General features: G+C 38.0%; 2 long non-coding RNA genes across 2 annotated transcripts; both read left to right on the forward strand.

Annotated features, from left to right (window-relative positions):
• The first annotated feature begins 386 nt into the window (after positions 1–386).
• LOC123329977 lies at positions 387–59618 on the forward strand. Its single transcript, XR_006545627.1, has 3 exons — positions 387–787; positions 43752–43966; positions 58315–59618. It is a non-coding gene; the product is annotated as an uncharacterized LOC123329977 (long non-coding RNA).
• Positions 6371–7274, forward strand: LOC123329978. The gene is made up of 2 exons (XR_006545628.1): positions 6371–6789; positions 6938–7274. It is a non-coding gene; the product is annotated as an uncharacterized LOC123329978 (long non-coding RNA).
• Positions 59619–72089: the final 12471 nt, after the last annotated feature.

Consider the following 72089-nt stretch of genomic DNA (forward strand, 5'->3'; position numbering starts at 1 on the left):
TGCCATGCAGAGATAATAGGCAAATGAAAAAGAGTCCAAGTGGAAAGGGCCCGAAGGGTTTGGTGCTGACCTCACTCTCATGGTGCCAGAAGAAATGATTAACTTTGGAGGGTCAGTGTCTGGATTAACAGTTGCTTCAATAAACCTGGGTAATGCACAACCAAAGTTTCAGCAGCTCATAAAAGAAGAAATGGTTTATCTCATGCACCTGTGGGGCCTAGAAGGGCTGGTTAACCTAAATTGGGTTCAGCTGGGGCAGCTCTTCCCCCCACATCCCTCATCTCCCTCTGATGAACTAAATACTTAAGGCAAGTCTTCCTCACGGTAACAGCAGAGGATTAAGCAAGAGACTTGAAAGTTGCAAGGTGTCTTGAGGAGCCACAGACCCAGAGCAGATACGCTATCATTTCTGCTATATTCTGTTTGCCCAAACAAGTCTTGTGATGGTGGTGGTGGTTGAGTTGCTCAGTCGTGTCCAACTCTTGTGACCCCATGGACTGTAGCCTGCCAGGCTCCTCTGTCCGTGGGGTTCTCCAGGCAAGAATACTGGAGTGGGTTGCCACCTCATGGCCAATCCCAAAGTCAGAAGAAAGAAAACATACTGGATCCTTTTAGTAAAGGAGGAGCTACAAAGTCACATGGCAAAAGGCACCTATAAAAGGAAAGGTGAAGCACGGTGGGCCCAGATGCGAGTTGTTGCAGCATCGCAGAGTAATCTCTGCTTGAGGAGAGAAGACTGAAGACTTGTTTGACTCCAAACCAGGAAGCTGAAGGATTTATGAACCAGGTAAGTCTGTTGAGTCTTATAACCCCCATGGCAAAAGTTCAGTTCCCAGTGGTTTGAGGAATATTCAGGCAACTGTGGTAATATGGTTTGTAAGACTTAAAGTGTCACCGACACAGATGCTGTGTTAATTAAAAGATTAAGCGGTGTGTAATATCTTGGGCAAATGGATATTTTAGCATCTACACTACCCTCTCTCTCTTTTTTTTTTAATGAGTAAAGAATTTTCTGAACTACAGAAATTACTGAACTACAGAATAATTAATATCTTATTAATTCAAACCTCTCCCATGCCCTCAGGCCTTTCGTTTGGTAAAATAGCTGTAATCACTTATGACTAAAACTTCACATTTGTATTGTGCTTGAATTTTTATGAAATTATTTCATATCTATTATCTCAATGGATTCCAAATAACCCCATTACATGAAAAAGACTAAGATTAATCATGCGGAATTACACATGAACCCACCCACCTAATTGTGGGCACTTGGCTGGTTCCAGAATTGTTCAAACCCTGAAAGTCTCTCCCCTTTACTTCTCATTTCCCTCTCCTCTGAAGCCTTCCTACTCCTCCACCTCTGTTCTTCAAATCTCTCACTGCTCCTAACAACTACCCTAATTGGTTTTCAGCTTCCAAATGTTGTTGCCCAGGGCCCTCTTCCCTCTTGCATGTGTTTCTATTTGGTGGGGGAGAGAGCAAACAAGTGTTAGAGCAGAAGCGAGGATACGAGCGTAAGCAACCATGCTTTCCTCGCCCAGGGCTTGGGGCTTCCAAGTGGATTTGCCCAGGCCCCATTTGCAAAAATTAGTTGGCTCAGCATCCTTTCTGGAATCAGAAGAAAAAAGGGAAAAAAAAAAAAATTACTGGTGGGGTGTGTGTGTTGGAAGTGGAGTGCTGGCTATTTTTTCAAACAGTAAAAATATAGAATGAAGGTGAGTGTTTTTGCATTTTTTAAATAACATCTTATATGATACATAACTATTTTTTATACTCTGGTCCTAGATAGTACTTACCCCTCAAAATGGGCAGGAAAGAGGCTGACTGGATCTTTCTTTAGCAGGGAATATTCATATCACCTTTAAAAAAAAAAACAACAAAAAAACAGTGGCCATGAAAATTCCACACGGGCTTATTTTGTATAGCCACTATGGATGTAAGCTCTTTGCAAACACTGTTGTAGTTGTTGGAAAAATCTTAGAAACTATGCTATCACTCTGTATCAAAGGTCACCGAGGTCTAGCCTGCCAGAATTGGTGGGCAGTAACAGTTACTTTATTATGTAGTGTGAGAGTTCCTTGAAAAAGGTGTGTTTTTTTTTGTTTGTTTTGTTTTTTACATTATTGGAGAACAAAGAGAATCATTATCTTTACAGTTGTATTCCTGTGTTTCATTCTTCATGGGTACAATTTGAGTTCCGTTGGGGAGCTAGACGGAGGAATTGCTTTCTTATTGTTTGAATTTGTTAGTCTTATGAATAAGAGCCCTTAAGTACAACATATATCTGTGTGTGCCTGGGTAAATGCTGAAATAGTTCTCTCTGAACACTATGTCACTAAATAATTTGCTTCATGAACAACTTTTTTTTTAAAGTACTGGTTATTATGGGATTTTGAGAGAATTTCTGGAAATAGTAGCAGCAGATTGTTTTTTAGCACAATTTTGTCATTTAATCCTGAACATTCTTGAATCGTGAAATAGCCTACTGTTTACACAACACATTCAACACCTGACTCCAGCACTCGTGGACTCCAGCTCAGGGACTGTGGTATCAGCAGAAATTTTAAGAATAGATTTGCTAGAACTAAAATATTTTTATTAATGTGAAACTCTACATCTTTTTGCATGTGTGTTTTTCTGGTATTTAATTTTTTGAAAATGTACAGTTTTACCATAGAACATATGTATTATATTTATTAAAGGTGTGGATTATCTTAATTTTCTAGATATATAAAAATCTATTTAGCTACTTTAAAAATATCTTATAATGACAATAATGATAACCAGCAGTTATGTGACAATATACTGCTAATACATACTGGCATTATTTCCTCAACTTTCCCAAACATGTTAAGAAGTAGATATTTATCATTGTGTATACTTTAAAGAGGACTTCCCTGGTGGCTCAGATGGTAAAGCATCTGCCTACAATACGGGAGACCTGGGTTCGATCCCTGGGTTGGGAAGATCCCCTGCAGAAGGGAATGGCAACCCATTCCAGTATTCTTGCCTGGAAAATCCCATGGACCTGGTAGGCTACAGTCCATGGGGTTGCAAAGAGTAAACTCCTATTTGGAGGCTTCCCTGGTGGCTTAGACAGTAAAGAATCTCCCTCCAATGCAGGAGACCTGGGTTCAATCCCTGGGTTGGAAAGATCCCCTGGAGAAGGGAATGGCAGCCCACTCCAGAATTCTGAGTGACTAACACACATCAAACTCCTATACAGAGTCTGAGTCACTTTCCAAAAGTCACATAGTAATGTGAGAAAAATCCAGGTTTCAAAACCAGGGCCAGCTAGTGACATAGGTCACTTTTTTAACCACTATGCTTTATTAATACCCAGAATTGGATGTGAAACTTGAGAGCAATATGAGTGCAGCTTGTACATTTTTTTTCTTTATTCTATCCTAGCCTAAGAAATAGAAAAGCCAGTTGATACTGGAGACAGTTCCTTTGACAGAGTTTGAGATAAATAAAACAATACCTTAAGTAAAAACATATGGAGAAAGGGTTTTCTTTTCTCCAACTTTGTGAGCATTCTCCAGTGTGTTCTAGGCTTCTATGTGGTAGAAAGATAGCACCAACTGTTGGACAAAAAGGAACTATGTTGAGAGGACAAAAAGGAACTGTGTCAAGAGGATAATGTCATCTCATCAGTGAAATGGAAATCCATGACTCAAAGCAGTGGAGCCCGGGATGTATGGCTCCACCAAGAGCACGCTGTGTCTTTGGTCAGGGGATTATAATAGCTTCTAATGTGATTAAGGAGTCTACCTCAAAACAAAACAAAAAACATTATACCAGAGCCAAGGCTGGGCTGTCAGCTTGTGGAGATGGAGCCAACAGTGGGGCTCTTTATTCAGCAGCACACATGACAAAATTCAGCTCAAACCAAAGGGGGCTACATTTTAAAATGAGGCCTCATGGATCTCATTATTTAGTAAGGGGATTTCTGGGTATCAAGTCTCGCGCATGAAAAATCTAGGTGACCAGTTTTCCATGTGACAATTTATTCAATTAAAAAACCTGAGCAAAACAGTGCAAATGTTCTGGTAACTTTCACAGTTTTCTTTCTCTTATATCTCTTCTTTGTAAAAAATGATACATTCATTGACGAATAAACAAGCTTAATGGTAAACTTAGTCTAAAATGATGGTGTGGTATGAAGTAAATTTTTAAAATTACATGCTGTCTATATTTGGTTAAATTTCTCTGATGGAAATAATAAAGTGAATTGAACCAGCACAGTCCCTGGAACCAGGAAAGACCCCTTGCATGTGTCTTGACTCTGATGGAACAAGCTTCTCTGAAAAGGACTAGGTTTTAATTATTTAGCTGCTTCTATCACACAGATGCTCTCTGGGTAGAACTGTATAATTTTGCTTTCCTTAGTGATGCTGGAAGCAGGTTATAAAATATGCATGTTTTATTTATTTATTTTGTCTTGGAATTAGTGGCTGAAGACTGCTTAATTTCATAACCATGAGCTTGTTCATTTCCTTTCCTGCCTTTCAGAGTGTGGAGGGAGATTTTTATACAGGAGCTTAAATTCTGTGATGCCGTCTTGCTCACATTCAGTTGAATTTTTGCCAGGTGTTATGTTCAGAGCAGTCACTGCTGGGGATTGGGTGGGTGTTACTGAAAATTACTTGGACAGAAAAACAATATGTTGGCTCAGGACAGGCTGAGAAAGTGATGATGCAGAGGCACCAGGGAGTGCTTTGCAGTGTGTGGTGGTGGCTGGAATTCTTTCTGCATCATTTCCAACCCAAACGTCTCCACTCAGAGCTTTGTCACTTGTCATTTTACAGTGACAGTATTATTTAGGCCAAACCTTCTTCAGTTAATAGCTTTGGACATTTCTCCTTGCTTCGCACCTACCTAATCCATTAATTTTTAACACTATTTAAAGACAGTATGTCTTGGTTTAAACATGTGAAACTCAATAAAGAAATTAGCAAGGAATGTAGGATCTTGATGAGAACTTTTAAACAAAATATAAGAGCTGTAGCCAATAATAAAAATAGAAGCTTCTCTTCCTGTTTTGTCTCTCTCTTTCTTTTTTTTCCCCTCTACTACTTAGTATATGTCTCTGCTTCTCTCAGCAGGGTACATAAAGGGACCATCTGTTCTTGAGCTGTTTCTCCACATCAGTGACTTTCAAATCCTTTCCTTGAGTACTCTCTCACTCTTAGTTCTGGTTCCTTAATCCAACTAGTCAAACAGAATTACCCTTTCAGACTGAGTGCCTGCAACTTAGTTTACTTTTTTATAAACTTTAGAGATTTATAAACATATAAGTAAATTTTATGTATAAATAAATGCAGTTTTTATAAATTTATGATTTTTAAAGTTTCAAAGACAAGCATGTATTTTATAATCAAAGCCTTCCTGGTTAGCCTGGAACTGTCCAGTTTTGATACTGAAAGGCTTGTATCCTGAGACACCCAGCAATCCCAGGTACACAAGGGAAGGTAGGTGGTCATCCTAAGAAGATAACAATAGTTCTAAACATCCTGGCAGCCAAGGCAAAGATGAAAGGTTGCTATTTATCATGTAACTCATTATTCGGAGGAATAACACATATCAGTTCTTTTGTTTAACCTAGTGTGTGTGTGTGTGTGTGTGTGTGTGTGTTTGCTTGTTTTATTGTTAAATTACTAATTTTTAATAAAAGTTAAGCATTATGGAGGAAGTACTGAATGACATTTAGCACTCTTGTCAGTTTCTCAAAAACAATAAAAGCAATAACAAAATCCCCCCAAACCCTAAAACAAATATGAAACCTATAGGGCTAGTTCTTAGGTTGATTTTTTGGAAAAGGAAAGATCCAAGCCTGGATCTCACTAAATAAAAGTAATTCTGTGGGTATCTAAACAGCTGATGCCACTTTCTGGTAAGTTACATATATAAAATACTAAAGCAGTAAGTAGCTAGTTTGTCTCCTTAAGATACTATCCTATGTGTGTTGAAAGTCGCTCTGTCATGTCCAACTATTTGCAGTGCTCAGGCCAGAATACTGGAGTGGGTAGCCGTTCCCTCTTCCAGGGGATATTCCCAACCCAGGGATCGAACCCAGGTCTCCTACATTGCAAGCAGATTCTTTACCGTCTGAGCCACCAGGGAAGCCCATACTATTCTGTAACAATGATTTATCTCTGATAGATATTTTGCAGGACCTTGTAGCTCAGTCAGTAAAGAATCTGCCTACAGTGCAGGAGACCCAGGTTCGATCCCTGGGTTGGGAAGATCCCCTAGAGAAGGAAATGGTCAACCCACTCCAGTATACCTTGCCTGGAAAATCTCATGGACAGAGGAGCGTGGCGGACTGCAGTCCATGGGCTCGCAAAGAGTCGGGCACGACTGAGCCACTAACACTCACACACTAAGTAGCAGAGGTGGAGATTACTGTTTGGTATTTTAAACTGCTCATGGCAGATCAACTGGTGTGATAGCTCAATGTTATCTAAAGCAGTGAGTCCAAAGTCCTAGGCCACTCAAATGTTATTAACACTTTAATTGAATTCCAGTATTTTTATAATAAATGCTTCTCAGATTTACTCAGAGCTTCCCAGTTAGCTCAAATGGTAAAGAATCTGCCTGCAATGCAGGAGACCTGGATTTGATCCCTGGGTTGGAACGATTCCCTGGAGAAAGGCATGGCAACCCACTCCAGTATTCTTGCCTATAGAACCTCATAGACAGAAGAACCTGGAAGTCGACATTCCATGGGGTTGCAAAGAATTGGACATGACTGAGCAACTGAACGCACACAAATTTACTCAGGTGGCTATCCATATTTTCCATCATTTTCTTGGCCTGTTTGATTCTCAAGATGAGCCTGATCTCTTAAAACTAAAAATTAATTCAGTCTTTTTTTTTTTCATTCCACATGTTTGCTGAGCACTTAACTCTGTGCCAACTACTGTTTTAGGTGCCAAAGATACAGTGGGATACAGCAGACAGACGTCCCTGCCGTCACGCAGCCTCCAGTCACTGGGCTGATACAGACAATCAGCTAACAAGGCCGTGGTCTCCTTTCAAAGAAAGTCCCATTGGCAAGAGGCCTAAAGGAGATGAGAGAGCAGGCCACAGAGATACAAGTGGAAGATCTGGAAACTAGTGCAGCTCTTTTGTGATGCTGGTTTTCTTTGTACCACTATTCTCTATTACCCATTGGTTGGATATAGCACAAATAGAACAGTCTCAAGGCTTCAGTAAAATTTATTTTATAGTTAAAACAATAAACTAGGCACAAGATTGGAGGCTTATATCTTCCCTGTATCAAAATTGGAAAACAGTTGTAGTTCTAGTAACTAAATTTTTCTGTTATAATCTTGTGGCTTCAATAGGGTGGTTTTATGAAAAATACTACTGGATTAGAGAGTCAGGAAACCAGGGTTCTGATAATGGCTATCCTTCTAATAGACATGACAGAGTGCAACCCATATTCTGATATTCTGGTTCTGTTTATTTTTTTACATGTTAAGGAATATCAAGGTGTATCATACTGAAAATTCTAGTTCTTGAGTAAATAAGATTCTGGAATTAGACCAATTCAAATCATTACTCCACTATAGAGAATAATAATGCATCTCATGACCACTCCCTTCCCACCTCATAAATGTACTATCCTAATACGTTGATGCTTAATCACTCAGTCATGTCTGACTCTTTGCCACCTTTGGACTATAGTGTTCCAGGCTCCTCTGTCCATGGAATTTTCCAGGCAAGAATACTGGTGTGGGTTGCCATTTCCTTCTCCAGGGAATCCTCCCAACCCAGGGATTGAACTTGAGTCTCCTGCATTGCAGGTAGATTCTTTACCCACTGAGCCATCAGGGAAGCCCATGAAACAGTTAAAGAACACCCTAGAAAGCAGTGTGCCATGTAGTGTGAAGCAGAAGATTCCCAATACGTCTCTCTTTTTTATCATTCATTTTTAATTGAAGGATAATTGCTTTACAATATTCTGTTGGTCTATGCCAATCAACATGAGTCAGCTATAGGAATACCCATGTCCCTTCCCTCTTGAACCTTCCTTCCTCCTCCCTCCCCATCCCACCCCTTTAGGTTGTTACAAAGCCCTGGTTTGAGTTCCCTGAGTCATACAGCCAATTCCCATTGGCTATTTCTATTTTACATATAGTAATGTGTGTTTTTGGAGAAGGCAATGGCACCCCACTCCAGTACTCTTGCCTGGAGAATCCCAGGGACGGGGGAGCCTGGTAGGCTGCAGTCCATGGGGTTGCTGAGTGTCGGACACGACTGAAGCAACTTCACTTTCACTTTTCACTTTCATGCATTGGAGCAGGAAATGGCAGCCCACTCCAGTGTTCTTGCCTGGAGAATCCCAGGGACGGGGGAGCCTGGTAGGCTGCCGTCTATGGGGTCGCGCAGAGTCGGACACGACTGAAATGACTTAGTAGTAGTAGTAATGTGTGTTTTTCCATGTTCCTCTCTCCATACATTCCACCCTCTACTTCCTCCTGTCCTCCTCGTGTCCATGAGATTGTTCTCTATGTCTGTGTCTCCATTGCTGCCCTGCATATACTCATCAGTACCATCTTTCTAAATCCCATATATATGCATTAATATAAAATATGTTTTTCTCTATTTATTTCTCTCTATATATAGGCTCCAGGTTCATCCACCTCATTAGAACTGACTCAAAGGTGTTCCTTTTTATGGCTGAGTAATATTCCATTGTACCACAGATTTTTAATCCATTCATCTGTCAATGGACATCTAGGTTGCTTCCATGCCCTAGCTATTGTAAATTGTGATGCAATGAACACTGGGTACATGTTTTTTTTCAATGTTGGTTTCCTCAGGGTATATGTCCAGTAGGGGGCTTGCTTGGTCATATGGTGGTTTTATTCCTAGTTTTTTTTAATGAATCTCCATACTGTCTTCCATAGTGGCTGTATCAATTTTCATCCCCACCAACAGTGCAGGAAGATTCCCTTTTCTCCACACCCTCTCCAGCATTTATTGTTTGTAGATTTTTTGATGATGGTCATTCTGACTGGTGTGAGGTGATATCTCATTTTAGTTTTGATTTGCATTTCTCTAATAATGAGTGATGTTGAGGATCTTTTCATGTGTTTATTAGCTGTCTGTATGTCTTCTTTGGAGAAAGGTCTGTTTAGGTCTTTTGCCCACTTTTTGATTGGGTTGTTACTAGGGGCTTGCCAATATGTCTCTCTTTTAACAGTTATAGTAGGCAGAATTCTAAATTAACTTACAATCACCTAAACTCTTGTGTGATTTCCTGTCCTTGAGTTTGGGCAGGGCCTCTCAATATGATGGGATATCACTCCCAAGATGATATTACTTTCACCATATTGGCAAGAACTACAGGAGGCAATTAAGGACTCTAATCAGTTGACTTCAGGGTTAATAAAAGATAAATTATCCTGGGTGGGCCTGACATAATCAGGTAAGACATTTAAAATCAGGATTAGAATTTCTGAGAGTTCAGAGAAGCCTTGAAGAAGCAAGCCTCCATGAGTTTTATAACTGCAAAGAATTTGATTCGGCTAACAATCTTATGAGCTTAGAATTTTTTTTTAAAGCCTAGTCAAGCCTTCAGATGAGACCTAAATCTTGGATGACACCTGGATTGCCATCTTGTAAGACTCTTAGTAGAGGACCCAACTAAGCTATACCCAGATTTTTGACTCAGAAAACTCTAGGATAAAAAATGGGTTGTTGTAAACCATTCAATGTGTGGTGATTTATTATGCAGTAATAAGAAATTAATGGATCAGTAGAAATGGAGTTGCTACAATAATCCCATCTAACTTTTAAAAGATGAATATACACTGAAGACCAAAATCTCATTTACTATCATAACATAGGTAATTTCAGTGAATTTTCTTCTAATGAATTTCTAGACACAGATTTTTATTTTCCCAATACAAAGCATAAAATACCAACCAATGTGTCACCTGTGGCATTTGTTCTACCTGCAGAGGACTGTGGGCCCATATACTTTAGCAGATGGAAAGTTTTGTGTGGTCAGCTAGACTACACTTCCCTGTCAATATGCAGCTTTGAGGCTGCTGGTCAGTTATGTCATTGACACCTGTTTCCTATAGTTCTATAACTCAAAGTGGAAACAATTTTTTAACTTTTAGGACCAAAACTGAGGCACCAAACTAAAACTTAATGACATTCCACCTACATCTCAATTGTAACTCTTTTAAGCCTTTCAGTGATTTGTTGAAACTCTCAAATCCTTGTATTATTTATTTTGCTTTACTGCTTTATTTTTAATTGAAGTATAGTTTATACACAATATTGTGTTAGTTTCATGTGTAGAGCATTGTAATTCAGTGTTTTTGCAGACTGTACTCCATTATAGATTTTCCTAAGATAATGGTGTAATTCCCCATGCCATACAGTATATTTGTTGCTTATCTGTTTTATATACAGTAGTTGGATTTGTTAATCCCATATTCCCAATTTGTCCCCCCAGTCCCACTTATCTCTCCCCTTTGGTAACAGATGTGTTTTCTATATCTGTAAGTCTTTCTGTTTTGCATAGCATTCATCTGTATTATTTCTTTTTTTGGATTCCACATGTGATATCATACAGTATTTATCTTTCTCTGTCTGACTTATCTCACTAAGCATATTAATCTCTAGGTCCATCCATGTTGCTGCAAATGGCAATATTTCATTCTTTTATATGAATAATATTCCTTTGTGTATAAGTGCATATGTGTGTGTATATATATATATATATACATACACACACACATATACACACACAAATGTGTGTGTGTGCATATACAATATGTATATACACATACCAAATATTCTTAATCCAGTTTTCTGTTGATGAGCAAATGGGCTGCTTCCATGTCTTAACTATTGTAAATAATGTTTTTGTGAACACTGAAATGCATGTATCTTTCCAAATGACTGTTTTCATTTTTTCTGGATATATACCCAGAAGTGGAATTGTTGGAGTATGGCAGAAAGTGAAGAGGAACTAAAAAGCCTCTTGATGAAAGTGAAAGTGGAGAGTGAAAAAGTTGGCTTAAAGCTCAACATTCAGAAACGAAGATCATGGCATCTGGTCCCATCACTTCATGGGAAATAGATAGGGAAACAGTGGAAACAGTGTCAGACTTTATTTTTGGGGGCTCCAAAATCACTGCAGATGGTGATTGCAGCCATGAAGTTAAAAGACGTTTACTCCTTGGGAGGAAAGTTATGTCCAACCTAGATAGCATATTCAAAAGCAGAGACATTATTTTGCCAACAAAGGTCTGTCTAGTCAAGGCTATGGTTTTTCCTATGGTCATGTATGGATGTGAGAGTTGGACTGTGAAGAAGGCTGAGCGCCGAAGAATTGATGCTTTTGAACTGTGGTGTTGGAGAAGACTCTTGAGAGTCCCTTGGACTGCAAGGAGATCCAACCAGTCCATTCTGAAGGAGATCAGTCCTGGGATTTCTTTGGAAGGAATGATGCTAAAGCTGAAACTCCAGTACTTTGGCCACCTCATGCAAATAGTTGACTCATTGGAAAAGGCTCTGATGCTGGAAGGGATTGGGGGCAAGAGGAGAAGGGGATGACAGAGGATGAGATGGCTGGATGGCATCACTGACTCGATGGATCTGAGTCTGAGTGAACTCTGGGAGTTGGTGATGGACAGGGAGGCCTGGTGTGCTGCAGTTCATGGGGTCGCAAAGAGTAGGACATGACTGAGCAACTGAAATGAACTGATGGTAGTTCTATTTTAATTTTTGAGGAAGTTCCATCCTGTTTTCCATAGTAGCTATACCAACTTACATTTCAACCAACAGTGTATGAAGGTTCCCTTTTCTCTACATCCTCTTCAAAATCAGTTATTTGTAGACTTTTTGGTGATAGACTTTCTCACAGATGTGAGGTGATATTTTATTGTGGTTTTGACCTACATTTCTTTTAGTTAGTGATGTTGAGGATCTTTTCATGTGCCAATTTGCCATCTGTATGTCTTCTTTTTTTTTATTATTTGATTTTTTTTATATTATACATGTTTTAATGCCATTCTCCCAAATCATCCCCCCCTCCCTCTCCCACAAGTCCAAAAGACTGTTCTATACATCTGTGCCTCTTTTGCTGTCTCGCATACAGGGTTGTCGTTACCATCTTTCTAAATTCCATATATATGAGTTAGTATACTGCATTGGTGTTTTTCTTTCTGGCTTACTTCACTCTGTATAATAGGCTCCAGTTTCATCCACCTCATTAGAACTGATTCAAATGTATTCTTTTTAATGGCTGAGTAATACTCCATTGTGTATATGTACCACTGCTTTCTTATCCATTCATCTGCTGATGGACATCTAGGTTGCTTCCATGTCCTGGCTATTATAAACAGTGCTGCGATGAACATTGGGGTACACGTGTCTCTTTCCCTTCTGGTTTCCTCAGTGTGTATGCCCAGCAGTGGGATTGCTGGATCATAAGGCAGTTCTATTTCCAGTTTTTTAAGGAATCTCCACACTGTTCTCCATAGCGGCTGTACTAGTTTGCATTCCCACCAACAGTGTAAGAGGGTTCCTTTTTCTCCACACCCTCTCCAGCATTTATTGCTTGTAGACTTTTGGATCGCAGCCATTCTGACTGGTGTGAAATGGTACCTCATAGTGGTTTTGATTTGCATTTCTCTGATAATGAGTGATGTTGAGCATCTTTTCATGTGTGTGTTAGCCATCTGTATGTCTTCTTTGGAGAAATGTCTATTTAGTTCTTTGGCCCTTTTTTGATTGGGTCATTTATTTTTCTGGAGTTGAGCTGCAGGAGTTGCTTGTATAATTTTGAGATTAGTTGTTTGTCAGTTGCTTCGTTTGCTATTAATTTCTCCCATTCTGAAGGCTGTCTTTTCACCTTGCTTATAGTTTCTTTTGTTGTGCAGAAGCTTTTAATTTTAATAGATCCCATTTGTTTATTTTTGCTTTTATTTCCAATATTCTGGGAGGTGGGTCATAGAGGATCCTGCTGTGATGTATGTCAGAGAGTGTTTTGCCTATGTTCTCCTCTAGGTATTCACAATTTTTGATTGGGTTGTTTGTTTATATGAGCTATATGAGCTTTACCTACCAGTTTCATCATTTGCAAATACTTTTACCATTATATAGCTTGTCTTATTGTTGATGTTTCTATTTGCTGTGCAAAAACTTTCAGGTTTAAAAGCTTTTGGTTTTATTTATTTTGCCTTAGGGGACTGATACAAGAAAATATTTCTGTGATTGATACTGAGTGTTCTGCAAATGTACTCTTCTAGGAGTTTTATGATTTCAAGTGTTAAATTTGTCTTTAAGCCATTTTGAGTTTGTTTTTTTATATGGTGTGAGGGAATGTTCTTATCTCATTCTTTTACATGTAGCTGTCCAGTTTTCCTAGCGCTACTTGAAGAGATAATCTTTTCCTCATTGTATATTCTTGCTTCATTTGTCATAGATTAAGTGACTCTGGTGCATGGGCTTATTTCTGGGTTCTCCATTCTATTCCATTGATCTGTGTGTCTGTTTCTGTGCCAAAATCACACTGCTGTTTTGGTTATTATAGCTTTGTAAGATAGTTTGACATCTAGGAAGGTTATGCCTCCAGCTTTGTTCTTTTTTCTCAGGGTTGCTTTGGCAATTCAAGGTCTTTTGTGGTTCCTTATAAATTTTAGGATTTTTTGTTCTAGTTTTGTGAAAAATGTCATGTGCTTTTGAAGGATCACATTATGTTCTGTAGATTTTAGAGTATAGGTTTCACCTTCTTAAATTTATTCCTAAGTAATTTTATGTGATTTTTAAATGGGAGTTCTTACAATTTTCTTTCTAAAATTTCATTATTAGTGTACAGAAACAAAATAGATTTCTGCAAATTAATCTTTTATCCTGGAATCTTACTGAATTCATTCATTTCTTATGGTTATTAGATGGAGACTTAGGATTCTCAGGCAATAGCACCCCACTCCAGTACTCCTGCCTGGGAAATCCCATGGATGGAGGAGCCTGGTAGGCTACAGTCCATGGGGTCATGAAGAGTCGGACACGACTGAGCAACTTCACTTTCACTTTTACGCATTGGAGGAGATGACAACCAACTCCAGTGTTCTTGCCTGGAGAATCCCAGGGATGGGGGAACCTGGTGGGCTGCCGTCTATGGGGTGCAACAGAGTCGGACACGACTGACGCAACTTAGCAGCAGCAGTATATACATAGACTATCTTGTCACCTGAAAATAGTGCCAATATTACCTCTTCACTTCCAGATTTGGATTCCTTATATTTCTTATCTGACTGCTGTGGCTAGGGCTCGGTTAATAGAAGTTGTGAAAAATGGGCATCCTTGTTTTGTTACTGAGCATAGCAGGAAGGCTTTTAACTTTAGTGTTGAGTATTATGTTAACTTGGGTTTGTCATAAATGGTCTTTAATATGTTGAGATATGTTCCCTCCATATCTATTTTTGAGACCTTTTAATCATGAATAGATGATGGATTTTGTTAATTGCTTTTTCTGTCTATTGAGATGATCATGTAATTTTTCTCCTTCCTTTTTTTTTCTTCTTTTTGTTAATGTACTTTATCACATTGATTTGCAAATGTTGAACCATGTTTTTGACCTGGGAATAAATGCAACTTGATCATGTTATATTATCCTTCTCATGTATTTTTGGAGAAGACAATGGCAACCCACCCCAGTACTCTTGCCTGGAAAATCCCATGGATGGAGGAGCCTGGTAGGCTGCAGTCCATGGAGTCACTAAGAGTCGGACACAACAGAGTAACTTCACTTTCACTTTCATGTATTGGAGAAGGAGATGGCAACCCACTCCAGTGTTCTTGCCTGGAGAATCCCAGGGAAGGGGGAGCCTGGTGGGCTGCCATCTATGGGGTCGCAAGAGTCAGACACAACTGAAGCGACTTAGCAGCAGCAGCATGTATTATTGGATTCAGTTCAGTCACTCAGTTGTGTCTGACTCTCTGCAACCTCATGAACTGCAGCTCGTCAGGCCTCCCTGTCCATCACCAACTCCTGGAGTCCACCCAAACCCATGTCCATTGAGTCGGTGATGCCATTCAACCATCTCATCCTCTGTCATCCCCTTCTCCTGCCCTCAATCTTTCCTGGCATCAAGGTCTTTCCCAATGAGTCAGCTCTTTGCATCAGGTGGCCAAAGTATTGGAGTTTCAGCTTCAACATCAGTCCTACCAAAGAACACTGAGGACTGATCTCCTTTAGAATGGACTGGTTGGATCTCCTTACAGTCCAAGGGACTCTCGAGAATTTTCTCCAACACCACAGTTCAAAAACATCATTTCTTTGGCACTCAGCTTTCTTTATAGTCCAACTCTCACATCCATACATGACCACTGGATAAACCATAGCCTTGACTAGATGGACCTTTGTTGACAAAGTAATGTCTCTGCTTTTTAATATGCTGTCTAGGTTGGTCATAACTTTCCGTCCAAGGAGTAAGCGTCTTTTAATTTCATGGCTGCAATCACCATCTGCAGTGATTTTGGTTGGTTGGTTAATATTTTGTTGAGAGTTTTTGCATCTATATTCATGAAAGATATCAGCTTGTAATTGTCTTTTATTGTGTTATCTTTGGTTTTGGTATCAGGGTAATAATGGTGGCCTTGTGGAATGACTTTGGGATTGTTCCCTCTTCTCCAAATTTTTGGAATAGTTTGAGAAGGAAAGGTATAAGTTCTCTATATGCTTGACAGAATTCTCCTGTGAAGTCCTGTGGTCAGAAGCCTTGTTTGCTGGGAGGTTTTCTGTTTTAATGATAAATTCTAGTGATCTACCTGTTCTAGTGATCTATCACTTCCAGTGATCCATCTGTTCAAATTGCCTGTTTTGTCTTGACTCAGTCTTGCCATGCTGTATAATTTCTGGAAATTTTTTCCATTTCTCTAGATCATCCAATATGATGGCATATAGCTGTTTGTAGTATTCTCATGACCTTTTGTATCTCGGTGATATCAATGGTTATTTCTCCCCTCTCATTTATTTTTTTTATTTGGGTCTTTTCTCTTATCTTCTAGATGAGCTTGGCTAGAGGTTTACCAATTGTTTATCTTTTTAAACAGAAACAGTCCTTGATTTCATTGATCTTTTTAATTTTTTTTCTTAAAACCCTGTTCTAAATATCTTTCTGCTTGAATTACTTAGTGTGGTTTCTATTTTCCTTAATGATCCTGATGCATAACAGTATATACTTGTGTGTACTTAGTCATATCTTGTGTGTACTTAGTCACTGAGTCATGTTGACTCTTTGTGATCCCGTGGACTGCAGCCTACCAGGCCCTTCTGTCCATGGGATTTTTCAAGCAAGAATACTGGAGTGGATTTCCATTTCCTTCTCCAGGGGAATCTTCTAGACCCAGGAATCGAACCCACTTCTCCTGCGTCTCCTGCATTGCAGGCAGACCCTTTACCATTGAGCCATCTAGGATGCCCCCATACATACTTACTGACACAGAAAAATAAGATCTAATTAGCACTAATCAGTTAGATAGCTAATTACTGTTATTTTATTAAAATCATAAATGAAAATATAAACAATTAAGATTTTTTATTTTTGAAGATGTGTTGATACTTTCCCTGGTTTATCATTAGACTCATGGAGTCTCAAATGTTATTACATGCTGTTTATACATTTCTCATCTGCAAGAAATCTTTGGCAGAAATAAGGCAGTTTCATAGATTATGGGATGTGTTTACATACAGTTAGAGTAGCTTAATCTAGAATTCTCCTCACACCTTCTTACTTCCTACATTGTTCTTCACTTCCAAGAGAATCACCTCGGAGTGATGATTCACAACTAAAATGAACTCTTTAATATCTTCTTAGCCAGATAGTTAATTTAATGATCAGTACATATATATTTTTAGTTATTCTTTTTGTTAATGGGTTTTACAGTTTTACAAGTAAAAATGTATAGGTAAATGTGGCATATGGAACACTGAAAAAAAAAAAGAACATTGAGAAGTAAATAGATGTATTTATTTATATTGAGATATAGTTGACATATAATATTGTATTAGTTACAATATTATAATGTTGTACACTTAGTTTTAAGTGTACAACATAATGACTAGATATGGGTGTATTGAAAAATGATCATCACAGTAAGTCTAGTCAGCATCCATCACTTTACATTATTTTATTTCTTTTTTTTTTTTTTTTTTTTTAATTTTATTTTATTTTTAAACTTTACATAACTGTATTAGATTTGCCAAATATCAAAATGAATCCGCCACAGGTTTACATGTGTTCCCCATCCTGAACCCTCCTCCCTCCTCCCTCCCCATTCCATCCCTCTGGGTCGTCCCAGTGCACCAGCCCCAAGCATCCAGTATCGTGCATCGAACCTGGACTGGCAACTCATTTCATACATGATATTTTACATGTTTCAATGCCATTCTCCCAAATCTTCCCACCCTCTCCCTCTCCCACAGAGTCCATAAGACTGTTCTATACATCAGTGTCTCTTTTGCTGTCTCGTACACAGGGTTATTGTTACCATCTTTCTAAATTCCATATATATGCGTTAGTATAGTGTATTGGTGTTTTTCTTTCTGGCTTACTTCACTCTGTATAATAGGCTCCAGTTTCATCCACCTCATTAGAACTGACTCAAATGTATTCTTTTTAATGGCTGAATAATACTCCATTGTGTATATGTACCACAGCTTTCTTATCCATTCATCTGCTGATGGACATCTAGGTTGCTTCCATGTCCTGGCTATTATAAACAGTGCTGCGATGAACATTGGGGTACTCGTGTCTCTTTCCCTTCTGGTTTTCTCAGTGTGTATGCCCAGCAGTGGGATTGCTGGATCATAAGGCATGTCTATTTCCAGTTTTTTAAGGAATCTCCACACTGTTCTCCATAGTGGCTGTACTAGTTTGCATTCCCACCAACAGTGTAAGAGGGTTCCCTTTTCTCCACACCCTCTCCAGCATTTATTACTTGTAGACTTTTGGATCGCAGCCATTCTGACTGGTGTGAAATGGTACCTCATAGTGGTTTTGATTTGCATTTCTCTGATAATGAGTGATGTTGAGCATCTTTTCATGTGTTTGTTAGCCATCTGTATGTCTTCTTTGGAGAAATGTCTATTTAGTTCTTTGGCCCATTTTTTGATTGGGTCATTTATTTTTCTGGAGTTGAGCTGTAGGAGTTGCTTGTATATTCTGGAGATTAGTTGTTTGTCAGTTGCTTCATTTGCTATTATCTTCTCCCATTCTGAAGGCTGTCTTTTCACCTTGCTAATAGTTTCCTTTGATGTGCAGAAGCTTTTAAGGTTAATTAGGTCCCATTTGTTTATTTTTGCTTTTATTTCCAATATTCTGGGAGGTGGGTCGTAGAGGATCCTGCTGTGATGTATGTCAGAGAGTGTTTTGCCTATGTTCTCCTCTAGGAGTTTTATAGTTTCTGGTCTTACGTTGAGATCTTTAATCCATTTTGAGTTTATTTTTGTGTATGGTGTTAGAAAGTGTTCTAGTTTCATTCTTTTACAAGTGGTTGACCAGAGTTCCCAGCACCACTTGTTAAAGAGATTGTCTTTAATCCATTGTATATTCTTGCCTCCTTTGTCGAAGATAAGGTGTCCATATGTGCGTGGATTTATCTCTGGGCTTTCTATTTTGTTCCATTGATCTATATTTCTGTCTTTGTGCCAGTACCATACTGTCTTGATAACTGTGGCTTTGTAGTAGAGCCTGAAGTCAGGTAGGTTGATTCCTCCCGTTCCATTCTTCTTTCTCAAGATCGCTTTGGCTATTCGAGGTTTTTTGTTTTTCCATACAAATTGTGAAATTATTTGTTCTAGCTCTGTGAAAAATGCTGTTGGTAGCTTGATAGGGATTGCATTGAATCTATAGATTGCTTTGGGTAGTATACTCATTTTCACTACATTGATTCTTCCAATCCATGAACATGGTATATTTCTCCATCTGTTAGTGTCCTCTTTGATTTCTTTCACCAGTGTTTTATAGTTTTCTATATATAGGTCTTTAGTTTCTTTAGGTAGATATATTCCTAAGTATTTTATTCTTTCCGTTGCAATGGTGAATGGAATTGTTTCCTTAATTTCTCTTTCTGTTTTCTCATTATTAGTGTATAGGAATGCAAGGGATTTCTGTGTGTTGATTTTATATCCTGCAACTTTACTATAGTCATTGATTAGTTCTAGTAATTTTCTGGTGGAGTCTTTAGGGTTTTCTATGTAGAGGATCATGTCATCTGCAAACAGTGAGAGTTTTACTTCTTCTTTTCCAATTTGGATTCCTTTTATTTCTTTTTCTGCTCTGATTGCTGTGGCCAAAACTTCCAAAACTATGTTGAATAGTAATGGTGAAAGTGGGCACCCTTGTCTTGTTCCTGACTTTAGAGGAAATGCTTTCAATTTTTCACCATTGAGGATAATGTTTGCTGTGGGTTTGTCATATATAGCTTTGATTATGTTGAGGTATGTTCCTTCTATTCCTGCTTTCTGGAGAGTTTTTATCATAAATGGATGTTGAATTTTGTCAAAGGCTTTCTCTGCATCTATTGAGATAATCATATGGTTTTTATTTTTCAATTTGTTAATGTGGTGTATTACATTGATTGATTTGCGGATATTGAAGAATCCTTGCATCCCTGGGATAAAGCCCACTTGGTCATGGTGTATGATCTTTTTAATGTGTTGTTGGATTCTGTTTGCTAGAATTTTGTTAAGGATTTTTGCATCTATGTTCATCAGTGATATTGGCCTGTAGTTTTCTTTTTTTGTGGGATCTTTGTCAGGTTTTGGTATTAGGGTGATGGTGGCCTCATAGAATGAGTTTGGAAGTTTACCATCCTCTGCAATTTTCTGGAAGAGTTTGAGCAGGATAGGTGTTAGCTCTTCTCTAAATTTTTGGTAGAATTCAGCTGTGAAGCCGTCTGGACCTGGGCTTTTGTTTGCTGGAAGATTTTTGATTACAGTTTCAATTTCCGTGCTTGTGATGGGTCTGTTAAGATTTTCTATTTCTTCCTGATCGAGTTTTGGAAAGTTGTACTTTTCTAAGAATTTGTCCATTTCTTCCTCGTTGTCCATTTTATTGGCATATAATTGTTGATAGTAGTCTCTTATGATCCTTTGTATTTCTGTGTTGTCTGTTGTGATCTCTCCATTTTCATTTCTAATTTTATTGATTTGATTTTTCTCCCTTTGTTTCTTGATGAGTCTGGCTAATGGTTTGTCAATTTTATTTATCCTTTCAAAGAACCAGCTTTTGGTTTTGTTGATTTTTGCTATGGTCTCTTTTGTTTCTTTTGCATTTATTTCAGCTCTAACTTTTAAGATTTCTTTCCTTCTACTAACCCTGGGGTTCTTCATTTCTTCCTTTTCTAGTTGCTTTAGGTGTAGAGTTAGGTTATTTATTTGACTTTTTTCTTGTTTTTTGAGGTGTGCCTGTATTGCTATGAACTTTCCCCTTAGGACTGCTTTTACCGTGTTCCACAGGTTTTGGGTTGTTGTGTTTTCATTTTCATTCGTTTCTATGCAAATTTTGATTTCTTTTTTGATTTCTTCTGTGATTTGTTGGTTATTCAGCAGCGTGTTGTTCAGCCTCCATATGTTGGATTTTTTAATAGTTTTTCTCCTGTAATTGAGATCTAATCTTACTGCATTGTGGTCAGAAAAGATGCTTGGAATGATTTCTATTTTTTTGAATTTACCAAGGCTAGCTTTATGGCCCAGGATGTGATCTATCCTGGAGAAGGTTCCATGTGCGCTTGAGAAGAAGGTGAAATTCATTGTTTTGGGATGAAATGTCCTATAGATATCAATTAGGTCTAACTGGTCTATTGTATCGTTTAAAGTTTGTGTTTCCTTGTTAATTTTCTGTTTAGTTGATCTATCCATAGGTGTGAGTGGGGTATTAAAGTCTCCCACTATTATTGTGTTATTGTTAATTTCTCCTTTCATACTTGTTAGTATTTGTCTTACATACTGCGGTGCTCCCGTGTTGGGTGCATATATATTTATAATTGTTATATCTTCTTCTTGGATTGATCCTTTGATCATTATGTAGTGACCATCTTTGTCTCTTTTCACAGTCTTTGTTTTAAAGTCTATTTTATCTGATATGAGTATTGCTACTCCTGCTTTCTTTTGGTCCCTATTTGCATGGAAAATCTTTTTCCAGCCCTTCACTTTCAGTCTGTATGTGTCCCCTGTTTTGAGGTGGGTCTCTTGTAGACAACATATGCAGGGGTCTTGTTTTTGTATCCATTCAGCCAGTCTTTGTCTTTTGGTTGGGGCATTCAACCCATTTACGTTTAAGGTAATTACTGATAAGTATGACCCCGTTGCCATTTACTTTATTGTTTTGGGTTCGAATTTATACACAATTTTTGTGTTTCCTGTCTAGAGAATATCCTTTAGTATTTGTTGGAGAGCTGGTTTGGTGGTGCAGAATTCTCTCAGCTTTTGCTTGTCTGAAAAGCTTTTGATTTCTCCTTCATACTTGAATGAGATCCTTGCTGGGTACAATAATCTGGGCTGTAGGTTATTTTCTTTCATCATTTTAAGTATGTCTTGCCATTCCCTCCTGGCTTGAAGAGTTTCTATTGAAAGATCAGCTGTTATCCTTATGGGAATTCCCTTGTGTGTTATTTGTTGTTTTTCCCTTGCTGCTTTTAATATTTGTTCTTTGTGTTTGATCTTTGTTAATTTGATTACTATGTGTCTTGGGGTGTTTCGCCTTGGGTTTATCCTGTTTGGGACTCTCTGGGTTTCTTGGACTTGGGTGATTATTTCCTTCCCCATTTTAGGGAAGTTTTCAACTATTATCTCCTCAAGTATTTTCTCATGGTCTTTCTTTTTGTCTTCTTCTTCTGGGACTCCTATGATTCGAATGTTGTAGCGTTTAATATTGTCCTGGAGGTCTCTGAGGTTGTCCTCATTTCTTTTAATTCGTTTTTCTTTTATCCTCTCTGATTCATTTATTTCTACCATTCTATCTTCTAATTCACTAATCCTATCTTCTGCCTCTGTTATTCTACTATTTGTTGCCTCCAGAGTGTTTTTAATTTCACTTATTGCATTATTCATTATATATTGACTCTTTTTTATTTCTTCTAAGTCCTTGTTAAACCTTTCTTGCATCTTCTCAATCCTTGCCTCCAGGCTATTTATCTGTGATTCCATTTTAATTTCAAGATTTTGGATCAATTTCACTATCATTATTCGGAATTCTTTATCAGGTAGATTCCCTATCTCTTCCTCTTTTGTTTGGTTTGGTGGGCATTTATCCTGTTCCTTTATCTGCTGGCTATTCCTCTGTCTCTTCATCTTGTTTAAAGTGCTGAGTTTGGGGTGTCCTTTCTGTATTCTGGCAGTTTGTGGAGTTCTCTTTATTGTGGCGTTTCCTCGCTGTGTGTGGGTTTGTACAGGTGGCTTGTCAAGGTTTCCTGGTTAGGGAAGCTTGTGTTGATGTTCTGGTGGATGGAGCTGTATTTCTTCTCTCTGGAGTGTAATGAAATGTCCAGTAATGAGTTATGAGATGTCTATGGTTTTGGGGTGAATTTGGGCAGCCTGTATCTTGAAGCTCAGGGCTGTGTTCCTTTGTTGCTGGAGAATTTGCTTGTTATGTCTTTCCCTGGAACTTGTTGGCCCTTGTGTGGTGCTTGGTTTCAGTGTCGGTATGGAGGCGTTTGATGAGCTCCTGTCAATTAATGTTCCTTGGAGTCAGGAGTTCCCTGGAGTCAGGGATTGGACTTAAGCCTCCTACTTCCAGTTATCGGTCTTAATTTTACAGTAGTTTCAAAAACTTCTCCTTCTATACAGCACCACTGATAAAACATCTACGTTAACGATGAAAAGTTTCTCTACTGTGAGGGTCACTCAGAGAGGTTCACAGCGTTACATGGAGAAGAGAAGAGGGAGGAGGGAATTAGAGGTGACCCAAATGAGATGAGGTGGAATCAATAGTGGAGAGAGTGGGCTAGCCAGTAGTCACTTCCTTATGTGCACTCCACAACTGGACCACTCAGAGATGTTCACAGAGTTATACAGGGAAGAGAAGAAGGAGGCAGGAGACAGAGGTGGCCAGAAGGATAAAAGGGGGAAATGAAAAGGCGGGAGACAGATCCAGCCAGTAATCAGTTCCTTAAGTGTTCTCCACCGTCTGGAACACACAGAAATTCACAGCGTTGGGTAGAGTAGAGAGGGGTTAGGGAGGAGATACAGGTGACCTGGTGGAGAAAATGGAGAGTCCAAAGGGAGAGAGAGCAGTCAAGCCAGTAATCTCATACACTAGTGAAAAATGGGTCCTGAAGATTGGGTTCTTAAAGGTACAAAATTGGTAACAAATACATAAAAACAAAAATTAGAAATCTAGAGTAGAGTTTGGAATTTCAAAAATGCGATGTTAATGAAAAGGAGAAGGAAAAGAAAGAGAGAAAAAACGAACAAAGAAAAACAAACAAGGTCGTGAAAGTAATAAAGAAACTACAGGTACAAAATTGATAACTAATACCAAACAGCAAAAATTAAAAATCTAGAGTAGAGTTTGGAATTTCAAAAATACAACGTTAAAAAAAAAAAAAAAAAAAAAAAAAGAAGAAGAAGAAGAAGAAAAATAAAGAGAGAAAACAAACAAACCAACAAAAACAATGTCGCAAAAATTATAAAGAAAATACAGGTACAAAATTGATATCAAATACCAAAAAGCATAAATTAAAAATCTTGAGTAGAGTTTGGAATTGCAGATATACGATGTTATATAAAAGAAGAAGAGAAAGAAACAGAGGAAAAAAAAAAGTCACAGCAATTATGAAAAAAACTATAGGTACAAAATTGATAACATATATCAAAAGGCTAAAATTAAAAATCTAGAGTAGAGTTTGGAATTTCAAAAATGCAATGTTAAAGAAAAGATGAAAAAGAAGAAAAAAAAAACAAAAAAAAACAAACCACGGTCAAAAAATTATAAAATATATATATGAAGTTTGCTGAAGAAGAAGAAGAAAAAAAAAAAATAGGGTTCTTTTTTTTTTTTTTTTTGCAAAGTAATAGTTATAAAAGTGAAAATTAAAGGACAATAGAGGACTTAAAAAAATTTTTTTTAATTAAAAAAAAAGAAAGAAAGAAAGATTGATCGTAAAAATAGTAAAAATATATCTAGGTCTTTCTCTGGTTTTGTTGTGAGTATTGTGGGTTCAGTTCATTTTTGGCAGTTCCTTAGTCCGACTTATATTTCTCAAGATCTATAGGCCCCTTCCTATGTAATCCGTAGTAACCACAGGGTTTTAATCTATGGCCTGTAGCTTCCAAGGCGTTTCCCTCTGTTATAGCTTCTTCTGTTTGCTGGTCTCTTCAGTGTCTGGTTCCCGCCCTGACACAAAGGGGACGGTGGAGGACCCTATTTTTTTTTTTTTTTAATTTAGGCTCACTTGTTCAGCCGCGCTGTGGGGAGGGAGGGAGGGATGCTGCAAACAGATAACACCGGCGTGCGCTCGAAGTGCCTCGGCCACACTGGGTCTGCCCCCGCTCACGGCGCGTGTAACCTCCCTGCCCACACTGCTTGGGCTCTAGGTTGTTCCGCCGGGAACAATCAGAGGCCGGCCCTGGGCTGAGCTCCCAGGTCCAAGCCGCTCAGGTTCAGGCACTCGGGTAGTCCTCAGAGGCGCAGACTCGGTTGGACCTGCGTTTTGTGTTCTTCCCAGGTCGAGCAGCTCAGGTGATGAGGTGTTTGGCGGGCGCCAATGCTGCAACTTATCGCCTCCCCGCCACTCGGTTATCTGGGTGTAAAACCGGCGCACCTTCTCAGGCAGATATTGACCGTCCAGACCCCCAAGAAGTTTTAGTTAGCAAAGAAGCCTGCTTACAGTTTTATAGATAGTGTCTCTCTGGGGCTGCGATTGCCCCCTTCCGGCTCTGGCTGCCTGTCACCGGAGGGGGAAGGTCTGCAGCCGGCTATCTCTGTTCAGTCCTTTGTTCTGTGCGCGGGCCTGGCGGTGTCTTAGGTTAGGGCTGGCTTTTCGCGTGGTAGATATCCCACAGTCTGGTTTGCTAGCCCAAATTATTTCGCTCAGATAGCGCTCAGGACATTCGGCCCGATTCTTACTCTAAGGGACACAGCCCGTGCCGCACTTCCCTGCCCAGCCCCCGCTTGCTAATGCCGTGTGCAGGCGTCTGCGCTGCTTCTCCGCTGGGGGAGTTCCCGTAGGGCTCACAATCCGCGATTTTTAATTGTTTATTTATTTTTTTTCCCCTCCCTTTTATGTTGCCCTCTGTGCTTCCAAAGCTCGGCACAGATTCGGCAGTGAGAGGGTTTCCTGGTGTTTGGAAACTTCTCTCTTTTTAAGACTCCCTTCCCGGGACGGAACTCCATCCCTCCCTCTTTTGTCTCTTTTTTTGTCTTTTATATTTTTTCCTACCTCCTTTCGAAGAGTTGGGCTGCTTTTCTGGGTGCCTGATGTCCTCTGCCGGCATTCAGAAGTTGTTTTGTGGAATTTACTCGACGTTTAAATGCTCTTTTGATGAATTTGTGGGGGAGAAAGTGTTCTCCCCGTCCTACTCCTCCGCCATCTTGGCTCCTCCTCTCTCTATTTTATTTCTTGTGATGAGAATTTTTAAGATTTATTCTAACCACTTCCAAATATGAAATACAATATTACTAACTATATTCACCATGTCATTTCATTATGTCCTCAGGACTTATTTTATAAGTGGAAGTTTGTACGTTTTTGTCACCAGAAGTAATTTCTATAGTGTGATAGAGAGAGGGAGAGACCCTTATCTCTTCTGAGACCCCTCAAATGCATATGTAGATTTCTAAATTTTCCCCTACTCTTTAGGACTCCCATGTTTGTCACACAGCTTTTGTGTAACTAATTCTATAAAGACAATATTTAAACATTCATCTCCAATTAGACTTTAATATATCTACCCTTGCAGACTGAGAAGTATCGCTATGTATATTAAAAATGTTATAGTTTAACCAGCCTGCACTGAGATAGACTATTTTACCCCAACAAACACAAGAAATGGTTTTTCTCTGAATAGCCTCCATCTTGTGGTAGTGAATATGAAATCTGCTGTTTGACAGGGTGAAGCATAACTGCTTAGCTATTTCTTTCAAGCTCCGTATCCCCCTACAAAGGCCGATTCTTTGGGACTGTAGTTCAAAGATTTGCATTCTTCTGATGTGAACTGATGTCTAAAGCTGGTTTAAGTACAGCACACAACATGAAGTTTGTATCATTCTATGTGTACGCTGCAGTAGTCAAACAATGAATTCATGTCTTGAATAGGGATCAAAAAATTTAATGGAGACATCTTATTTAACACATCTGAAGTATAATTCATAAGAAAATCTGAAAGTTTTTTTTTTTTAATTTTATTTTATTTTTAAACTTTTGCCAAACATCGAAATGAATCCGCCACAGGTATACCCGTGCTCCCCATCCTGAACCCTCCTCCCTCCTCCCTCCCCATACCCTCCCTCTGGGTCGTAAACCTTCTAGAAGAAAAAATCTTAAATAAAGAGTTTGTAATAAGAAAAGTTTTATGTTTATGTGGCGTTACATTACATTTAACTAAATATCACCCTTGTTAACAAGGATACAGAGTGAAGTAAGCCAGAAAGAAAAACACCAATACAGTATACTAACGCATATATATGGAATTTAGAAAGATGGTAACGATAACCCTGTATGCGAGACAGCAAAAGAGACACAGATGTATAGAATAGTCTTTTGGACTCTGTGGGAGAGGGAGAGGGTGGGATGATTTGGGAGAATGGCATTGAAACATGTATAATATCATATAAGAAACAAATCACCAGTCCAGGTTTGATGCAGGATACAGGATGCTTGGGGCTGGTGCACTGGGATGACCCAGAGGGATGGTATGGGGAGGGAGGTGGGAGGGGGGTTTAGGGTGGGGAACACATGTATACCCATGGTGGATTCATGTTGATGTATGGCAAAACCAATACAATATTGTAATTAGCATCCAATTAAAATAAATAAATTTATATTAAATAATAATAATAAAAAAAGAGAACGCACAATCAACTTTCACCAGCATGCTTAAATTATTATTAAGGATGTACCATATTTTAGTATCTCATAGCTAATACTTGTTCTTGAAAAATTCAATGCAGCACAGGAAAGCATTGAGGTGAATAGTTTGTATTTCACTGTCTCATACACAAAGATCTTAGACCTCATATAAGAAATAGAAACATGGATTTCTTTTTGGAGGTAAAAGGAGTTAAAGTTAGATTTAGGGGCTATTGACAAGACATTAAACAGAGATTGTATGTTGGATTCTTACAAGTCTTATCTTTTTTTTTTCTCATCATCACCTGTTCCACAAAGTAGTTCTAATTGGTTATCTCAAAAAATATGAGATACAGGTTTACCAGGAGAACCAGCCAAGAAAAAGGCCATGAAGTTGGGCAATTTTGTTACCTCTCCTAGAGAAGAAATTACACAGTTATAACTGATGGCAAAAAAACAGAATGCTTATTGTTAAACCTAAACAGAAATTTAAAAGTAATCCAGTTAAGTTCATCCATTTTTCTTTGGCCTTCCCAGGTGGCACTATAGAAATGGAAAATTAATCCAGTTAAGTTCATTCATTTTGCTGTATATTATTACAAAAAGAACATAAAACACATGGTAAAAATATCAAAACAAAGATACACACACACACATATCTATATATATATATACATATAATATTTATATGCATACAGAGAGAGGCTCTTTTAGGTCTAAAAGCCTAATTCTTTAGGCTTCTTCAGGTGAAATAAGTGCTAAGGACTTATTGCTCATTTTCGGAAGGGCAAAAACTAGAAACCAGGCCTCCTAATTCCTACACTCAGGATAGTACATGTAAGAACAGAATGAAAAAATGTGTTCATTATGACAAAAAGTAAAATTAAGAATTTATTTTTGCTTAAGAGCAGAGTTTTATACTATGCAGACACTGTATTAAAAATTGAAATTCAACTTTTGCAGGCATACATACAACCTACCAAGCCATTGTAGGATACAAACATATCAGAGTTTTCCAATATGTGGTTGGCAAACCATTAGTGGTACTGAGATCAGCATGGTAGATCATAAAGACATTTTTAAAATAAAATTAAATAGAACAGACTAAAAAAATAGCAAGGTGTATTATTCATGGTAAGGGTAAGTAAAATTTTACAAAAGTTTATACCTTTTAAGTTATAACGATATATTTATAACTATATATTTAAGTCTCAATGTATACATGTAGTTGCAATAAAATATATTTTTTTCTTACTAGTCACAGGGAAAAAAAAAATTTCAGACTACTGGTTATAGAAATTCCCTCAGAAATGTATCCTATGTGAGACACAAAGAAGACAAGGAAATGAGATGTGAAGTCTTACTGCAGGAAATATGGTGATGCCAAAATGCAATATGCTTTTATAAAAAATTTCTTTGGAAACAGGCAGGCTATTTTGTTAATTAAATGCATCCCAGCAAGCCATCTCAAAGAGCTTTACTTTATGGGGATAATTTGTGCTATAGAGACAAGATCTATGACTCTTCATTATTTTGTCTCCACCTCTGTCTGCCTTTCTGGAGTTCACAATTCACAACTCACCTCCATCATCCACAAACTGAGCCAAAAAGAAGTTTATATTAAAAATAAACTATATGAAAAACAAAAACCACCATCACTATGAGTTCTTGTTGGTTCCTAAAGATAGTGTCAACAATGAAGTTTTTCTGGCATTCCCTCACTGTAGTGTTGAAGAGTGAGGAAGATTTTATTTCATATGAACCAACTGAGCTTCCCTTGGTGGCTCAGTCAATAAAGAATCTGTCTGCAATGCAGGAGACCCAAGTTCGATCCCTGGTGGGGAAGATCTCCTGGAGAAGGAAATGGCAACACACTCCACGGACAGAGGAGCCTGACGGGCTATAGTCCATGAGGTAGCAAGAGTCGGAGACAACTTAGTGACTAAACCATCATCACCATGGTTCCAAGCATTGAATTACAAACTCATTAACAGTCACTTTTCAAATAGGTGATATGGATGTATATTGGAATACAATTGAACACTGGCTTCTTTCTTCCTTGATACAAATGTCAGCCCTTAGCCTAGTGATAGCCCTCTCTTCCTTTGTTACACTGAGGAGTGTGTGATTAAAAGAGGACTTAGGTGCATTAATACAGCCCCTCCAGGAATGCTGTAGCTGGTACACACTAATGATTGACTGTCTTCAGTCAAGCAATAGCGTACAAAGTGTTAAAATCAAAATTTGGTTTAAAACTTCTGATAATCAATAACACAGTCATAGTAAAAGTAACCTGCATAATAATGTTTCAAGCATAAATAGACTATATGATGGAGTATATCTTTTATGTACAGAGAGTGATGGCATTTCCACAAGTTCTGATTAAGCTGTTTTCAGCTAAGTCATATTTAAGTGTAAGTAGCAAGCAGCCTAGGGTTGCATTTATAGGCAGTCTATGGATCTCAATAATAAATCCTGGATTCATTTAAGCGCTGAGGTTGCAAACTGCAAATCCTGATCACCAGTTCTCAGAAGCAGAAGTTAAACTCAAATTTCAAGTTCTTAGCATACATTCTCTTTTGAATTAGTAAAATATCATAGGTCAAGCTACCTCCCAAATGTAGCTTTCTAATTCCAGGCATTAGAAGGCTGGTAGAAGATTTATAGAATTTGTAACGTGGTTTGGACTGTGATCACATATAAAAAATGAGTTAATTTCAGAGACATACTTTTAGTGTACAAGACATAGAAAATGAAACCTCTTTCTGAAAATAGTTTTGAGATTTATCTGTGATCACTTTTCTGAGTGCCATTTCTATATTGAAATTGAACCTCCTAATTTTCTCCCCTGTAGGGAAAAAAAATGGTGTGTCAAATTTTATGATGCCATTAAGAGACTCTGATTGCTAGAGTTGCAACAACATAAATTGTCATGTCTGCGACAATAAAGATTGACCCTTGGAGATTATATATTTTTAAGTGTGACCTTATCTACACATACAGAGTGAAAATAGAATTGAGACAATATAACTTGATAAATCAGTCTAAGAACATGTTCACTAATTGAATCAAAGGAAGCTTCAATTTTTCTAGATAATATCTAAATTTTCCAGTTTCTTTTTATATTTATAACTGGAGCATTAGCCAAAATGATTATTTCTTGAATGTGATATTATTCCTTATGTCTCAACAGAAAATAAAGTCTGAGTCAGAATCATTTAATAATTTATAGTTGCCACACATGCAATGATTTCCATAAATCAGGAGCTTCTCATCAGCCTCTACTATAAACTCTTAATTATCTAAACAACACATAAGGTCCATATGTGAAATAATATTGATATCCCAAAAAACGGTAATTCTAAAAGTTCTAAGTGAAAGAAGCCAGACCCTAAAGAGAATGTGATGTATGGTTGCTTTTATTCATGAAATCTTAAAAGACAAAGCTGTAGTGATCAGATACAAGAGCAAGATCTGAGTTTGTCAGGGGCTGGGCTTCCAAGAGGGAATGGCTGCAGAGTGACCCAATAGAACTTTGTGTGTGTGTATGGTTGCTGCTGCTGCTGCTAAGTCACTTCAGTCATGTCCGACTCTGTGCGACCCCATAGACGGCAGCCCACCAGGCTCCCCCATCCCTGGGATTCTCCAGGCAAGAACACTGGAGTGGGCTGCCATTTCCTTCTCCAATGCATGAAAGTGAAAAGTGAAAGTGAAGTTGCTTCAGTCGTGTCCGACCCTTAGCGACCCCATGGGCTGCAGCCTACCAGGCTCCTGTGTCCATGGGATTTTCCAGGCAAGAGTACTGGAGTGGTGTGCCATTGCCTTCCAACTCTTTGTGACCCCATGGACTATAGTCCACCAGGATCCTCTGTCCATGGAAGTTTTTAAGCAAGAATACTGGAGTGAGTTGCCATTTCCTATTCCAGGGGATCCTCCCAAACCAGGGATTGAACCTGAGTCTCCTGCATTGGCAAGTAGATTCTTTACCACTATGCAAATGTTCTAAATCACACTGATGCTGGTGGTTATGGTACTGTATCCATTTGTGAAAGGTCCTCACAAAAAAACCCTCAATTTTATTGGGTGAGAAGTACATCCTAATAGAGTTGATATTTGAAAACTGAAAAAAGATAAACATTACCTGAGGTAAAGGCTGTATATTTGTTTTGGTGTTATTTTTAGTGGGAGAAACAGGCTGAAGTTGAGTAAGTTGAAACTGCACAAGATCACACAGTCTGTGAACTGGACCCACTCATGTTCAGCCCTGAGATGAAGAACTCCACGGAGGCAGGTGTGATATCACCAACTTCTGTCAGTGGGTCTTGTCTGGAGTAGGCACTCAACATACACATGCAGCACATACATGAATGAGTACCTGGAAGCCCCAGTGTGGCCCGCTCTACTGCACAACCTTGCCTCATAATACATTTTCTTCTTCATAGTCTTCTATCTCTTCAGGAGAATCTGAACTGGGAAATCAGAAGCTCCTCAAATGGCAAAGATGGTATAGAAACATACTAAATCTCTTTGTACTACAAAGCCATAAATTACAGTCCTTACCTTTCAAATCAAAAGCTATTTATTCTGGAGGATTAGAAGTATGAATTTTTCATGTTGGTGTTGAAATTCTAGGGCACATTACTTGCATAAAACTCCTTTACTGTCTTACTGAAATCCTGAATAAAAATATTGGAAATGTGTATATTACTTTTTGTTTGTTTTTGGCTATGCCGAATTTTCCTTGCATCATGAGGTCCGGTTACTTGGGGCACGGAGGCTCATTACTTTAGACACATGGGATCTAGTTTGGTGACCAGGAATCATACCTGGGCACCCTGCATTAGGAGTTCAGAGTCTTAACTATTTGACTGCAAGGTAAGTCCCTACCGTTTTCTTTTTGAGTTGCTCTATTTGGGCCTTTTCTCTATGGAGTTCCTTCTAATTAGTTTGAAATAGGAGTTCCACATCTTGAAAGTGATACGGAGACTCAGTGCTCGGTCAAGAGGCCCAGCCTTGACTTGTCTGATGGTCAGTCTGTTTATAAATGGTTTTGTATCCTACCACACACTCTCCAAGCATACCCAGATTTTTGGTTTTTGTTTTTCTCTGAGATTTCAGACACCACAGTCTCTGCTTGCATCTGGAATACCCCTGGCTTACTGGAGAGGGTTTCTTATAAACAATTTAAATGTGGTTGTCAAAATCCATGCCAGCTGCTTCAGCTTCCTCCTCCATGTTCAGGATAATTACATTTGCAAATTACAAGGAAACAAGGTCTCTCTCTCATTTCCTTCCTCTGTGTATCTCTCTTTTCAAAGACGTCCAGACTCTCTGCCTATTTCGGACTGATGAAAAGTATAATTTAAAGAATGGTCTTTCTTCTTTCCTTCCAAAAAAAAAAGCCCTTTAAAAAGCTTCAATGGAAGTATAGACTGCCTCTACATAAAGTTCATCCAAGATGCCATTAAAAAATAGCAAACAGATTGAGACATAAAAAAAGCAGATGTAGATTTGGATTGGAAATATTTCTTTATAAGGATCATAAGTCTCTTGCTATCCATTAACTAGAAATACCACCAAATGATGCATTGTATTAACATTTAATGGGAGGAAGCAAAATAGTCAAAGCAATACCAAGGGCAGTAGCAGGACAAGCATGTGTACACAAGTGAGGAAAACTCACTTCATCCCAATTATTTACAGATATGTGTCTAGTCACTTCATGCATTGCAAGAGGTGTATGATATGTACATAGAATCCAAGGACAAAGAGAATGGATTATTGCATTTACAAGCTTGGTCAAACTATTGAAGGTAATAAATTCCCTTTGAAAAAAAAAAGAATTAATGATGCTTTTCCTTTAAGCACTTTACTTCAAATGAGTCAATACATATATATACACATCAATATCATAAGCATTGCACCTTTCACTGACAGTTATTAGAAGTTATGGTGTTTCTATTTTAGCACATAAGCTGCATTTTTTATAACTAAAAATCCTTATAAGGAAACTGAGATTAGTATAGGAACTAAAAAATGCTCGTTTATAAGTCTGAAAATTACTATGTACCAATGATATTCTTGGTGACAATATACATACATTTTAATAGGTACTTCAGTGTAAAATACAAAGGAAAATGTACATAGGAACTTCTGGAAGGAATTTGGATCAGGGTTGAAAGATTTGGCAAATGAAAATGTAGAAAGTTTAGTCGTTCAGCCTTGTCTGACTCTTTGCGATCCCATGGACTGTAGCCCACCAGGCTCCTCCGTCCACGGGATTTTCCAGGCAAGAGTACTGGAGTGGGTTGCCATTTTCTTCTCCAGAGGATCTTCCCAACCCAGGGATCAAACCTGGGTCTCCCACATTGTAAGCAGATGCTTTACTGACTGAGCCACTAGGGAAGTCATGAACATTTACTTCAATTTCAATTTCAAGTTAATTACAAAATTTTTTTTTTTACTATAAGTATGTCCTATGAAATGTTTGAAGCACATTATACTGAAAAATTATTTGTCTGAAATTGAAATTTAATAGATGTATTTTATCTGGCAACCCTAATTTTGGTATCAAAATGGTATAAAAACAAAACTGAGTTACACTGCACGTACTAAACTCACTTCAAAATTAATATTATACTATGTAATCTTGAAATCTGTTGTCAGTCTTTAGAAGATGTGATAGTGTTGGCAACCTATTCATGAAACTTTCATTTTTCAATGAAATTTTGTCATTGAATGTCAATGAATAGCAAGAAGGAGTTAATCAAGTTTGTAATAAAGGTAAAATGTGATTAAATGAACATTAGAAGAGATGATATTTTTGCTATTTTATTTTTTGTTATTTTTAATTATTTTTATTGGAGTATAGTTGATTTACAATATTGTGTTTCTGCTATATAGCAAAGTGAATCAGTTATACATATGCATATATCCCCCTTTTTTTAGATTCTGTTCCCATATAGGTCATTAAAGAGTACTAGGTGGAGTTCCCTGTGCTGTATAATTCCTTTTTATTTATTTTATCTATAGTAGTCTGTATATGTCAATTCCAATCTCCCAGTTTATTCCACTCTCCCTTGATAACCATGTCTGTTTTCTACATCTGTGACTCTGTCTCTGTTTTGTAAATAGGTTCATTTGTACCATTTTTTAAGATTCCACATATAAGTAATATATATTTGTCTTTCTCTGACTTACTTCATTCTATTTGTCATTCTCTGACTTACTCCATCCATGTCACTTCAAATGGCATTATTGCATTCTTTTTATGACTGAATAACATTCTACTGTGTATAAGTACCACTTCTTTATCCATTCCTCCATCAATGGACATTTTGGTTGTTTCCATGTCCTGGCTATTGTAAAAAATGCTGCAGTAGACAGAGATGTATGTATATTTTTGAATTATGGTTTTCTCTTGAGATATATATATGCCCAGCAGTAGGACTGCTAGATCATATGGTAGCTCTATGTTTTTTTTAAGGAACCTCCATATACTGTTCTCCATAGTTGCTGTATCAATTTACGTTCCCACCAACAGTGTAAGAGGCTCTTTTCTCCACACCCTCTCCAGCATTTATTGTTTGTAGTTTTTTTGATGATAGTCCTTCTGACCAGTGTGAAGTGATCCAACATTGTAGTTTTGATTTGCATTTCTCTGATAATTAGCAATGTTAAGCATGTTAAACATTGCTTAACATTAAGCAATGTTAAGCATGTTAGATAGCATATTCAAAAGCAGAGACATTACTTTGCCAACAAAGATTCGTCTAGTCAAGGCTATGGTTTTTCCTGTGGTCATGTATGCATGTGAGAGTTGGACTGTGAAGAAGGCTGAGCACCGAAGACTTGATGCTTTTGAACTGTGGTGTTGGAGAAGACTCTTGAGAGTCCCTTGGACTGCAAGGAGATCCAACCAGTCCATTCTGAAGGAGATCAGCCCTGGGATTTCTTTGGAAGGAATGATGCTAAAGCTGAAACTCCAGTCCTTTGGCCACCTCATGCGAAGAGTTGACTCATTGGAAAAGACTCTGATGCTGGGAGGGATTGGGGGCAGGAGGAGAAGGGGACAACAGAGAATGAGATGGCTGTATGTCCATCACTGACTCGATGGACGTGAGTCTGAGTGAACTCCGGGAGTTGGTGATGGACAGGGAGGCCTGGCGTGCTGTGATTCATGGTGTCTCAAAGAGTCGGACACGACTGAGCGACTGATCTGATCTGATCTGAAGCATGTTTTCATGTGCCTTTGTATTTCTTCTTTAGAAAAATGTCTATTTAGATCTGCTCATTTTTTGATTGGGTTGTTGGTTTTTTTGATATTGAGTTGCATGAGCTGTTTGTATATTTTAGAGATTAATCGCTTGACAGTCATTTCATTTGCAAATATTTTCTCCCATTCTGTGGGTTGTATTTTCATTTTGTTTATTCAGCTATTGTTTTTAAAATATGTTTAGTTGATGAATAAAAGAGGAAATGACAATATTAGTCCTTTATTTAAGGTTTGCAAAATCCAAAAGTTCTGGTACTACTGTTTTTTTTTTTTTTTTTTATCATTTGAATTCCTGTGATGTTTATCTGATTAGTATCAAAGTAAGGAAACTGTTTTACCTTTTTTAATAACTGGTTTTCTTTCTGTTGACTGATGCTCACATGATTATGGATCTTTTAAAATTTTTTTTGATTCTAGCTCTTTTTTTTTTGCTTTGGTTCAATCACCACCACACTGAAGTAAAAACTGTTCTCTTATTTGTAATAAAATCTGTTCAAAAAAAAAAAAAAAGGCTTGCACTTTCAACTTTCTACTGATTATATTGTGCAGCTTGACTTGGACCACTTATGTCCTTTTTTTTTTTTTTAATTTTATTTTTAAATTTTATATAATTGTATTAGTTTTGCCAAATATCAAAATGAATCTGCCACAGGTATACGTGTGTTCCCCATCCTGAACCCTCCTCCCTCCTCCCTCCCCATACCCTCCCTCTGGGTCGTCCCAGTGCACCAGCCCCAAGCATCCAGTATCGTGCATCGAACCTGGACTGGCAACTCGTTTCATACATGATATTTTACATGTTTCAATGCCATTCTCCCAAATCTTCCCACCCTCTCGCTCTCCCACAGAGTCCATAAGACTGTTCTATACATCAGTGTCTCTTTTGCTGTCTTGTACACAGGGTTATTGTTACCATCTTTCTAAATTCCATATATATGCGTTAGTATACTGTATTGGTGTTTTTCTTTCTGGCTTACTTCACTCTGTATAATAGGCTCCAGTTTCATCCACCTCATTAGAACTGATTCAAATGTATTCTTTTTAATGGCTGAGTAATACTCCATTGTGTATATGTACCACCGCTTTCTTATCCATTCATCTGCTGATGGACATCTAGGTTGCTTCCATGTCCTGGCTATTATAAACAGTGCTGCGATGAACATTGGGGTACACGTGTCTCTTTCCCTTCTGGTTTCCTCAGTGTGTATGCCCAGCAGTGGGATTGCTGGATCATAAGGCAGTTCTATTTCCAGTTTTTTAAGGAATCTCCACACTGTTCTCCATAGCGGCTGTACTAGTTTGCATTCCCACCAACAGTGTAAGAGGGTTCCCTTTTCTCCACACCCTCTCCAGCATTTATTACTTGTAGACTTTTGGATCGCAGCCATTCTGACTGGTGTGAAATGGTACCTCATAGTGGTTTTGATTTGCATTTCTCTGATAATGAGTGATGTTGAGCATCTTTTCATGTGTTTGTTAGCCATCTGTATGTCTTCTTTGGAGAAATGTTTATTTAGTTCTTTGGCCCATTTTTTGATTGGGTCATTTATTTTTCTGGAGTTGAGCTGTAGGAGTTGCTTGTATATTCTCGAGATTAGTTGTTTGTCAGTTGCTTCATTTGCTATTATCTTCTCCCATTCTGAAGGCTGTCTTTTCACCTTGCTAATAGTTTCCTTTGATGTGCAGAAGCTTTTAAGGTTAAATAGGTCCCATTTGTTTATTTTTGCTTTTATTTCCAATATTCTGGGAGGTGGGTCATAGAGGATCCTGCTGTGATGTATGTCAGAGAGTGTTTTGCCTATGTTCTCCTCTAGGAGTTTTATAGTTTCTGGTCTTACGTTTAGATCTTTAATCCATTTTGAGTTTGTTTTTGTGTATGGTGTTAGAAAGTGTTCTAGTTTCATTCTTTTACAAGTGGTTTACCAGATTTCCCAGCACCACTTGTTAAAGAGATTGTCTTTAATCCATTGTATATTCTTGCCTCCTTTGTCAAAGATAAGGTGTCCATATGTGCGTGGATTTATCTCTGGGCTTTCTATTTTGTTCCATTGATCTATATTTCCGTCTTTGTGCCAGTACCATACTGTCTTGATAACTGTGGCTTTGTAGTAGAGCCTGAAGTCAGGTAGGTTGATTCCTCCAGTTCCATTCTTCTTTCTCAAGATCGCTTTGGCTATTCAAGGTTTTTTGTATTTCCATACACATTGTGAAATTATTTGTTCTAGCTCTGTGAAGAATACTGTTGGTAGCTTGATAGGGATTGCATTGAATCTATAAATTGCTTTGGGTAGTATACTCATTTTCACTATATTGATTCTTCCAATCCATGAACATGGTATATTTCTCCATCTGTTAGTGTCCTCTTTGATTTCTTTCACCAGTGTTTTATAGTTTTCTATATATAGGTCTTTAGTTTCTTTAGGTAGATATATTCCTAAGTATTTTATTCTTTCCGTTGCAATGGTGAATGGAATTGTTTCCTTAATTTCTCTTTCTGTTTTCTCATTATTAGTGTATAGGAATGCAAGGGATTTCTGTGTGTTGATTTTATATCCTGCAACTTTACTATAGTCATTGATTAGTTCTAGTAATTTTCTGGTGGAGTCTTTAGGGTTTTCTATGTAGAGGATCAGGTCATCTGCAAATAGTGAGAGCTTTACTTCTTCTTTTCCAATTTGGATTCCTTTTATTTCTTTTTCTGCTCTGATTGCTGTGGCCAAAACTTCCAAAACTATGTTGAATAGTAATGGTGAAAGTGGGCACACTTGTCTTTTATAAACTACCATCTTGGTCCAGTTTACTCTCTCCTGTACATCTGTAGCAGCCTCTTTAATGGATTCTTCTCCTTTCCCTCCTGTCCTGCTTCACTTCACTTTACACAAGGTAGCTGTCTGACTTTTAAGAGATAAAATCAGATAGTATCACTTCCTTGTGTAAAACCCTAGGGTGTTTTTCCATCTCCCTTAGAATAAAAGCCCAATTAATGACCAACCCCTAATGATCTGATAATTTAAAAATGGTACCTCTCTAGCTATATTTATCCCTATCTCTTGTTTCTCAGCCATGCTCCTAGTTCATCCTCTTTCTGGGCAGTGCTTTTGTATTTCTTCCCTATGGAACGTCTTTCCTATAGGTAGTTGCATTACTTACTTTCTTACGTGAGGTCCACCTCTGATATCCATTTCCATGTATATAATGTCATCACCTAGCTCCATCCCTCATATGCATACTTCTTCACTTTTTTCCTCCTTATCTTTATTTTTCTTTACAGCATGTCAGAATACCCAACATTAATTACTCATTTATTATGTTACACTTGTTGTTTCTTCTCTTAGTCATGTCTGACTCTTTTGCCACCCTATGGACTGTAACCCACCAAGCTCATCTGTCTATGGGATTTTCCAGGCAAGATTACTTGAGTGGGTTGACATTTCCTCCTCCAGGGTATCTTACTGATCCAGGGATCGAACTTGTGTCCCTGCATCTCCTACATTGCAGGTAGATTCTGTACCAATGAGCTACCAGTTCAGTTCAGTCACTCAGTCATGTCCAACTCTTTGCGACCCCATGAATTGCAGCACGCCAGGCCTCCCTGTCCATCACCAACTCCTAGAGTTCACTCAGACTCACGTCCATCGAGTCAGTGATGCCATCCAGCCATCTCATCCTCTGTCATCCCCTTCTCCTCCTGCCCCCAATCCCTCCCAGCATCAGAGTCTTTTCCAATGAGTCAACTCTTCGCATGAGGTGGCCGAAGGACTGGAGTTTCAGCTTTAGCATCATTCCTTCCAAAGAAATCCCAGGCTGATCTCCTTCAGAATGGACTGGTTGGATCTCCTTGCAGTCCAAGGGACTCTCAAGAGTCTTCTCCAACACCACAGTTCAAAAGAATCAATTCTTCGGCACTCAGCTTTCTTCACAGTCCAACTCTTACATCCATACATGACCACTGGAAAAACCATAGCCTTGACTAGATGGACCTTTGTTGGCAAAGTAATGTCTCTGCTTTTGAATATGCTATCTAGGTTGGTCATAACTTTTCTTCCAAGGAGTAAGCGTCTTTTAATTTCATGGCTGCAGTCACCATCTGCAGTGATTTTGGAGCCCCCCCAAAATAAAGTCTACCAGGGAAGCCCTTATATAACTATATATATTAGAAAATAAGACAAACACACACTAATCTTGTCTTTTTTGTTTTTTGCTTTAGCTCCATCACCTAGCACCTAGATTTTTTTTTGTGTTTGTGGTTGTTGTTCAGTGGCTAAGTCCTGTCGAACTCTTTGCAACCCCATGGATTTCAGAACGCCAGGCTCCCTTGTCCTTCACTATCTGCTGGAGTTTGCTCAGATTCGTGTTCATTGAGTAGGTGATGCTATCCAACAATCTCATCCTCTGCCACCCCCTTCTCCTTTTGCCTTCAGTCTTTCCCAGCATCAGGGTCTTTTCCAGTGAGTAGGCTCTTTCATTAGGTGGCCAAAGTATTGGAGCTTCAGCTTTAGCATCAGTCCTTCCAATGAATATTCAGGGTTGATTTCCCTTAGGACTGCCCAGTTTGATCTCTTTGCAGTCCAAGTGACTGTCAAGAGTCTTCTCTAGCACCAGAATTCAAAAGCATCAATTCAGCATCCAGCCTTCTTTATGGTCCAACTCTCATATCCTTACATGACTACTGGAAAAACCATAGCTTTGACTAAATGGACCTTTGTCAGCAAAGTGATAAATCTGCTTTTTAGTATGCAGTCTGGGTTTGCTTCCAAGGAGCAAGCATCTTTTAATTTCATGGCTGCAGTCACTGTCTGCAGTGATTTTGGAGCCCAGGAAAATACAGTCCCTGCTTCCATTTTTTCTGCTTCTATTTGCAACAAGTTGATGGGACTGGATACCATGATTTTAGTTCTTTGAATGTTGAGTTTTAAGCCAGCTTTTTCACTCTCCTCTTTCACCTCATCAAGAGTCTCTTTAGTTCCTCTTTACTTTCTGCCATTGCTTAATAACTATTTGTGGAATAAATAAATGAAGTGAACATCCCTAAGCATAGAAACCTGGCCTAAGTCTAATGAAGTCTGGATTGGAAGACAGTTTTAGTAAAATAATTTTAGTTATATTAAAATTCTCCTTTCTGTATGATCTCAAACCTTGTTCTTATCCTTTCCTTTCTGAAAGAATTTTGGTGTCTCTTGAGAACAATGACCTAGACATTAAGAAGCGTCCATTGCATAGAGGTATTTGCTCCAGGGGTTAAAGGGATATTCTTGGTACTTATCCTACTAGCCTGTCATATCTTACCAAACTGAATATGAAATTACAGGAGACAGACAGAAAAGGTTCTTATTCTGAAATTATTACTATAAATATAAAATGAAATAAAATATGAAATAAAATGAAAAACCTTCTCATTTGAAGCCACAGTGATTGTTCTTCCAAGTAATTAACAGGAGTTTCATAAAGAGCTTTAAGTATGTTTTTCCAACTGGAGCCAAAATATAGTCCTATAGATAAAAATCTTATATGAACATTTTGTCAAAGGCTTTTCTACACCAAATAATCCAAAGAGATCACAGTATTACTGAATAATTTGAATACGAGTGTTTATACTTACTAGAGATAAACATGCCATTAAAAGTTAAGGCTGAATGAGTGTTCCAAGGTGTTAGTCATAAGTAATATGCAGAGTACATCATGAGAAATGCTGGGCTGGAAGAAGCACAAGCTGGAATCAAGATTGCTGGGAGAAATATCAATAACCTCAGATATGCAGATGATACCACCCTTATGGCAGAACGTGAAGAGGGACTAAAGAGCCTCTTGATGAAAGTGAAAGAGGAGAGTGAAAAAGTTGGCTTAAAGCTCAACATTCAGAAAATGAAGATCATGGCATCCGGTCCCATCACTTCATGGGAAATAGATGGGGAAACAGTGTCAGACTTTATTTTTCTGGGCTCCAAAATCACTGCAGATGGTGATTGCAGCCATGAAATTAAAAGGTGCTTACTCCTTGGAAGGAAAGTTATGACCAACCTAGATAGCATATTGAAAAGCAGAGACATTACTTTGACAATAAAGGTCCATCTAGTTAAGGCTATGGTTTTTCCAGTGGTCATGTATGGATGTAAAAGTTGGACTGTGAAGAAAGCTGAGTGCCGAAGAATTGATGCTTTTGAGCTGTGGTGTTGGAGAAGACTCGTGAGAGTCCCTTGGACTGCAAGGAGATGCAACCAGTCCATTCTAAAGGAGATCGGCCCTGGGATTTCTTTGGAAGGAATGATGCTAAAACTGAAACTCCAGTACTTTGACCACCTCATGCAAAGAGTTGACTCATTGGAAAAGACTCTGATGCTGGGAGGGATTGGGGGCAGGAGGAGAAGGGGACGACAGAGGATGATATGGCTGGATGGCATGACCGACTCGATGGACGTGAGTTTGAGTGAACTCTGGGAGATGGTGATGGACAGGGAGGCCTGGCGCGCTGCAATTCATGGGGTTGCAAAGAGTCAGACATGACTGAGCGACTGAACTGAACTGAATATGAAAAGCATCAATGGAATATGCCTAGCACATTGTAGTTGCTCCATAACTGTTAAATTATTAATTTATTCTTTTCTTTATTGAAGTCTTTAAAGTGAATGGAAAACTGTTTACTGAAAATAGAGTCTGGAAACTCAGACTTTTCTTTTTATAATAATCAAATATCTATTTTAATTCTTCTTATTTTCTACTTAATAGATAACTTCCTCCCTGAAGTTGCCTTTTTATGCGTTACTCTGATACTTCATGAAACTGAATCCCTTTCCAACATTTTTTTCCTAATCTATCTCTTTTGATTTCTTCTCTTTCTCTTACTGGCCCATATGTCTAAATTTCTCCAAGACTCTGTATTTACCAATGACCTTTTAAGTTCATGCCCTTGGAGAGTTCATAAATTTTCATAGCTCTAATATTTCCTCTATGCTGATGACCCAAATAGCATTTCCAGTCTTCACTGTTCAATGAAGCTCCAGCCTCCAGACTTAGAATGCCTGCTGCCACATTACTGATTCCAGAGAAAAAACGTTTTTCAAGAATTCACAGTGACTCCAGCTTATTTCCTAAATTATATTTAGGGAATGATCCTTATGTTTAAATTCTATTTCTCCAGGTGCTTCTCCCAGGGTGCCCCAGTATGAACCCTCTCCCACTGAAGTCACTATAAATTATAATTACCTTCTCCGTATCTATATATTTAACATCATACTATTCTTTTCTCAGAGTGCCTCCTACTATTCTTAAATACCCAAAACCAGTACAAAACCATAAAAGAGATGACTTGGTGGCTAAAAGATGGGAGAAGGTGAAAAAATAGGAATCTAATCTAATTTGCAGCTAACTGGATGACCCAGCAAAGTAATTTCTCCTTAAGTCTCAGTTTCAACATGGTGTGTTTTGGGGTTAAAACTTTAACTCAGTAATTCTGTTCAATCTCATTAGCTCTTTTTCATATGATTATAATAATTCACCATTTTTTCATATTTCTCAATGAGGAAGTACTAACTGCCAAGCTTCTTGTGAAGTTTTTTCTTCATTGAGAAAAGGTACCTGAAGCCAGATCAGACCACTTCTTACTATAGTCAAGTGACATGATGCCAAGTGTGTCTTCCCCTCATTGCAATATAAAGACCATATCAGTATGAAATAGAGCTAGAATTAAACCTGTGTACATGTGTGAGATGAGAGTGTGTGTGTGTGCATGCACGTGCATACCCGAGCGTACATGTACCAGGCAACTGTTCATGGAAACTGAAGGTAAGTTACATGTGGTAGAGTTAGAGGTCATAACTGTCAATAAACCCAAAGCCTTGGGAGGTTTTGAACATTTTACCAGTAAGAAAGGCAACAGGTTTTCTTTAAAAAATAATATCCCATTTTTTTTCCTCAAAGATTCAGGGAATATCAAGACCTAGAAATGCACTACCTACCTGTGAATAAAGAGCTCACTATTTTCAGTGTCAATAAGTAGGAACTGTGAAAATGAGATTCCATAATTGCTTAAGTCAAATAGATTCACTCCAGAACTGAACTATCATATATAATGGGTTTGTTGAGCAATCTTAAATGACCAAGTTGTAAACATGAAACCAGTTTATTTTGTTCAGTGACTGCCCACATCTTTGTAAAATTGAGGCTCATATTCTTGCTGGCTAAAAGCCACATTTGTTAACAATTCTTTGGCCCAATTTCACTGTTTTTCAGCTGCTTTCAGTTACTTAGTCTCCTCTTGGTCTATATGACTCATCCTTATTTAAAACTTTATTTCATTTTCTAAAAAATTTTTTCCTTACCCCCAGGTGAGTATAAACTGAAGTTCTAATGGCTACCACACAAGGGGGTTTCATGCGGCTCTTCTACTACTTCTTACTCACTTTTCATGATGTTGGCTTTTCAGGTACTGGTGGGTGGAAGAGGAGAATGCAAACACAGATCCCTACTCATGTGACAGCTGCCACCCTCCTGACTGCCTCCCAGGGCACTGCGCAGGCCCACTGTTCCAGCACTTTATCCACAGCGTCAATGCGGATGGATGGAACCTCACTTAAGAGCGGTGCCCTGAGGCACTAGTAATTCCCTGAGAGTCTACGCTCTCCACTTGAACCCTAGAAGGTAGGTGGTTTCCAACGGCGAACCTCTCGGCAGCAATCTCAGCAAAACCACTGAGCCCAACTGCATCTGTTTGAGGATTAATCCTAGGGCCTGTGGGCACCTTTAGGCTCCATCTCCCATATTCTTTGGGAAATGGGAACTGCTGGGGGAGGAGTGTGGTGGTCCTCGACAATGACTCCCTCTGCAAGGCCTTTCTCAGTTCATTTCTCTACTGTACCATTAGCATAAAGCATTACAGACAGCAGATTTCCAATAACGTCATACCAGATTTGCCTTCTTGCCATTTTCCCTAATTGCTCAGGGAAAAGAAAGCAGCCCCTAGTTTCCAGAAGAATTGGGTTACATCTTTAGATTAGATAGCATGGCAGGAATCAGGAAATCTTTTACTCATGCAGACAGACTTTCTAAGACAGACAATAATGCCTCCTTTTTTTTTTTTTTTTTTCCTTCTTCTCCATCTATTTTATTCTATAAAGTTTCCATGGCTTTATATAAGACAATTTGTAGCCCTTGGCATCTTAGCATTTTTACAGCCAAGAAAGGCAGAGCTATGCACTTCTGGCAAGACAATAGTATTTGAAGCTCAGCAGGCATGTGATTTTATAATCATGTCAAAGGACCAAGCAACTATAACTTTTAACCCTTCATGTTTGGGGTGATAATTCCAGGCAGTTGTATTATTTGACTTTTTGCTTCTCTCTTTCCAAAGTTCAATGTTGAAGCTTGATTCCCAAGGGAGAAAAAAGTACTTCCTGCATCTTGAAGCAGGATGGCATTAAGTTTCTTACTTCCTTCCCATTGTTTGGTTTAGCTGGTTGACACTCTGAGCTTACTGTGAACAGCTTTTGGAGTTTTAGGGAGGTTAACTATTGGGTTTCATCTCTAGCTTCGAGAAGCATCTGCAAATAATCAAGATACAGAAAGAAGCTCAGAGTGGGAGCAGCCTCCGGGATTTGATTTAACTAAACCTTCCTGTGAGCCACATTTCTTTGTTTACATACATTCTTGCTCTGGAGGCCAACTTCCTGTCATAAAGCTGCATACCAAATTTGAGCATTTAGAAAACAGCGTTGCTCAAACCATTATAAACTATGGAAGCAGACTTCAAGTAATTATTATTTTTAAAGGATATGTAAAAAAAAGAAAAAAAAGTAGCACCTAACCCTCACTTTCTTTTTCTTATCATCATATACATTCACACACTTATATATAGAAAGGAAAATTAGCGCTATTTTCTGCACAAAAATATCTGTCAGTACAGACCTAGTGTGGAGACATCAAAGTGCCAGAGTACAAAGACTGAAAGGAAAGGAACTTACTTTTCAAAAGTGATGAATCTCCAGGAGAAGAGACACAGTGTGACCAATCCCATACGGTATAAATTCGAGCAATACAAGTCTCAAATAATTCTGGTGTCATGGTTCCTTCAGCTCCTTCAGTGTATCATCCTTTACCAGCAGTTATTTTCTACTTTTTTGATCTATTTCTGCCTTCTTTTTCAAAACCTCATTTACTATACCCTTTCCTTCTTTCTCTTTATTCTTCCTTCTCTCTTTCTCCCAATAAATCTCTTAGTTTTCTTTCTTAGGTGATATCTATTTTTAGCATAAATGTGAGTATATGTGTACTTTCCTAGCCTACTGCTCTCCAAGATACACATCATAAGGTTCAGTGTCCAGTCTATGATTGTTGTTCAGTTGCTCCGTTGCATCCAACTCTTTGTGACCCCTTGGACTGCAGCATTCCAGAATTCCCTGTCCTTCACCATCTCCTGGAGTTTGCTCAAACTCATGTCCATTGAATCAATGATGCCATACAACCATCGTATCCTTTTATTCCCCTTTCTCCTCCTGCCCTCAATCTTTCCCAGCATCAGGGTCTTTTCCAATGAGTTGGCTCTTTGCATCAGGTGGCCAAAATGTTGAAGCTTCAGCTTCAGCATCAGTCCTTCCAATGAATATTCATGGTTGACTTCTTTTAGGATTGACTGGTTTGGTCTCCTAGCTGTCCAGAGTACTCTTAAGAGCCTTTTGAACTGTGATGTTGGAGAAGGCTCTTGAGAGTACCAGCGTGTGCTTCATTCAGCTCAGCATTTCTATGCTAGGTCTGCTACTACTGCTGCTGCTGCTAAGTCGCTTCAGTTGTGTCTGACTCTGTGCGACCCCATAGAGGGCAGCCTACCAGGCTCCCCAGTCCCTGGGATTCTCCAGGCAAGAACACTGGAGTGGGTTGCCATTTCCTTCTCCAGTGGATGAAAGTGAAAAGTGAAAGTGAAGTCGCTCAGTCGTGTCCGACTCTTAGCGTCCGCATGGACTGCAGCCCACCAGGCTCCTCCGTCCATGGGATTTTCCAGGCAAGAGTACTGGAGTGGGGTGCCATTTCCTTCTCCATGGTTCTCTTGATAGTACCCTATTTAAAATCTATTCCCACCTTTGTATCTATGACAATACTAATTTCTGCATTAATCACCATTATAGGCTCCTTTTCTTTCCATATACTTTAAATCTAGGGGCTTTCTAGTATACCCACTTTTAGATGTAGTCTTTTTCTAATCTACACATGTTCTCACTTCCTTTCCCATACCATTAGTTACACAGTATATGCTGATGATTCCCACATCTATATATCTAGCTTCTGGTTTTCCCTCACTTACTGCATCCTTTTAGTGACCAGTTTCTCTCAGTCCTGTCTACAAATCTCTCTTGAATCTACCATTTATTACTCTCTCCAATTTTGCCTGTGTTCTGTGCTCAGTCGTGTCCATTTTTTTGAGACCTCATGGACTGCAGCCCTCCAGGCTTCTCTCTCCATGGGATTTTCCAGCCTTCAAAATAGTATAATATAAAAGGACCCAGACTCAAGATTCCCTGTGTGTAAATCTTGGGTCTGTCTCCTGCTAGCTTTGTATGTCTGGGTAAGTAACTTAACTCCACAGTACCTCAGCTTCCACATCAGTAAAATGAAGATAGAGCAACATTCACAGTGCATGTCAACGTTATTATTATCATTATTTTAATTCATCATTTTTAAGAATCTCAATAGTTGTAATGACCACTGAACAGAATTCCCCCACTGTTGGCTCTCTTCACCTGAAACTACCAAAACATTGTTAATCAGCTAGCTATACCCCAATATAAAATGTTTTGGGTGTTAAGAAAAAAAAAAGTAATATGTTGGCAAACAGCTCTATCTTCCTAAAGTGTTAGAATATCTTTTCAGTTCATTTAGTCCTGGGATGGCGCCCCTTAATTTTTATAATCTAATTGTGATGAGCCATGTTTTATGTAGTGATTCCTGCCAGCCTTTTGAACCTGAGAGTCCCTTGGACTGCAAGGAGATCCAACCAGTCCCTTCTGAAGGAGATCAGCCATAGGTGTTCTTTGGAGGGAATTATGCTAAAGCTGAAGCTCCAGTACTTTGGCCACCTCATGCGAAGAGTTGACTCATTGGAAAAGGCCCTGATGCTGGGAGAGATTGGGGGCAGGAGGAGAAGGGGACGACAGAGGATGAGATGGCTGGATGGCATCACTGACTCTATGGACGTGAGTCTGGGTGAACTCCAGGAGTTGGTGATGGACAGGGAGGCCTGGCGTGCTGCGATTCACGGGGTCACAAAGAGTCGGATGCGACTGAACGACTGAACTGAACCTGTTAGCGCAGAGCAGAACAAAGAATACCAGATCTCCCCTCCAACTTTGAAGCAGCAATTATGATGCCATATATGCAGCCTCTCAGTAAGAGAATTATTTTCCCTTTGGCAAAAATTTCTATTTGTCTGTTTCTTAAACTGCATTCTAAACAGACAAGTTGAAAATGAGAGTTAATAATTTTTATGGGTACAGCCAAGTCATGTATTGAGCCAGCAGTACTCAAATACAAATATCATTACACAACTTCTAACCATGCCCACCTGTCATTTATATTCTTTATTTGTCTTACCTCCTTTACATTTTGTTCCTAGCATTGCATTCTACTGTCATGCTTTACTGTACTGAAAGCAATAACCATGGACATGAAATAAATTGATTGCATTCAAGAGAGAGAGCGTAGATGGTAGAAGTAATTAAGTATAGAGGTAAATCTTCCTACAAAACAAAAACTGACATTTTTTTTTTGTAGTCCTGAAACTTTAGTTACTCCACTTTGAAACTGGTATTTACTTAAGTGAAAGAAAAGAACAACCCAGTATGCATAGCAATAATGTGAGTTCTAGAAAGTGGACGATGAGGATAGTCATGAGCTAGCATCCCGAGAATCACTAAAATTGTAGAGAGAAAAATAATTAAAGAGTTGGTTGGAACATTGCAATATACATGTGTACCATACTATCCAGTTTCTCAGTATTTGAAAGGACATATAAATGATATTTGTTGCAGTTTGTTATGGACAACTTCTATAGTGTTTTTTTTTTTTTCCTTAAAGTAACTTGATTAGATTTTAAAAGTGTTGTGTGGTTACCCATCATTTTATTTGTGATAGCAAACACAGAAAGACACAGTGACTTAATAGACAGAAATCACAAAATTGGGGGAAAAAACACATCTATGCCAATTTCTGGGCTTTCCTGGTGGCTCAGACAGCAAAGAATCCATCTGCAATGCGGGAGACCTGGGTTTGATCCCTGGATTGAAAAGATTCCCTGGAGGAGGGCATGGCAACCCACTCCAGTATTCTTGCCTGAGAATCCCAGTGGACAGAGGAGCCTGGCAGGCTGTAGTTCATGGGGTCGCAAAGAGTTGCACACCACTGAGCGACTAAGCACACATATCAATTTCTATATTACTTTTTAAAAAAGTGTTGATTTCCTTCATGTTTGTGCAACTGACATGACATACTTGAGGCAACTTTATCAAATAATATAATTTTTAATTTGTAACGAGAATTCTCTGTTGAGTTTTTCGGATTCATTAGAACAGAATTTGGTTAGTGTCAGTATTTTTAGGTATTTAAAAATGTAGAGTTATCTTCTCATTAGAGTTACTTACACTACTTAAATTAGTTTTTTTTCGATGTTACTCAAAGCATCTTGTTATCATGATTTCTGAGATGACAGCATTACACATTTATCTTCTAGAACTGGTATGAATTGATCATTGGCATATTTCTGTAGTACTTTGTTTTGAGGGATTTTTTGGGGGGAAGAATAACTATTTAATTTAAAGCTTCTCAAATTATTTAGACAATATATTTTAATAAATAATATTGCATATACTTACTATATCTCAGTGCCCAGAGACAAGAGAGATGACCTCTATTAAAGATAAAACTGAATGAAAATTTCTTTCTTTGTTTACGGGTGTATGGCTCCAGAGCCATAATGTAGAATAGTTGAAAATGCAGCAAAGGAAGGACTTCTTTGTTTAGCTATGTCTTCTTACATTTGTGAATATGGGTTGGGTCGTAATGGCAGTAATAACAGGAGCGCCGGTGTTCAAGAGATTTGCTAGGAATGGTGCTGCCTCATCAGCCCCTCACACCGCAGAAGGCAACTGCCAGCAGAACTGTTCCAAAGTTTGCTTTGTGGAAGGTAGATAAGTGGTCCCTCAGGTAGGAAAGACTCAAACAGTAAAGCCTTACAGATTCCAAGTGACACCGTAGCGGTGTTTGGATGTGAACAGGAAGTTCATGCAGTTCTCTGCTGTGTAATGTGAAGTTTAGATTCCTCAGTAAGCATGTGCTTTGTTCTGTTCCCTTAGAAACTTCAGAATAGATGCCAACACAATATTAATATTTGATCATCTTTAATTTTTCAAAAGCTTTAATTTGAAACAATCAAGAGGCACATGGAATATATCATCTTCCTGCGTGTTCGTAATACTGTTATGCTGTAACTGGGTTTGTGCTTATCCAGATTTAATGAAACTTATGTAAAGAGGAAGACTGCATATCAAAATATTCTATCTTTATCACATAACCATCCAAGTCCTTCCTTTGCTGTATTTTAAACTATTCTACACTATGACTCTATTTATAGGTTTTATTTTATTTAAATATCTTATCAATTAGCCTCTAAAGTCTTTGAAGACAAAAATCTATGCCTGACTATGCTTATTGCAAATAATCAGAAACCAGTTAAAACTCTGAAATTGGAGGGATAACTATCAGTTGAATGAATTAATGCTTTTTTAAGTGTTGTTTTCAAAGGTGTGAGGAAGACAGTACTGTTTGATTTAATCCTAGAGCATACAGTACAGTGAAGAAACACACCCAACGCATGTTTACTTTTAATATATGAATAATATTAAGCCAAGAATTCCTTTATAACATTTCTTATATTCTTACTATGAAAAGCTACAACAAAAACCAAAGCTATTTGTGCAAAATAAAATGGGAGAACAAATACAATATTTGTAAAAGTGAAAAAAAAATGTGTATGTAGAATTTCAATTATCAGCAATATGTTTCCAGAGTCTATCCTGATATTCTTTGTAAACAGAAGGAAACATATAATAGAAAAATAATATGGCTATGTCCTTTGTGCAAAATAATATTGTTACTGATCTATCAGTATTATTCTAGGTTTATAGAATTTTCCTTGTCTGGTTCCCATTGTGACCAATAGCAGAGGTTTATAAAATGACTGGCTGGAGAAAAGGGAGACAATTTATGTCCATGGAGTGTAGAAAAATTAACAGACCTCCACAGGCATTAAACTCACGGTTTCATTGTGTTAGCTCAAGGCTTATCCCAAAGGAGCAAAGCTGCCAGGGTTTAGGGTCTGTTTCTTTTCTCATACAACGCCCTTTATAGCTCATCATTGCACTCAGCTTTTTCATAGCTTTGCAGCTTGAAAATTCCACCACTTTCTGGTTGTACAACTAATGTAAACTCCAAACTATAATCGACTTCTTAGTATAAGCAAATGTTCAAGACCATTTCCTAATATAGAAAGATATGCTATTTTGATCACGTTCTGCAGCTTTTGGCTATTTTGTTTTGTTTTGTTTTTGGCCCACCCTGAAACCTCATTTTAATGTGGAAAGCTCTCAAATATTTAGATAGGAATATAAATAAAAATGACTCCTGTCTTCTTTTATAAATCTATTGCTACTGTTACTCCTCTGCCATCATTTTAAATTTTTTGTATTTAACTACAATGAAAATTCTTAATTTTAGAGTGTTTTTTTCCCCTCACATATAGCACTTAAGGTTTGTAAGTGTTTCATTAAAGATCAATTCACTTAACACATCCACATGCTTCTTTGTTGGCATTCAGTATGTCAAACAATACTTACATGTAGTGGTTGCTTAATAGTTACACTGTAACTATCTCTTGAAAAAAAATCATCACAAAAGTTAAATTCACTTAACTTCTGAGAAAAATATATGTATATTTATATACATACATAAGTATGCATACATCTGTTGATCTGTGGTGGTGGTGGTGGTTTAGTTACTAAGTCGTGGCCAACTCTTGTGCCCTGGCCAGGTTTCTCTGCCCATGGGATTTTCCAGGCAAGAATACTGGAGAGGGTTGCCATTTCCTTCTCCAGGGGATCTTCCCCATCTTCCCAACCCAGAAATCAAACCTGGGTCTCCTGCATTGCAGACGGATTCTTTGCCAACTGAGCCATATGTGCATATACATGTATAGATATAGAGAGGATGCTACAGAAAATAAATATATCAAAATCAAAATCACCATAGTAGTTATGCTATGGAAGGCATATTTGTGGCAGGTTTTGTTTAAATATGGTACTTTTGAGAATAAAGATATTCCCTCATTTCAAGAAGGTCATGTTGGATCTGCTGCTAAGTCGCTTCAGTCGTGTCCGACTCGGAGCGACCCCATAGACGGCAGCCCACCAGGCTCCCCTGTCCCTGGGATTTTCCAGGCAAGAGTACTGGAGTGGGGTGTCATTGCCTTCTCCCATGTTGGATCTAGAAGACCTAAATAAAATGGACTGCATTGAGTAGTACACTTATATACATTTATATATTATTCCAAGAATAATACATGTTATAAGTCAAGAATTGCCACAGCGTTTTGCAAAATGGTCAAAAAATAACATTAAACTCCAGTGCAAGGAATACTGCAAATTATTTTGTTGAAAGTCATTTACCCTGTACTTTGACAGAAACTTGATAAATTATAATCAAACCAGATCTCAACCTACACTTTGGTGTATAGGAATATATTTGACATAATACTTTGTTATCAAAGAGAAATGAGGATGGTGAGAGTATAAACAGAGAAATGTTTTTCAGAAAAATTTTATTTTTTGTGTTTATCTTTAGTAAGATGGTTATAAGCGTACTGTCTTTATTTTGGGGGAAAAAATCCCCCAAAAGGAAAATAAATACAATTTTAAAATTTGAGCATTTAGTGTGAATCCAGAGTCTTCTCTAAACTCTTCTTTGTTCTTTATATTTATTCTCAGACAGGGAAACATTTCTTATTTTATTCGATATTTTAAATGTAAATTTGAATATCAATATTTAAGTGATGTAAGAGGACATGAAACTGAAAGTATTGTGTCAATGTTAGGAGGTTTCTAGATATAAACATCAGAAGGTGCCATGTGGTCTAATTCTATGAGGGAAATTCAACAATACACTTCTGTTTACAAAGCTGGAATGTAAAACCCACATCAGATAATCGTCTGATGTTAGGAATCCTCATGGTATAAGGAGTTTATTGTAATTCAGTGTTTCCATATTGTTTAGAATGTCACACATTTTGTTTTCACCGGTGTCCATTTCTCCATCTAAGTTTGGGGCAAGCTCACTGCTTTTCGTCTTCCCTGGGCTTGTGATTGCTTGCCCCCAGTTCTCTGAGGAGTTACTTCACATCCCAGAGGAAAAACCACTTCGGGCTCTTATGACAGAAGTGTGACAGTGACCACACTCCTGTTTCTTTCTAACACTTACTCAAGACAGTAAATTCTGGCAGTTGAATTAGAGTCCATCCAATTTCTCAATCAACATCAACAAATAACTTTATTCTGGGAAGGCAAAACCTCAGGATCTATCTTTTTGTCCAAAGTTGGCACTGACTGGAGAAGGCATTATTAAACCTGAATTACCTTTAATCTCAAGAATCAAAACTGTAGGTTTTATTCTCAGTGATCCAAATCAACCTCATTGATTTCTCAATGGGGGTACACAGTACTGCCTTCTTATAGAATTTTAATAGGTGCAACGTAGAAAAAAGAAATTCCCATTTAAAAAAAAAACAAAAACAAACTTGGAGTGGGGAATGATAAAGATAGGTTTAAAAAGTTAAAGAAGTGTCTTTAATGCAAGGATCTTGGAGTAATCAATGTTAATGTGCAGCATCTACAAGGACTTCCCTGATAGTTCAGTTGGTAAAGAATCCGTTTGCAATGCAGGAGACCCCAGTTCAATTCCTGCATCGAGAAGATTCCCCTGGAGAAGGGATAGGCTACATGCTTCAGTATTCTTGGGCTTCCATTGTGGCTCAGCTGCTAAAGAATCCACCTGCAATGCGAGAGACCTGAGTTCGATCCCTGGGTTGGGAAGATCCCCTGGAGAAGGGAAAGGCTACCCACTCCAGTATTCTGGCCTGGAGAATTCCATGGACTGTATGGGGTTGCAAAAGAGTTGGACATGATGAGCAACTTTCACTCAACCTACAAAGTGTCCTTTATAAAAGGGAATTTCAAGTTTCACCCAAACCCCATTGCTGAGTCAGCATTATAAACAGCTGCCTCCACCCTGAAGGAGCACCACGTGACTCAACCACATTATATAAGAGTACAGTTTTCAAAGAAAATGAAAGAGTGCACATGGGCATAATCTCTAGTCTCTCTTTTCCTCCTGTGAAGTCTAGCAAGGCTCCTACAATGTGTTTACTCTAACAGTCATAGCGTAGGCAACTCTAAGAAGTGGAACCAGGAAATGGCTTTGGCTTACTCTCTGTCTCCAGGCAGAAGAGTGTGATTAACTTTGATACTTGGTTACAAACTGTACTGCCCAATCGTGCTTTTTCAAGTCTTTCATTAGGATTTCAGAAAACACTTTAGTGAACAACAACTTATTCTGTCTCTCTCTTACAAATATTCCTCTTAAGGGCATTATGAGTGAAATAGTTTTGACTGAGGCCAGAACTGAAGTATTATGGATACTACTAGCCAAAGTCACCTTAATATTTTTTGAAACCACACCTTAGATGCATCTTTTAATATTTCTTTCATATATAGCTCCCATACTTGCTTAACCTCATAGTTTTAAAATTTGAATCTGTGGAATAGCTGCTAATTAAGTAGCATTGAAATGTTGGCTTCACTACTTACTAGCTAGGTGGGCTTCATTTTATACTGTCTTTGAGCTTCAATTTCCTAGAATATAAATGGAATTACTAATACCCATCTCCTTGTGTTACTTCAAGTACTTATTGAAAAAAATATATGTAAAGTCATTAAGATAGTACATGGCATGTCATAAAAGCTAGATAAATTGGGATAGCTACAAATTTGTCCTCTTATAATTTCCTCACTGTGCAGCACCAGATCAAATTGGATCATCCCTCTGTTTAATTCCATCTGCTGAGGTTCAATCAACTTCATTGTTGAATAGATTCTAGACTTCCTAAAATTGACAGGCAAAATCACCCCCTTCCTATTTAGCACCCCCGACTGTGTCACTTTTCACTTCTACATCTATCCAGTCCCACCAGCATTAAATCTGTTCGTTTAATCCATCAAGCTTGGTCTACTTACTTCTACTTGCTCTACTTATTCCTTAGAATTCTCATCTGTAATATTTTTATTGGGTTGAATCCCTCTTGTCACTTAGGTTCCAGTCCAAATGTTGCCTTTCCTGAACATATAAACATGTACTATTGTTTTAATGATATTTCCCACTCACTGAAATTCTCTCGTTTATTTACTTGTTTTTGCCTAGCTTCAGCATTAGAATGGTGTCAGGTGTAGGGACCTTCTCTGTTGTGTTCAGTGCTGTATTCAAAGTGCTTAGAATAGTATTTGGAACAAGGTAAATACTCAGTTTTTAGTCAATAGAATTAATGGAGTAGACTGTGGCCTCATAAGTGATTCTGCAGTGGTTTTGGCCAGGACTAGAAATTGTGGCTATTCTGGTATCTGGCACCAAAGGGAGGTGTCTGGGGGAATAGCTGAATGAGATATTTAGTCAATATTCTTAGCTCTTCATTTTAATTATTTTTACCTTTCCTATTCAGTGTTATGGGCTTCCCTGGTGGCTCAGACAGTAAAGAATCCATCTGCAATGTGGGAGACTTGGGTTCGATCCCTGGGTTAAGAAGATCCCCTGAAGAAGGGAATGGCAACCTACTCCAGTATTCTGGCCTGGAAAATCCCATGGGCAGAGGACTGTGTCAGGCTTGCAGTCCATGGGGTCGCAAAGAGATGGACACAGTTGAGCGACTTCACTTCACTTTGCCTCCTCAGCTCTCTCAGGGAGAATACCTTCTTTGTCCTGTGTGTCCTGGTTCTCCTGGCCGATCCCCTCTACAGGATTCTTCTCGTTTCTGGGATATGACCAGACTAGGATGGTGGAGTGTAGAAGGCCTGCGAAGTCAACCAAAGAAGGGAAGGCAGAGGGGAAATGGGACAACCTATACTGCTTCTTCTCTCCTGTCACTAGGATTGCTCAGTCAAAATGGCCCATGACTGACTCTGTAGAAATGAGTGATGAGTATACCAATAGTGACAGTTTAAATATAATTCAAAAATGTTTATTTAATACTTTATAGTTGTTAATCTATTTGTGTTTATATATTAAATGTATATATGTATGAATACATGCATGAATGAATTAATGAACAGGCAGTATTTTTATTTTTGCCTATGTTATTAAAAAAGTTATTCTTTAGATATTTTATGATTTTTGACAGAAATAAAGCAAGTAGAAAAGAAGTTAGTTTTATTATGCGTAAATCAAGCAGATGAAAAAGAAATCCTTAGGTAATTTTATGTTAGCTAAATTTAAAACAAAATAATAGCATCCTTTTATGTAATTATTTCCATCATATAAATCAAAGTCTTTTTAGAGACATTATCTCATTCCTTCCAACATCATTATGTAGATTATGGTTTGGAAAGAAAAAATATCTTTTTATATATAAAGAATAATTTAAAAATTCAGGCTATGACAGACATTGTTTAATTTAGTCATTTCTAAGAAGCCTGAATTGACCAACTTCCTTTGGGTTGTGTAACTATTTTTAGCTTAGGGCAGTTATTTATATATAATTCCCCAAGGAAACTATTTATTCTTAGCTCTATTCTCAGAATCCTGATTTTGATAGAGAGAGAGAGAGAAGATACATGAAAGCAAGATTAAAGAGTGGAAACTTTTATGAGGTTTCACATATTTAAACGAAGATGCTTTTTGTTTTTAAGATTGGCAACTTCACAAAAATGTTATATTGGTATGATACAGTGAAATTGATGATTCTCCTACGTGGTTGGTGATAATATTGATTGATCTCTTTTTGAGAAACAACTAGAAAGTCTCTTGAATTCCACTTGGAACTACTAATCTCGTATCTTCAAACCTAGCATCGGCAAAGAATGCAAAATATTAAGAAGGGGGAAAAAACTCAATTCTAGAAAATGAAATTTAATATAATCTCCACTTGGAAATAAAAAAAGAAACAATTTAAAATGGACACAAATAAAGGACTGGATAAGAAAGTAATATAATATCATTGGAGGGATTTACATGGTCATTAAAATATTTGCAAACAATACTGAACAATTTAATGACTTAGTAAAAAGCCAGTATGAAATAATGGATGCTCTCAAAAACATTAGCTTAATACTGATTAAATGTTGATTATTCTGAAGTTTACATATCAACTTTTAACAACTATTTACCAAAGTTCAATTGATCTCAAACTTATAAAGAGCAGATTATCAGTCATATTGTAGCTAATTCAGTTTGATGGGAGTGTGGAAATCCATGTTTCTCAAATTGACTATTTTAAAAAGCATCATTAGTGCTTTCTTAGGGTTATTATGGTTGACTAGTAACATGACATTAAAAAATTTCCAAGCTAAACTCGTATTAGTCATGTTCCACTGAGTAAAATTTAAGGAACTCAAGTGATGAGTCACATGTTGCTTTAGACCAAAAAAAAAAAGGGGCGGGGGGGTGGGAAGAAAGAAAGGAAAAAAAGAGGAAGAAAGATAAAGTCTTAAAAGAGAAATTTTGGCTTTGCTTTTTGCTATTCTGTTTGTCACAGACTTTTGAAGGAGACCAGCTTAAATTTTTCAGTTTTCCATGAAAGTTTACAAGTTCATCTTCTACACACCTGATTCCTAGAGCATAAGCTCTATCATTAAGCCAAGTATATAAGATTAGTGTGGTAGGCAGAATTTTGGTCCCTGTGGTCTTCATCCCCTTGTGCAATACCTGTGAATGTTTCCTTATGTGATCAAGGGGACTTTGCATATGGAATTAAAGTTGCTAACCAGCTGGCTTTAAGAAGATTATCCTGGGCAATCAGTTGTGGCCGATGTAGTCGCATGTGCCTTTATAAGCAGACAAGACAGAGAATAGAGGCAGAGAAGGACCATTCTTAAAAACGAAAAAGGCCTGAGTCAAGGAACAGGCAGTGGCTTCCAGAAGTAGAGAACAAACCACAGTGACAGGTAACCCCACAGCTGCATGAAACTGAATTGTGCTGCTTCCCTGAAAAAACCAGGAAATGGATTCTCACCCAGAGCCCCCAGGAGGGGCCATAGCCCTGCTGACCCCTAGATCTCTACCTTGTAAGACTAAGCAGAGGTCTTAGCCTAGCCCACCTGACTTCTGAAACAATGAGATACCCACACCCACTACAACCTACCACCTAAAAAATTTGTTAAATAATAAATCTGAATTTGTGGTACTTTGTTACAGCAGCAGAAAGAAGCTAATACACTAGTAGACCTTACTGCCTTCATTGGAGAGTACTAGTGTCTCAAGACAATACCTTCCAAAGGCCAAAAAGATAAGAAGCCTGTTTATGAAGGAGTTGGAAAGATACAAAGTCACATTCTCCTCTAGATGATTCAATCAAATTGGATTAAGCCTGACAACATTACCTTAGTTCTGTTTAGAGTCACTTTCTTCTCTTAATTGGATTTTAACACTGCCCCTTTGCCTTTATAAACGTAGGTTGGAAACGCCTGACATGTTATTACTATAACTGTTTTCACTTTTAGATTTTTGAAAAATTCACCAGAGCAAGGCAGTGGGACAGAGGCTGGCCTCTCCTGGTGAAATCAGGGCCTCATGGAACTGTCACTGAGAGGAGTATGTTCTGAACCTTCCTGGTTCATTCCTAAAGATCCCCATCAGATCATTAGTTTTACAGTATTGGTGACTGGTTTGCTGTTATCTCTTTTGACTGATTTCAGTTCTGGCCCTACTCAAGCCTCTCTTTGGACCACAGTTGAACAATGAAACTATCTGGTACCACAAGCATCGTTGGCCTTCAGACACAAGATATTCTCTCCAGTGCCCAGTGATTGAGGTGATAAAGAAAATTCCTCTAGGTGCAAAATTGTCTCCATAGCCAGACCACCTTCTTTGACTCACCTTTTTGGCTACCAGCTGCCTTAAATGATTACGCCACCTTTGAACATTATTCTACAATGTGGTATTTTTTTTCCTGCCACTTTTTGTACTTTTGAGTTATGTGCCTATTCAGCCTAAACTGTTCTGACTCCATGAAATGTTTATGTACTCCTCTGAGATTAAAAAAAAAAAAAAAAAAGAGTGCGGTTCTGAGAAATACATCACTTTCTCCCTGGAACCTGTGGATGTGAAGATGGCTCCTGTCTCCTTACAACTTGGGAATCAGAGAAGTGTTTGAGAACTGTTAATAAGACAATGAGACTCTGGAAGGAGGGGACAGTCAATATGAGGGCAAGTTCATAGGGAAGATCCATCCCAACAGATTATACCAAAATGCATTTCCAGGATGAATTTCTTATTTCTGCCATCTTTTGTAATAAATTATTTTTCTTTTTCTATGGAAAAAAAGTCTGAAAAATTTATTCTGTGCCTCTCTATATTCTACTTAATCACATAAAACTATATGATAGGAGAAAATAGTATTTTCTTCTCTATATTGAGAAGTTTGATAATCAATTATGCTGCTTCTCTCTTTTCACTGATAGAAACCCGAGTGCTAATTCAGTATTCAAATCTAAGCATATGGTATTTATGGTCATAAATAAGACCAAACACATGTATCATCAGCACACTATTTTTCCCCTTTATTGATTTTCTAATTATATTCAAACATCCCATGTTCTGATTTTTATTTTAATTTTCTTCCCCTGAGCTTATTGTGTGACTTTATTTTTGTAAGATCTTTCAAATTCTTTGCAGATTAATGTGGGAATATATAAAGTATAAATATCCATCAATCAGTGTTTATTTCTGAAAATGTACCCATGTATATTTGATTTCTGAGATTGCTAAGAATGTATCAGTGTATATTTTCTGTATCAATGGATAAGAAGAACATCTAAGCTTTGGGGGTTTTGTTTCTCTGCTCTGTCCATGTTTTTTCCTCCTTGAACCTGCCAGTGAAGTGTATACAAAGTGCTTTTCTCGAGCAGGTTCTGTTTAATGTAGCTACTGATGTTTGAGATATGAGAACTCTCACAGGGAGAAATAAAAACTAGCAATATAGCATATAGCATTTAGAAAAGCTTTATCTTTTAGTATTTTGTTGTTACTCTGTTTTGTGTTGAATTGTGTGTCTCCCCACTGACATGGGAAAGAAAATATGTCCAAGTCCTAACACCCCAGTATCTGTGAACGTGACCTTATTTGGAAATAGGATCTTTGCAGATCCCATTTAAGTTAAGGATTTCAAGATGACATCATCCTGGATTTAGGATGAGTACTTATTGTTACCCTTGTAAGACAAATAGCAGAATAACACACAGTGGGCATAAGAATATGATGGTAAAGATTAGAGTTAAACTGCCATTAGCCAAGGAACGCTTGGGACCACAGAAACGAGAAATGATGATTGTTGTTGTTCAGTCGCTCAGTCATGTCTGACTCTTTGAGACTGCAGCATGCCAACTTTCCCTGTCCTTCACCATCTCCCAGAGCTTGCTCAAACTTGTGTCCATTGAATCAGAGATGTCATCCAACCATCTTGTCCTCTGTTGCCCCCTTTTCCTCCTGCCTTCAATCTTTCCCACATCAGGGTCTTTTCTAATGAGTCAGCTCTTTGCATCACGTGGCCAAAATATTGGAGTTTCAGCTTCAGCAGCAGTCCTTCCAGTGAATATTCGAGGTTGATCTCCTTTAGGGTGGACTGGTTGGATCTCCTTGCAGTCCAAGGGATTCTCATGAGTGTTCTGCAACACTACAGTGCAAAAGCATCAATGCTTTGACCTTTTTTTCTTGTCCAACTCTCCATCCATACATGACTACTGGAAATGATGCTATTGTCTAATTTCCCTCAGATCTATTTCTCCTTTGACATCCTTGGAGGGACAGGGGAAGGGAGGGGCAAGGGGTAACCACAGCAGTGCAGGAAGAAGAAGGAGGACTAAGAGGAGGAAGAAGGAAAAAAAATAGGAATATATTTTAAAAGGAGAAAGCAAAGATCACAGATATTTATTTTAAGCCATTGCTTAGTTACTGAATCAAGCTTTTTGACTCTGGCTACTGAGTCCAGGTGAAAGGAATTATCTCTATTTATAAAATCAACAGTTCTTAAGCACAGATGTTGAACAGATTGCATTTGCACTTTCCCATCTCAATACTGTTTCACTGGAATGAACAGAAAAGAACAGTCTCTTCAAATGAACAGGTGTACCTGTAATCTACCTGTCTAACCCATTTTAAGAGACTGGGTCGCAGATTTGTCTTTGGAGGAAAACTCTTGTATCAAGTTTGCTGTGGCTTATGTCAGCTAAAGTGCTTTTAATTCTGCTGTTACTCTCAATAGAAACTTAATTATCACTTCTCTTCTTTTTCCTCAGAAGTATCTTAATTACCGAGATAACCCCAGGCCTGCAGGGCCTTGGTTAAGAAGAGATCCTGCCAACCCTCAAATTCCTAGGTCGAGTTAAAGCACGTTTTTATATACTGAAAAGTAACAGTTTATCCTGGGATTGACTCAGGGCAAATTAATTTCTATTAATGAATTTTTTCTTCTGAGGAAAAATTCCTTTGAAAGTTATGCTGCTGTGGATATTTTTTTGCAGGGAATTGACCTGAGGAAAGAAACTTCCTAGAATGATAAAGTTTTTTGTTTTTTTTTTTTTTGCAGTAGGGAAAATTTTAAATGTAGTTATTGATTCTGCTCCCAAATACTTAATAGAGCTCAGAGTTGCAGAAAACCAACTGTTGTAGAAGCCTAATAATATCACAGTCAACTTTTGTATACTGGGGATTGTTAATACTAAATATTAGTATGAGAATCTATTCTAATTTCTTCCTCTGTACTTTCAAACCTCCGTATTTCCTCTCTATATACATAATCATTTTAGGTACACCCCAAAGGCCTCTTTCCTCCAATAAGCAGTCTGCAGAGAATGTGTATTTCCCAATGTGAAAAGGAAAACAGGACTGTGAATACAGCACAAAATAGACTCAGATACATACTTTTGGAGGTAGACTGGGAAAAAAATTTCCCTGTGGAAGTTCAAACAAGCACCAGACTGTCCTTCCTCTTGCTTTCTAAGAAAGCTCACAGACTGCCAGTAATAACGCTGAGAATCTCACTGTGAAGCCTGACTAGCTATATTTCTTCCACCATCCCAAATCATCTCGTCTTGAATAAATAATTTATTGACCTAAATTCTGGTCCATTTCGTTAGTGTGCACCCAGATACTAAGTTGTATCTGACTGTGACCCCATGGATGGCAGCTCACCAGGCTTCCCTATACTTCACTATCTCCCAGTGTTTGCTCAAACTCATGTCTATTGAGTTGGTGATGCCATCCAACCATCTCATTCTCTGCCACCCCCTTCTCCTTTTGCTTTCAATCTTTCCCAGCATCAAAGTGAAAGTGAAGTTGCTCAGTCGTGTCCTACTCTTTGCGACCCCATGGACTGTAGCCTTCCAGGCTCCTCCCTCCATGGGATTCTCCAGGCAAGAGTACTGGAGTGGGTTGCCATTTCCTCCTCCAGGGGATCTTCCCAACCCAGAGATCAAACCCGGGTCTCCCACATTCCAGGCATCAAGGTCTTTTCCAATAAGCTGGTTGTTTTCATTAGGTGGCCAAAGTATTGTAGCTTCAGCTTTAGCATCAGTCCTTCCAATGAATACTTAAAGTTGGAAGATCTCAACTGGTTTGATCTCCTTGCAGTCCAAGGGGCTCTCAAGAGTCTTCTCCAGCATCACAGTTCAAAAGCATCAATTCTTTGGCCTTCAGCCTTCTTTATGGTCCAGCTCTCAAATCTGCACATGACTACTGGAAAAATCATTGCTTTGACTATATGGACTTTTATCAGCAAAGTGATATCTCTGCCTTATAATATGATGCTAGTTTTGTCATAGCTTTTCTTCCAAGGAGCAAGTGTCTTTTATTTTCATGGCTGCAGTCACCATCTGCAGTGATTTTGGAGCCCAAGAAAATAAAATCTCTGTTTGCACTTTTTCTACATCTATTTGCCATGAAGTGATGGGACTGGATGTCATGATCTTAGTTTTTTGAATGCTGAGTTTTAAGCCAGCTTTTTCACTCTTCTCTTTCACCTTCATTAGGTGTCTCTTTACTTCCTCTTCACTTTCTGTCATAAGGGTGGTATTATCTGCATATCTGAGATTGTTAATATTTCTCCTGGCCATCTTGATTTCAGCTTGTGATTCACCTAGCCCAGCATTTCACGTGATGTAGTCTGTATAAAAGTTAAATAAGAAGGATGAGAATATACAGCCTTGACTTACTCCTTTCCCAATTTTGAACCGGTCTATTGTTCCATGTCCGGTTTAATGATTGCTTCTTGTCCTGCATACAGGTTTCTCAGGAGATAGGTAAGGCGGTCTGGTATTCCAATCACTTTAAGAATGTTCCAGGCTTCGCTGTGAGAGAGTCAATACCTAGGCAGGTTTTCCTAGTGGTCTGGAGTTCTCCAGGAGGAGAAAAGAAGAAACGTTTTTTTCTTTCAGCCCAGATTGCACAAGGAAACTACTCATCTTGCTCAAGGATATGTTTTCCCTTAAACCCTGTAGCAATGATTATATAACAACAATGTGTCCAGCTTGAGGACCTGTTTCTCCTTGAGAACTTTCTGACTAATCCTGTCATTTTAAAATGAATATAATGGGAGAGGGTCAGGTAAGATCCTTCTATTGTTAGTTCTAATCCCATTATTTTAAAAGGCAAATAGTGGGAGTGGTAAGACCTGGTAAGACCTTAACAACTTGAGACATTCTTTTGATTTACTATAGTAATTGAAAAAGTTATGTATATAGCTTCCTTATAAAACTAGTGACAGGGCTCTCTTCGTCCCCCTTCTGAAGTCTATGTCAGAAGATTTCTCTGTCCCCTTTCGTACTTTAATAAAACTCTGCTAGACAAAAACTCTTGAGTGATCAAGCCTGGTCCCTAGTCCCGAAGCTAATTCTTCCTCTTCAGAGATCATGAATCTGACACTTTTCACTGTAAGCTGTCATCTGGTAGCTCAGACAGTAAAGAATCTGCTTGCAATGCAGGAGACCTGGGCTTGATCCCTGGGTTGGGAAGATCCCCTGGAAAAGGGAATGGTGACCCATTCCAGTATTCTTCCCTGGAGAATTCCAAAGACAGAGGAGCCGTGCAGGTCCACAGGTTTGCAAAGAGTCAGACATGACTGAACAACTAACACTTTCACCGAGAATTTCCCACAATTTGCTGTGATCCACACAGCCATGAAATTAAAAGACGCTTACTCCTTGGAAGGAAAGTTATGACCAACCTAAATAGCATATTCAAAAGCAGAGACATTACTTTGCCAACAAAAGTCTGTCTAGTCAAGGCTATGGTTTTTCCTGTGGTCATGTATGGATGTGAGAGTTGGACTGTGAAGAAGGCTGAGCGCCAAAGAATTGATGCTTTTGAACTGTGGTGTTGGAGAAGACTCTTGAGAGTCCCTTGGACTGCAAGGAGATCCAACCAGTCCATTCTGAAGATCAGCCCTGGGATTTCTTTGGAAGGAATGATGCAAAAGCTGAAACTCCAGTCCTTTGGCCACCTCATGCGAAGAGTTGACTCAGTGGAAAAGACTCTGATGCTGGGAGGGATTGGGGGCAGGAGGAGAAGGGGATGACAGAGGATGAGATGGCTGGATGGCATCACTGACTCGATGGACGTGAGTCTGAGTGAACTCCGGGAGTTGGTGATGGACAGGGAGGCCTGGCGTGCTGCGATTCATGGGGGTTGCAAAGAGACACGACTGAGCGACTGAACTGAACAAAACTGAAATGCAGTGATAGTACAGAGTTGTGGAGCAACTGAAAATGTTCTAGTCAATTTAAATGGGGCCTTGCCTTAATGATCAGGGGAATGGACAAAGTGCAGGCAATGCCATTCTCCCATGCACCCCAAACTTAAAACAGCTATTCCAGCCAGTTTTTCTTTTCTCTTTTTAGGATGTAAGTAGCTTAACTTTCTATTTGAAGCATACCACAAATGAGAAATAGAAAACTTTATCCCAAGGAATGTAGAAGAAAGTAGTGATGGTAAAAAAGAAAAATAGTATTTTTCCTGAAGATCTTGGCTACCCTATTAAGATGCTTATTGATCACATTGAGAGACTTCTAAGCATGAACAGATTCGAAAACAGCAATAACAAATGTGCAAGTCTCTCCATCTATCAGTATTTGACATCTGTATAATAAGCCATTCATTGGTATTTGGCAATTATTTATGATTTTCAAGTGAAGCACTGTTGTTTATTTGGATCTTGATTTATAATTTGAAATAATCTTCCCAGAAGAATATTAAATATTGTGGTTGACACATGAGTTGAAGTTTAGTCATCATCTATTACTGAAATATACCAAAATGAAATACTGGGTGTTTTTCTGTCAGCCTGAAATATTTCTGACAAAGAATTTTAAATAGATCATTAATGTTCACACTTCTATTACATGATGAAAGATTCAGTTGATGATTGAAGAGACTTTTCAGTTTTCAGAGTTATGTTGAGTTTTACAGATAATAGAATCACATAGTTGGAGGAATCGTAGTTACTGTTTATTTTTTATTTTTATTTCTTTTTATTTTTTTTTAATTTTATTTTATTTTTAAACTTTACAATATTGTATTAGTTTTGCCAAATTTCAAAATGAATCCGCCACAGGTATACATGTGTTCCCCATCCTGAACCCTCCTCCCTCCTGCCTCCCCATTCCATCCCTCTGGGTCGTCCCAGTGCACCAGCCCCAAGCATCCAGTATCGTGCATCGAATCTGGACTGGCGACTCGTTTCATACATGATATTATACATGTTTCAATGCCATTCTCCCAAATCTCCCCAGCCTCTCCCTCTCCCGCAGAGTCCATAAGACTGATCTATACATCAGTGTCTCTTTTGCTGTCTCGTACACAGGGTTATTGTTACCATTGTAGTTACTGTTTAGACTTAGAACAGCTTAAAGTTCAAAGAGATTAAGTGACAGTTAATAACCTACAATGTGAAATTTATTTTAAGTAACATTGTCCTTTAGTTGTGAAAATTAAACAAAAAATTATATGTATCATAGAAATATGTAGAAAACATTTCCAGCCTTGTGAATAGCATTATCTAATACTTCAAAATGAGTTAGTACTCTAAATATTATATAATTTGGAGAAGTATGTTCCGTCTGAATTCTACAACATATTGCAACTAGATGGTTGAAATGCTTTAGAATTCCTAGAATAAGTTAGTGCCATTTGAACAACAAATTTTATTTTCTCTCAACAGTGAAAGGTCAGTGAAATGTTCTAAGAAAACATAGATAGTGGGACTTTTGATAAATAGACTTTATCCACTTTAACAAAGTTTCATACAAATTAAGCATGTTAATATGTTCTGTTTGCTGATTGAAGCTGTGTAAATGGAAAAAGCCCAAACCATACAAATGGGAATCCATTTGCCTTCCAGTAATTTGTTTTCACTTCTTGGCCTCCAAATTAATAGTAACTAAAATATGTCTGAAAAGAAGGCCTGATTATTAACATTTCTCCCTTTTCAGACTGTGCAAACTAATAAATCATAATTAACATTGGGGACACTTTAAGCAGTATCCATCTATTACTATTTTATAAAATATAATTGCAGCTACAAACTTATGCCCTCAGATACCTACTTAACATACTTGTTTTAGAAAAACACATTTGTTTAAATGGTAAATACTTATAAAACAGGGGGATTGTAGGATTCCTAACCAATATAAACATACTCTGTTTTTATTCTCATAGCTTTGTTTTTTAAATTTGGGAGACGTTCTTTTCCCAATGTAGCACATACTTCTCCTCTACTAGTCTGTAATGGCAGTTAATCAGAAAACGCATTTTGTTGTCATTTTGTCAACTAACTTAAAGAATTGATGCATATTCTACAACTGAACCAGTTGCTATTTTCCCACTTAAGAAAAATAAGGCATATTTTATTAAGATACCTATTAGATAATAAGTTTCAATGCTAGTGAAGGGCTTTTTTAACAGAGCTAGCTACATTTTACTCATTCCTGCAGGTAATGTAAGTGGAACTTAAGCATATTGATTCAAGTAAAGAGTTAAGAATTTAAATTAACTGAGACAGCTGTAGTATTAAAAACCTGATTGGAATGTCAAGTAAAGAATATGAAAAGGTGTGATTTTCAACCTGAAATCGCTATTAGAAAGGTCAATTCAGCATCTGTCTTTTTTATCTCTAGTTCAATATGATGTATTTAAAAGAAAACCTATGATTTCATAAAGGTCACCGGAGTCAGAAATGCCAAATCACATTAGTCTTACTCAACTGACATAAAAGTTACTTACTGCCTATCTGCTTTTAAAAAAAAAAAAAAAAATTACATTTTAAACTCTATTTTTTATCTTTTTACTTTAATTAAAAATTTTATTCAAGTAAAGTTGATTTACATACTGCCTATATGCATAATATAGTGTTGCTTGATTTAGTTGTTAAATGATTATTTTAAGAGGCCATGTTTCTTGAAACATGTTTGCTTTAGGAAGTGAACTTTTAAAAAACAATTGCATTGTATTAACAAAGTTAAAGAGTTCTGTTCTGCCAGCTGAGGCTCTTTGTCTTACTTGAAAGGTTTTATCCATACATTTGACCATAACTAAGAGGTTAAAACTTAGCAGAAACAAATGTATGTACAGACCACAGCATTTCTCAAATTTTTTAAGACATTCTTTTTTTTTTTTTTAATTCATGAACTTAAACAGAAAGCTGAACATTTGTGCATATGGTCACACTGTAGTGAGGGTAATTGGAACCAGCTGTTACACTTTGTAGTTTCTGGAAGCCTGTGTATTGCCTTCTAGCTACATTGACTTTGTGCAGGCCTTAATAAAAGAAATTAAAGAATGTGCAAGCCTGAATGACTTCCACATCCTTCTTCAGAAGAGCTTTAATTCAGACCAGATGCAAGAGGCATGACTTTTCTGTTACTACTTGTTTATAACCCACATGCAGACGAAATAATGATTTTTTATTGTCATGATTTAATGATTTGCAAGCTTTAACCATTCTTCCTTACTAGGTTATAGTCAAAGATTTATAAACACACACACACATGCACATGTCAAGGATATCTAGCATCTCTTATTTGTTTAAAATGTTTTCTGGCATAACGTATAAAGTAGCACATAGAGATTTTTGTTTGTGGGAGACATGATAGAGTTTTAATATTTTAAGTTATCTTCTTTCAATTTTTCAGGCTAACAGCGATAGTTATCGTGAGCAATATATATGATAGTTTGGATCTTCCCTTGTAGCGCAGTCTGTAAAGAATCTGCGTGCAATGCAGGAGACCCAGGTTCAATTCCTGGGTCAGGAAGATCCCCTGGAGAAGGAAATGGCAACCCACTCCAGTATTCTTGCCTGGAGAATCCCATGGACAGAGGAGCCTGACAGGCTATGTATGGTAATTGGGGTCACAAAAGTTGGACACGACTTAGTGACTAAACCACCACCACCATATGATCGTTCAGGAGAGGATTCTGGGAAGACAGTGTCAGCATTTAAAAAGAAATCTCACGGACTATTATCTGAGTAGGTAAAATAATAATGGCTTCCTCAAAGATACCTATGTTCTAAAGATACCTATGTTCTGCCTTGCTTTATAAGGCAGAAGGGATTTTTGTGGATATGATTAAGGATGCTGAGATTGAAGATTATCCTGGATTGTCCAGGGGTGTAATGTAATCACAAAGGCAGTAGAGAAACAGGAGTGTCACACTCAAAATAAGATATGAAGGTGGTACACAGATGACTTTGAAGATACATATGGTGACCCTGTGCCAAGGAATGCAGATAGTCTCTGTCAGTTGGAAAAAGCAAGGAAGTGGATTCTGCCATTGACCTGCTGACACCTTGGTTTTAACACAATAGGGCTGATTTTTGACTGCTGACTTTTCAGAACTCAAACACAGTATATTTGTATTGTTTGAAGCCATTGAACTTGTTGTTGTTTGTTATTGCAACAATAGGGAAGTAATATATTAATACGAATATAAATGGGACAAAAAACAATTAAATAACTTAGTAAAGATAACATGGACAGCATTTACCCAAAAAATTGAGTGGCATGGTATTCTTATGGGCACAAAATCTTAGGTGGATGGAAACGCCTATATTGTATCAGCATCTCTGTGAAAGGAAAAAGAAGGAATCAACACTGTAGCATCAGATGCATCTGAAAATAGAACATCAACTTTGTGGAAAGCACACAGGGCTGAAAGTAGCATAAGGTGGGGGTCAGGGGGCATCTAATAGCAGGTGAGTGTAAAAGACTAATGGTAAGAAGGAACACAGAGCCTGAAACACTTGGGTTCCTATGAACCTCAAAAACATTTATCAGGATACCTTTCCAAGAAAGGAAGAATGCTGTAGATGAAACGAAAATATAACAAGGCAGAATATCAGAAATGGAGTAAAACAAAGGTTTTACCAAAGATTTGGAAGGGAGTAGAGCAATGCAGGTATAGAAAACAGGCTTTTATATGTTTTTATATCATACCCAGTAAAAAGGTGGGAGAGAGAAAGGGAAAACAAGAAGTTCTGTGAGGTTAGAATGCATTCTCATTTCAAAAGTCTAGGAAAACAACTTTTCAATAAAAATGGGAAACAGGAAAACACTGGGTTAAATCTCATACAAAATGACAATAAGAAAAAAGATGGTACAGTTGTTCTTGAAAAATGTGGGTATGAACTACCTGGGTCCAGTTATACATGAATATTTTTCAGTAATAAATACTGCAGAATGACTTGGTCTGTGGTTGACTGAATCTGCAGATGTGGAGAAACTGCAGATACTGTGGGACCAACTATGTAAGTGGATTAACCCCTGAGTTTTTCAAGGGTCAACTGTAATAAATTCTCTGAAGACAAGGAAAGCATACATTATAGATGACCTCAAAAAACAGATCAAAAGATACTAAGAAAATGATAGTAAAAGCTCACCAATACTCTACTCAGGGACAACAGGACCCCTGAGTAGAAAAGAAAAATACAACAAGCCAGTTACTAAAACCTTGATTCAGTAAACTTTCCAGAAATAAAAACTTTCCTGAAATAAAATATTTTAATTTACATGTGGATGGAATACACTGTGTAACAACATTAAGATATTCAATTATTGGTCTTGCAGAAAAAGAAAATGCTTCAGACATCAGACAGTTTACACAATTTTTCATCAGACTTTTTGACAACAATGCTTTATGCCAGAGGAAAATGAGAAACACTAAAACCAAAGATAAAGTGTGAACCAAGAGTTTTATATCCAGCAAAACTGGCTTCAAGTATAAAGGACACAGAAGAATTATTAACATGAAGGATGGGAATGGGGGTTTTATTCCTGAATATTTCCTCAGTGTTGGCTGGAAAATGCACTTAGATAACCAAAGATACCTGGTCTGATAACCAGAATGACAGGAGATACATCAACACAGGAACTGGTGCTCAGCTCTATAGTGAGTATAGTATGCAGTTAGTTATGTGCTCTGATGATAGTGATAATAAAGCTATTAAAATATAGGGAAGAATGGGGAGACAATACACACAAAGAATGTAATGTTTTCACAACCATATTTGTATGTTGTATTACTGTTATTCTTCTACTGCTTTGTGTAATATGAGGATTAAAGACGCATTTATGTGTCCTTGAAAGTTGCTCAGTCATATCCAACTCTTTGTGACCCCATGGAATTCTTCAAGCCAGAATACTGAAGTGAGTAGCCTTTCCCTTCTCCAGGGGATCTTCCCAACCCAGATATCAGACCCAGGTCTCCCACATTGCAGGCAGATTCTTTACCAGCTGAGTCACCAGGGAAGCCCTAAGTGTTCTTGAGAGCTGGTATTTGTGCTATGCAAGGAAAGACATAATGGCGTTAGAAAGGGAAATAAAGCTTCCTAGTTGTGATTGTTTTAAATGTTTATTTTATATTGGAGCATAGTTAATTAACAATGTTGTGTTAATTTCAGGTATACAACAAAGTGATTCAGATATACATATATAAATTTTTTTCAGATTTTTTCCATTTAGATTATTACAAATATTGAACAGATTTCCCTGTGTGATGCAGTAGGTTCTTTTAGATTATCTATTTTAAATATGTTAGTGTGTACATGTCAATCTCTATCTAGTCAATCTATCCCTCTCCTGATCCTTCCCCCTGTAACCATAATAAATTCATCTGTTAGTCTGTGAGTCTGTTTCTGTTTTGCAGATAAGTTTATCTGAATCATTTTTTTTAAAGATTCTTCCTATAAGTAATATTGTATGATATTTGTCTTTCTCTGACATACTTAGTATGTACTCAATATACCAGCAAATTTTGAAAACTCAGCAGTGGCCACAGGACTGGAAAAGGTCAGTTTTCACTCCAATCCCAAAGAAAGGCAATGCCAAAGAATGCTCAAACTACCACATAATTTCACTCATCTCACATGCTGGCAAAAGAATGCTCAAAATTCTCCAAGCCAGGCTTCAACAATACGTGAACCATGAACTTCCAGATGTTCAAGCTGGTTTTAGAAAAGGCAGAGGAACCAGAGACCAAATTGCCAACATCCGCTGGATCATCAAAAAGCAAGAGAGTTCCAGAAAAACATCTATTTCTGCTTTATTGACTATGCCAAAGCCTTTCACTGCATGGATCACAATCAACTGTGGAAAATTCTGAAAGAGATGGGAATAGCAGACCACCTGACCTGCCTCTTGAGAAATCTGTATGCAGGTCAGGAAGCAACAGTTAGAACTGGACATGGAACAACAGGCTGGTTCCAAATAGGAAAAGGAGTTCTTCAAGGCTGTATATTGTCACCCTGCTTATTAAAGTTATATGCAGAATACATCATGAGAAACGCTGGTGTGTAAGAAGCACAAGCTGGAATCAAGATTGCCAGGAGAAGTATCAATCACCTCAGATATGCAGATGACACCACCCTTATGGCAGAAAGTGAAGAGGAACTCAAAAGCCTCTTGATGAAGGTGAAAGAGGAGAGTGAAAAAGTTGGCTTAAAGCTCAACATTCAGAAAACGAAGATCATGGCATCTGGTCCCATCACTTCATGGGAAATAGATGGGGAAACAGTGGAAACAGTGTCAGACTTTATTTTTCTGGGCTCCAAAATCACTGCAGATGGTGACTGCAGCCATGAAATTAAAAGACGCTTAGGTCAGGAAGCAACAGTTAGAACTGGACATGGAACAACAGACTGGTTCCAAATAGGAAAAGGAGTTCGTCAAGGCTGTATATTGTCACCCTGTTTATTTAACTTATATGCAGAGTAGATCATGAGAAATGCTGGACTGGAAGAAACACAAGCTGGAATCAAGATTGCCGGGAGAAATATCAATCACCTCAGATATGCAGATGACACCACCCTTATGGCAGAAAGTGAAGAGGAACTCAAAAGCCTCTTGATGAAAGTGAAAGTGGAGAGCGAACAAGTTGGCTTAAGGCTCAACATTCAGAAAACGAAGATCATGGCATCCGGTCCCACCAC

This window comes from Bubalus bubalis, chromosome 17 (genome assembly GCF_019923935.1).
Source record: "Bubalus bubalis isolate 160015118507 breed Murrah chromosome 17, NDDB_SH_1, whole genome shotgun sequence".
Taxonomy (NCBI): domain Eukaryota; kingdom Metazoa; phylum Chordata; class Mammalia; order Artiodactyla; family Bovidae; genus Bubalus; species Bubalus bubalis.